The 61,304-nt window shown below is 44.0% G+C and overlaps 2 protein-coding genes across 2 annotated transcripts; one reads left to right on the forward strand and one right to left on the reverse strand.

The window, feature by feature from the left end:
* Positions 1-3,598: 3,598 nt before the first annotated feature.
* On the forward strand, positions 3,599-8,679 carry odc1 (ornithine decarboxylase 1). Its single transcript, XM_036542741.1, has 11 exons — positions 3,599-3,739; positions 4,869-5,014; positions 5,371-5,517; positions 5,698-5,871; positions 5,998-6,170; positions 6,288-6,504; positions 6,686-6,769; positions 6,949-7,111; positions 7,291-7,406; positions 7,556-7,770; positions 7,897-8,679. The coding sequence occupies exons 3-11, from the start codon at positions 5,416-5,418 to the stop codon at positions 8,033-8,035; spliced, it is 1,383 nt and encodes a 460-aa protein (XP_036398634.1). The 5' UTR covers positions 3,599-3,739; positions 4,869-5,014; positions 5,371-5,415; the 3' UTR covers positions 8,036-8,679.
* A 14,686-nt stretch (positions 8,680-23,365) lies between these two features.
* Positions 23,366-59,989, reverse strand: LOC118787011 (hippocalcin-like protein 1). Its single transcript, XM_036542393.1, has 4 exons — positions 59,509-59,989; positions 28,430-28,981; positions 24,821-24,926; positions 23,366-23,629 (listed from the first exon to the last, which is right to left on the reverse strand). Exons 2-4 carry the CDS (start codon positions 28,805-28,807, stop codon positions 23,532-23,534), a joined length of 582 nt encoding a protein of 193 aa, XP_036398286.1. The 5' UTR covers positions 28,808-28,981; positions 59,509-59,989; the 3' UTR covers positions 23,366-23,531.
* Between the last annotated feature and the right edge of the window lie 1,315 nt (positions 59,990-61,304).

A 61,304-nucleotide genomic window follows, 5' to 3' on the forward strand; every position in this document is an offset into this window, starting at 1 on the left:
ATTTATGCTTCATCTGGATTTATGCTTCATCTGGAAGCATAAAATTAAAATAGGCAAAATGTGAAAAGCTGATGTTTTCTGAGGGTGGGAATAGTCCACTGAAACTGATACATCAGAGCTAACAAATCCATACTCACATGCATGATATTATGCTCAGAGAATGCAAAGAGGACCATGATCCTTTCCCCGCTGTACAATCTAAGGGTTGGAGAATGAGGAACTGAGAATGCTTTGGCCAGTGGGTACATGCCAAATGCCAGACCCATTTCAGGGAGATTATATCACTGGTAGACTGATTTCTGGGTGAAGACTAGAACTTTGGTACATACAACAATGCAGGTTTACCTAGCATATCTGTTGCAGTGAGTTTGCAAAAAGAATTCTGGGAGGTATCAAATAGGGGGAGGGTCACTGAGATCCTCTGCCTGAGACTGAATAGTGTATGAAAAAGGGGTCAAAGGTTAAGGTCCTCAAAGATTCTACAGTCACAACTCCTATCATGGCTTTGATCTCTCTTCTGATGCATAAGGGAGCATGAAGACCAGCACAAAGCAAACAAGGATAGACCGGAGTCGATCCTAAGCCAATCACCTGATTCTCCTCTCCACCCTCTGGTGTGCTGCTATGTGAGAATCCTGTTAGAGTCATGGCACACTGAGGTTGTGATCCTGTGTGTGTATGTGTATGTGTGTGGAGTGTTTATAGGCTTGAGATCCCTGTGCTTAATCTCCAGGCTGTATCGCCTGCTGTTCCTAAGCACCTGCTGTCACACTGGGATTACAGGCTGACGCCAGATGACTTCTGACTGGAGAGAGCCACGCTCTTAGCTAATCATCACACACCCTGCACGTAACCCTCCCCTTGTCTGGGTCACTTCAAGCATATGCAAGAGTGCATACACGTATGCATATATATGTCAGGAGAAAAGGAGTTTGCATTTCTTAAAACCCCTCACACATGTACATCAGGATCTAACGGAATCCTTCAACAGCATCCAGTCTCCACACCTTTAACGTCTGCCCTTATGAGGAGCAAATCAGTCTAACGATTTATTGATTAATTGATTTGTGGATTGTGGCGGGAGAACAAACAATCATTAACAAAGTTAGTTGATACAAAAACTGTGGCTTTTATGTCATTTGCACAGAGTGAAGTCAGGACGGTCGGTCCACGTCGACCCTCTGATATTTGTGTGATCGCTTTTGACTCAGCAGTGTCAACAGATAGAACTCTAAAAGTGAGGGGCTTCCTCAAATCTTAGAGACAACACCAGGTCTGTCTGTACATTGATCATTCAGTTCTGGACCATTCAGGACTGAACAAGACCCCTCTTTTGATGGCTGCAGCATGCACAGTGAACACTCTCACAAGTTCCTTTTATTTGCAACAGTTACATTACTGTTAGTGAATTTGCAGCTCCATTCTCAGTTGGTTTTATTCTTGTATGCACATACAGCTGGCTAGTGTCTTCCATCGCATTAGGCTTGTGCATTTTTAAAATAAATTGAAAAAAAAAAATTCAAATTTTCATTCGTTTCAACATGACCCTCTAATCTAGCAGCACTGAGGACACAACCAGATCAGATCCACATTCCTGGCTAAGGGCACTTCTCTGATGTCCTGTGATTACCTCTGACATCTCTTCAGTTTCCCGAAACGTTCTTCCTCTTCTCCCAGAGATAATGTGCTGGTCTCACCACATACTTCTGTGCATACTTTTTTTCCATTCCACCCTGTCATTTTTCTGTCTCTCAATGGTCACCCATAGTGGGACAGTGTCTGAGAAGTGCAACAGATTGCTCCATGTCATCACCTTCCCCGAGACACCCTGCTCCCCTTGTCATCCTAAGGAAACGAACCTGCCCACAATCAGCTGGACAGGAAACATCAGGGACAGGGTTCTGGGGCGTGCCCTTGTTGGGGTGTGGGGTCCGCAATACTGAAGAAAAGGACCGTTAGTTGATATCCCGTCCGAAAACAGCAGAAATGAGCATTTTTCATTTCGCAAGTCTGGTTCCTGTAATGCTGGGTGCTAGAACAGGGCTGTCCACACAGCACCCTCAATTCCTGAACAGCTATTTGTTGGCCAACTGGCAGGACTGCCACTCAAAGGAGGCAGCTGCAAACTGAGTCCATGCATCTGTATTAACCAACGAAAGATGTGAAACAGCAGACACACTTAAAGTAAAATGGTGTGAGGATTAAAATATCACGTCTGTTCTGCCCAATGATCATCCATTACTACCTAATTTATTTGTTTAGATGCCCTTGTGCAGTGTAACTGATGACGTAACAACCAAACAGAGAATTTATAATCTAATAAAAGGTATAAATTGATCCATTTCAATTTATAACACTATTCTAATTGAATATTGGGTTGCTGTGGGCAATGCAGGTAACGTCATTTTTACCTTACTCTCTCACCTGAACCTGGCTATGTTGTTGCTGTTAACTGTAACGTTATCTAATGTTATTACAATGTCGCCGTTATGTTCGGTTGTGAATTGAATTGTCAGTAAAGCTGAATGAGATTCCTTATTAATTTCGAACGGTGATAAGGCCACTTTCACTGGAAGTACATCATAGCCGTGCATTATACCGTGCACTTTCTGGGAAATCATGCACACCCCTCCAGCCAATCAGAAACGAGTATTTAACCAAGCCGTGGTATAAGTCACAGTATAATAACAACCATTTTGACCTAACGTTCTCAGAATATTCAGCAATTTGATTTGCTAACGTTTCAACTTACTTGTGTTTTTAATCTGCGCCTTGAAATTCACTAACCTACTTCTTCTTCTCCTTCTACTTTCACTGGCGTGGCGGACTACCAACGTTAAAGGTGCATGCCGCCACCTACTATACCGGAGTGTGTAACATCATGACTTTATAAAAAATAATGGACATTAAACCTGTTTAAATAAAGCCATTTGTAAATAAAGCCATCTGTAATTGTTTGTTCCGTCTCTAACAGACAAGTTCGCAAAATCTAACGTTAGAGGGCTAAAAATGATTTCAGAAAATAATAATAATAATTTATATTATTATTTAGGGGTGCTGAAATGAAATTTAGGTGTGCTTGAGCACCCCTAAAAAGATGCTACTGACCACGTGTGTTTTTCCCCATTATCATCTTTCATTTAATCTTACGAGATATCGGCAGTCAAAATAAAAACTTTGGAGAAGTGCACTGGTAAATAAAATCAACTCAGTTCTCTTTAATTGGTACACTTCTCTTGCGCTATATTGGCAACATCTCTCAGTGAGTGTAGGATAAATACAATGTTGAATCATGCCTTAGCTAGCAAGTTTTTTGCAGTTCTGGTCTGGCCCTGGATCTATCCTCCAATTAACTGCCATTTCGGTTTTACCTGGCTCTAACCGGCATTCCTTAAAAACGTGTCCCTATGCGTCACTGCACTGTGCGTTTCCGCTAAGTTGATTCGTTCTCCTTTCCGCTCCTTCTATCTCTTCCTCCTCACTGAGCGCGTGGTGTCGACAGCAAGTCCAAACCGGTTTCAGCATGGATTTCAGGGCCGGTTTCAGCTGGTGCGTTGCCCTGGAGACGACAGAGATATAAATACAGTTGCTACCACGAAGCCGGCCTCTGATTCAGTCCCAGCTGGTGAAGCAGACAGTACAGTGCTGCGACAGGCTTAGCTAGTTAGGGAAAAACCAAGATCTTTTTATTTCCAGGATTCTGGTCTAATGGACAAACTCTTTGTAAATGCTTTTTAAGGTAAGTTATTATCGTCATTTTTTGTTTTCTTAGACGATCGATAAATAAAAAGAAATAAGAGTCCGATACCGTCTTAGCTGGCAGTTGAAATGCTAGCTAACGTTACGATTCAACGTGGCTTCTTTGTTCGTAAAGTTAAGTTCAACATAGGCAAGGCATATTTCGACCGATCTGAAGAACGCTAACGATCTGTGATATTTAGCTGACGGGATATTTCATAACCTCGAAATATTGATTTTAATCGTTAGTTAATTTGTACATAACTCGATGACAGTCGTTTACTTTGCCGGTAAAATGGCCAGAAACTGCTAGGGGGAAACCATTTTCCCCGGGTACATTCATATAGCTAGGTAATTTAGCCATGTTGGCTATTTATATATTCTACACTATCTGTATTCTCTAATTCACGTCTGAGAAAAGTACGTTTGAACGGTTCGCATGTGGGACCTCGATCATACGATCGCCTGGAAATTTTGGCATGGTTTGAATGGAACATTCGTCACCACGTTGCGGTTCGTATGATCTCGTTTCATTGGTTTAGCTGTCGAGCGGCGTCCTTGTCACTTTCTTGTCCGATTTGCTACTCTTCACGCCAATCTAAATTTTGTTACGCTGTCTCTGCTCTCATTGGATCCTTTTTGTCGCGCCCCCATCTTGGGGGTGGGACTATATGCCGGGTGGACAAGGAAGACATTTTATTTTATAATCTGAAATTGTGTAAGAGACGAATGTCTCAGCCCCCTCTAGCCTGCTGTGTCTCGTTGACAGGATGTAGCAGTTTTACGCAACAATGATGTAAATCCACTTTTTGGTGTTTTATTACCCAATTTACGGTATTGCTAACGGTTGTATTCGACAAGATCTGGGCGCCCTCTGTAGTGGTGACGACAGCGACAGTAGTTACACGTCAGTGTCCAATTATTTATTTAGTGATTGTAATGTCAAGAGTGGCTGCTGAGATGCTAGTATTTTATTTAATACACGCACATCGCCAACGTTTGCTTAACTTGCTTTTGCCCGTGAAGATTTTGATGAACTAATGTAACTCTTGTACCTACCTACATATTTGTCATAGAAATGTGTTTTAGGCGTGGCGGATTATTCTTATCTTGCCGCTTTTTCTTTGCAGAACACTCGCTTGAGGAAAGCGCACACTCGCTGCTCAGTTGGCCCTGGCCTTGAGTCTTATCTGAAAGGTTTCAACTTCACCGGCGAACCGCCTTGGCTGCTCTGTACGTGATAAAGCTAGCATAATCCCATCTCTTTCTCATCCAAGTAAGTAGCTGTCAAGTCTCACAGAACAATTACCAATAGAATTTGTGTATGGTATCCATTCTCACTGTTATTGACTGCTGCACACCCTTTATGGTATGAGCCCATATTTCTCTACAGTGCTGTCTTGATAGGATTTGAAGGTTAAGACAGTTCTGTGTACCAAGGTGTTTAGGTCATGTTGTAGTTGTAATGGAACTGTAATGAGGAGTACAGAAGCTGTTTATTGTATATTGACCATGAAAGGCTACAGCTGTTGGCTGTTGGGATAATAGGATGTCCCTGGTACTCTGTGGTGCATTTCAGAGATCACGCTGGACAATCTTTCTTAATGTCTTTTTCTTTGCTTCTCTCTGCAGTTTTCTTTTGTGACCTTTTGAAAACAAAAACAAACTTTGGAAACCATGAACTCTTTCACTCCTGCCGACTTTGACTTCACTTTCCTGGAGGAGGGCTTCTGCGCCCGTGACATTGTGGAGCAGAGGATCAATGAGTCGTCCATGTCGGTGAGTGTCCCCTCCTCGTGCTGTTTATAATTCCCGCCTCTGCACAGCGGTGGGATAAAGAGGCCTTTCTTGTGTCAGGACACTGTAAGCACAATTTGTGTGGCACAGTAGTTTTCCAGTGTTTCTGTATCTGGAATTGTGTGTCGTATTCCATGTCTAAACGGTATCTGTTGTTCCCAGGACGACAAGGATGCGTTTTATGTGGCAGACCTGGGGGACGTGCTGAAGAAGCACCTGCGATGGGTGCGTGCTATGCCCCGTGTTACACCCTTCTATGCCGTCAAGTGCAACGATAGCCGTGCTGTCGTCATGACGCTGGCCACTCTCGGGGCGGGCTTCGATTGTGCGAGCAAGGTGAGTTAACATCACTGCTCATTTGTATTTTTCATCTCCACAATGTAGCTCATGTGGCTAAGACATATGGAACTCTTAAATGTCCTGTATCCCCTTTATTAACCCAGTTTGTGTCCATCCCTTTAGACGGAGATTCAGCTGGTCCAGTCTCTGGGTGTGGCTCCGAGCCGGATCATCTACGCGAACCCCTGCAAACAGGTGTCCCAGATAAAGTATGCCTCAGCCCACGGGGTGCAGATGATGACCTTCGACAGCGAGGTGGAGCTCATGAAGGTTGCCCGTTCCCACGACAACGCCAAGTGAGTGACATTGACAGCGCTCCTCCTCCTCTTTAAACAATATTTCTCAGGATCGCTTAACTTGCACGCCTGTACATTATCTAACGTCACCCTGTTGCTGTCCCTCTCCCTCTCCAGGCTGGTGCTGCGCATTGCCACCGACGACTCGAAGGCGGTGTGCCGCCTGAGCGTGAAGTTCGGGGCGACCCTGAAGAGCAGCCGGCTGCTGCTCGAAAGGGCGCGGGAGCTGGGCCTAGACATCATCGGCGTCAGCTTCCACGTGGGCAGCGGCTGCACCGACCCAGAGACCTACAGCCAGGCCATCTCGGACGCACGCTGCGTGTTCGACATGGGGGTGAGTCCCCGCTTCCGCTCTTGGTGTAGCTAACAGTGTTTACACTGTTGGGAGTTAGTATTGTTGTAATTTAGAATAGCTCAAGGTCTCAAATGGAGACCTGACGTATCTCACCCTCGTGTGTTGAAGCAGATGTAGTAAAACAAGTCATTTGAACACCACTTGTCTGTTCGTTGTGCAGGCGGAGCTTGGCTTCAACATGACCCTTCTGGACATTGGAGGGGGCTTTCCTGGCTCTGATGATGTCAAGCTGAAGTTTGAGGAGGTAATGATCTTTGTTCCCACTGTCTCACACAGATCCTGTGGCAACAAACATAAGCTCATGTAAAGGGTAACGTTATGAAAGAGGATTGTGCAAGTATCCTGTGCTAGGCTGGACATTTTGTTCGCAGTGGATAATTCCACTGTGGCTCCTTGTTGACCAGACTTTTTCATTCTCCTCAGATCACAGCTGTGATAAACCCAGCACTGGACAAGTACTTTCCAGCTGACTCTGGGGTCCGAATCATTGCCGAGCCTGGCCGGTACTATGTAGCGTCTGCCTACACGCTGGCCGTCAGCATCATTGCTAAGAAGGTTGTCATGAAGGAGCAGTCAGCCTCTGACGGTAAGGGGAAGACACGATGGGGAAGTTGCACATGCTCTATCCGTAAGCCCTTTAGCTAATCGTGAGGCTCCACAGTGAACATATGGTGGCTGAAAGGCCTTATCAGATCTGGAATTAGAACTGGGTCAACTGTCTGATAGGAACCGGTCTCATGTGGTTTCCTCCCCTCCCTCACTCAGATGAAGACGATGGGACTAACGACAGGACCCTGATGTATTATGTGAACGACGGGGTCTACGGCTCCTTCAACTGCATCCTCTATGACCACGCCCATGTCCTGCCCAGTCTGCACAAGGTACACAAAGCCAAGCACCTGGCAAAGTACTGTAGTTGCCTTTTTTGTAACCTGTGTGTATTTGAGGGAGGGAAGGGGTGCTGCTGTTAGTTTCTTTAGGGGAGGTAGATATGTTCTTGTGAGTGACCTTATGCCCTGTCCTGCTGCAGAAGCCCAAGCCGGACGAACGCCTGTACCCCTGCAGCATCTGGGGCCCCACCTGTGACGGTCTGGACCGCATTGTGGAGCAGTGCGTGCTCCCTGACATGCAGGTGGGAGACTGGATGCTGTTTGACAACATGGGGGCCTACACCGTCGCTGCCTCTTCCACCTTCAACGGCTTCCAGAAACCTGACATCCACTACGTCATGTCCCGGGCTGCCTGGTGAGTGACTGAAAGCCGTTTCATTCCTAGGAGGTTTTGATCAGGCAGTAGGCATAGAGTGGACATGTTGGGGCATGGCCACCCATTCTTTCCTAATGCCTTGCCTCTTCCCCCCCCCCCCTCCAGGCAGCGGATGCAGCAGATCTCTGCCCAGGGCTTGCCCGCCCCTGTGGAGGACGTGTGCCCCAGCGGCGTGCCATCCTGCTGCGGCCGGGAGAGTGGCCTGGAGCTGCCCACCAAGCCCTGCCCCGCCCGCGTGCTGTAACCTGCAGCGCACCGGGTGCATGGGAACACGGCCTCCTGGTTTCTGCTTGCCAGTTACTTGACTAGGGAGGGTTGAGGCAAGTGTACGCACATTCTTCCTTTTCTGTATGAAAGAACTGAGATTTGCTCCTGGACGGGGGAACAGTGACCGTCTTCAGCTTTCTCATTGGGTGTAAGCTTCTGTTTAAGGGGGAGTGCTGGCACTGTAGGTGCAGTATTTCCTGGCCAGTTTCAGAAGATTGGTCTCCCAAAAGTCCCTGTGGTCTTCGCTGCCCTGACCCCATGGAACCCGGGGGGGGGGGGGGGGGGGGGTGGCGGCCTAGAATGCAGGGTAACCCCTTCAGGAATCGGCTGCTACACACTTATTTAAATTTTCCCTCATCTCATCTTTCATACAGAAAAGCTTTTTTTTTTTAAATTTTTTTATTTAGGGACAACATTTGCAAACTTGCCTCTTCCTTTTTTTCCTCCAGTAATTTTTTTTCTCATTGTTTTCAAGTCAATAAGCCAGTTAATATTAAATGGTTATAAAACAAACGACACATTTCGAAAATGGATACGAAAGAGATGGGATTGCACATTACATTGCGTTCCTATGGAAACTTTTTTTTAATATTTTGTATTTTTTTATAAATAAAATGTGTAGACACATTAATGGTCTGTGTTTGTGTATGAGTGGTGTATCCAGCACAAATGATTCAAGTACATGTGATTGGTCAGTTAAAGCTAGCAAAAAGTATTTAGCATATGTTTTAATGACCCTGCATTGCTTACCCCAATTTCCCACTTCTTACACTGTCCAATATGAGGGGGAAAAATACTTTTTCCTATTTCATAAATGTGCAGAAGAGTTCACATACCTCATTCTGAAGACCCCAGGTATACACAAGCTTTTGGGTTAAGTTCAGACATGAGTTTCATGGATGTGACGTTCTGCAGCTAAACTGGCACCCCTGATCGGTCAGTCCTCTGGTCATGCCTTAATTTAAACCTTGCAATAGCTGACACACAATAAATTCAGGCAGCACACTGCCAGACTACTCAAATGTTATTTGAAAAACTCATGAGTCCAGCAGGGCAGAAGGGAAGAACAAGCCAATTACACATCTATAATTTAGAGGTCGTTGCACTGGTGCGACTGCATGAGATCCCCACTACAGGTAGAGGAAAAGGGGTCCCTCCAGTGCTACTTAAATAAAGGACACAATGAGTTGAGTTTGGTCACAAATAAGCAGCCACATGCATAAATCAGGGGTGTGGTATAGTGAGGGAAGGGAGGGCAAGAGGGTGTTCAGAAGTCTGATCGTTAAGCGTGGGCAGCCGCACACCGGGAATGTGCTTGCTCGGGAAGTTGGCTTTATTCTCCTGTCCGTTCTGGGAAGGAGTAACTGGACACTGACATTAAGGTCATGGCGGAGCTGTAACCCTATGCCCTGCTGTCATTCTAAAAGCTACACTGTGCTGGTTGTGCAAGTGCACGGGTTCAGCACAGGGTTACTGAGATGTATTGGTGAAGAAAGCAGCTCTATACACATTTATTTTAATGAGTTGACTACAGGACTAAAGCTTATTGACAGAACATATACTGCATTTGGAATTCCTTACAGATATTTGAAATCATTACTGCATATATGCTCTATTTATAGATCTGCTGGAAAAAAGTTACACATTCAACAAATACATAATATTTGATTAAGTATTTTAATATACATGATTATATGGAGGTGGAAACTTGAAAAGGGATGAAAAAGTTAAAAATATTTAGATTACTTGACAGTTGTGGATTAGATCTCAAGTATAAGGACTTAGATGAGGAACGAATGATGTGATGGTATATGTGTGGTGTGTGTAGCTAGTGTGAGTGAATTTGCTGAGTGGTCGCTGCTTGTCGGAGGTTGTCTGAGTGTGTCATGTTCACCAATAGATGGTGCTGTGAGTCTGTCAGTCAAAACAACGTGGCAATACTGCGTTTTTAAATCCAAAACACTAAAATGTTACTTAATGAGAAGCACACAAAGTGGTGGTCTCCCCCCAAAAGTAAATAACTGTAGGGATATGTGCAGACACAACATATGTATATCAGAGGAAATGTATATCATATATATGTACATCATGCTGTATGTGTAACAGGAAAGACTGAAAGTGTAATTAGATATGAAACCAATCATCCATTAGATCTGGTCCATCATCTTCCTTCTTATTTGAGGAAACACTTCGTGCTGATGCCTCTGATTTGAATTTTTAATAGCCCGCGTCTTACTTCTTGGAATTAACATAAAGGCTAGGGGTTAAGGCAAGGATACAGATGTTTGATGAATGTCATTTCCCACTATTTAACATAGTCATGCACTTGTTGGCATTATATTGTTGGCTGACGAGGCTTCCACTAGACATTATTACATTAGTTTACATTGAACTCATCTCCTGTTCTAACTCATTTACTTGGGGGGCTATTTATAAATATTAATTTTGGTTCCAATGTCCAACAAATCCCCCATGTCCTAATTGTTACAATGGCTTAATTTGCCTTACACTGCACATTTCCACCCATTCATCCTGTTTATTATATCAGTCCTTGAGCATGAGGTACAATCTACTGCTGTAAGTAAGCAATTGTAAAAATAAAAAAGTGTATCAAACTTACTACATTGATTGGCTCATCAACTAAATAAGACTAGAGCAAAATTCAGCATACATACCCCACCCAGTTCCAGTTGTATGACGGCCAGTACAGCAGGACTGTGCACTTAGCGCCATCTAGTGGGAAAGTCCATTACAACAAAGCTCGAATCTTCCGTGAGATGCATTTGGGCTGTGGATGCGTGCACGACTCGGCCTTGTTAGATTAAAGTAAAAGTTCGGAAAGAAACTCATTCGCCTGGTGTTCCAAGACTACATCCGATGAGACGTAGGTCTGAGGCGTTCACAGTACAACGACCCAGCTACGATGTGGCTGTTTTATTACCCACTATCTCATTATGTGAGCCTGCATATTGCTACCTGTTTTCACTTTTTTATCGTGTAGATGGAAAGTGATGATTACGTGGACACCTCCACGTGTAAAATTGTTTATCGTGCTGTAAATTAGGACTTCTTCGCAGCGCTTGATTTAAATGACCAAGTAGTCTATGCGTCGGTCCAGTAGACTTCTGACAGATAAACAGGTTGAATAAGGGTAATTCCAGTCGGACGTCAATGACGCAAACACCATTACGGGAGACAGTTCCGCACGTCAACAGAGATGTGTCTGTCGTTAATAAAATGATTGTATTATTTACACTTGAACTAGTCTACCGCAGGCTGATGTTAAGGGGGGAAAACGACCAAAGAAAACTGTAATAGTACCAGCGGAATATAATCTTTTCTTCCTTTGTTTTGGATCTCCACCCCGTCCTCGCTGTCTAAAATATTCTGCTCAGTAGCGTTATTATATATTTAGTCTATTCTTGTTGATATGACGCGCATGATGGGACCAGCTGAATGAATGACGGTGAATCATCAAGCATGACATGTCCGCTTAACCGCCTGATGCCACTTCGTAGATTGATTTTTCTCGACACTCTTGTGTTTAAATTACATTTCCCTCTAGCTATTTAAAATCCCCCAAGCCCGTTTAAATCATATTTGAGAGTTTATAGAAAGTGATTAAATGCTGATGTCTCTTTCACAGTCGACCGCTATTGCTTTGACCCGTACACATTCCAGTGAATGAGATTACAGTGCGAGGGAAACGTTTGCCACTGAGAGCCGTGGGTACACTTCACTATAATATAATCAGCTTTTAAAGAGACGTTAAGTGACGCTTATCACCCGATGAGCGATAACACAGCTCTTGTAGTAAATTGCTCTTCAATTACTCACACTCAAGAGACTTGGCAGGAGAAAGTTCACCCTGCTACCTCGCTACGCACAAGCGAATACGGCACCCAAGGTGTTGCACCTTCCGGAACATTAATGGAATTGAATTGTACTGGATGTGGCAAATGGGCCGTTTGTATGGGCGATGTATAATAGCCATTATACAGATGGTGAGGGTGGCTTAATAGTGGATGAACAAATTGAGAGTGAATGACATCTGAACCTTCTGCAGGGAAGCTCGGGATGTGTCCTTGTTGACAGCGAAGTGCCACGCTGGCAGCTGTGACTCACTGACCGTTTCCGTGGAAATCAGGCACTTCCAGTCTACCCCACGCTTCTCCCGTTTCAGAAAAGACTGTGCTTTCAGGCAGAGTGAGGCCCAATTACCTCCAATGACGGGCAATGCCAGGAAGAGGTCCGGTCAGCCTGTCGCCTGCGAGGTCGGAACAAACGACAATTATCCCGTTCGCTCTGTTTCTCCAGCTCCACTCTCCTCTGTGGATTGTTGATGGGCCAATTGCCACACTCACACACACAGCCACAAACACACATTCTTCCTCCAAATTTCTTTTCAACAAATGAATTGGACCCCTCGACGGTGTTTGTTTAACTCTATTTCCACAACTGCTTGTCCCATTAAGGATCCTGCCCTCTGTTCTCCACTGCTACCATGTCTTACTTAATGTATAAATTGTCTGTGGGCCATACATTAGATGATGGGCCTTTGCTGGTGGTGTTAAATTCCTCAGTATGCTTGGCACAAATTAGATGTGGTCTGATATGTTAAGATAACCGCATTTGGTGTATATTTCTGTGCCCAGAGGAGGAATAGTCCCAGTGTGAAGACTGACAGAGCTAAGGTTAGATGAGCAGACGCCTTTGCTTGTTGCAGTGGTGTTCTAATAATTATATGTCAAATTGTGAGGCAGGGTTTACGTCAACATGACGTTGTGAACACAAAGGGGAGCAGAGCAGTTGATGTCTGCTCCGCTAATTTCCCGGACTGCTTTATGTCATGTAGAAACACTTAGAACAGCTGTCATTGTCAAGTGAACTGTTTCAGATCCTGCATAATACGGTGTCTTTCACTCCATCTGCAAAGCACTCTCACTATTTGTGTATCACCAGGTCAGGCTTCCTGTGGACTTTGCACTGCCAATAGACATTTAAAAGTGCTTTTTTCCCCTGAAAATGTTTCCATATTTGTGATGGCTTCATTATATTCCTATTTGCACTGACTTCCTGAGAGGCATGTTTGAGAGTGTTTTCTTTTGTTTGGAACAGAACTATTTCCTCATGGAAATTTGCAGGGAGGTGCACTATAAAGCTAATGGATGTCATGGGTTTTTCTGGAAAATTTCTGTTTTGAGAATTTGCCAAGTGCTGTGAAACCCTGCTCCAAGATAAGAAAACAATATGTTGTTTGAAATACTAATGGTATCCATTTCTGAAAATTTTAGCCACCAACCATTTCAGCAGGGTTCATTTTCTATACATGGTAGCTGGGGGTGGTGGGGTCAGCAAGTACATATTTTTGGTAAATATTTTGGCTGTGCTGGTTTAGAATGTTTGCTGTATCATTCTGTAAGACATATTATAAATGTGACTGATATGTAATTGGATTATATTCTTTTGCACAGCAAAAAATCCAAATCTCACCAAGCATATTTGTCTCTTTTCAAGTCAAAATATCTCTTTACACTTAATATAAGACACAGTCACCAAACAAGCAAAATTTCCTTGAGCTACAAGGACTTGTTTTTAGACGGTGCATCTTGAATATCTGTGTATTTCCACTAGTTCCATTGGCAGATTTTTTCACTTATTACTAGCAAAAACACCTTGTATTAATTATTTTATTTCTTATTTTTTAAGGGCTATTTTTTGCAGTGTGTTGTTGCTGACAACACAAGTGGATGAGTGTGTAGCATGCTTCTCTGGTAGGGACACACATGCACATATTTAGTCTTTGAAGAGAATCTGTTGGGCGGAATGACTGAACTTCTGCCAGCTCACAGCCAGTCAGGGGTACCACGAGCCTCCAGGCTTCACAAAGCCCACACATCTGCCACCTGCTCTCCTGCGTCTCCTCTTTTGAATAACTCAATGCCTCTTCTTTTGAAAGTAAAGACAGATGAAGCAACTTCTTTTGTCTGTGTGCAAATTTCCTCACCCCTCCGAGACCAGCAATTTGTGTGTTGAACCCCAGTTGCACCTACCTGCTCAAGCATCATCAAACAGAGCAGGTCCAGGTTCCGCCAGCTGAGTGATTGATGAGGTAGTTTCACAACGCATACAGTAAATCTATTGGCTAATTCATTTTTTGAATGAATTATTGTTTTAAAATTGTAAATCAAAGTAAATTTAATCAGCAGAATTTTAGTATATAAATATTTTGGTTAGGTATGCAAATACTATGTTAAATTATACATCTGTATTTTACTAGTTAAATTTATTATTTATACTCCATATCATGACATGATGATAGATGTGTATACAGCAATTAGACAGATTATATTATATATATATATATATATATCCTTTTTTATTTAATGTAAATAATTATTTGATTTACTTTCTATCATATGCAGTTATATTATCTATAAATATAGTTGCAATATCTATACTGTATATGAATACTTTTTATTTTATTGTCTGTACATTTCAAATGTAATGTTAACAAATGTTTGAAAATTACAGACCTGTTATTGATGTATTTGAGTGTGTCTATAAATGGTTATGGTTAGAAAAGCATTAGCAATCCCACTCCCTATTTTCATTTGGATGGGGCTTTGAATCATTTAATTTTCTATGTTTTTTTTTAACTAAAAGCAGTCATAACAAGTAAAGTAGGCACATATATTGTTGTTTATTAGAAGGAAATTAAATCATTCAGCGTTACTACAGTGTTCTAATTATGTGGTATCATTGAACAATGAAAATAATTTTCAAGTTTCCTAATTAGCAGCAAGATATTGCAGAACTGTAGGAAGTGTATCTTGAGGTGAAATCTTCTGCGATATTAAAAAAAAACACTCACTTGCTGCTGATTGTGGTTACCAAGCAACAGTTGGCTTCTGAGCTTATTGCAGTCAGAATCCTGACAGCTTCTATCCAGAGAGTGTTTCCCTGTTGAGAGATGTGTTCTACCCGTGTGTCCTACCTGTGTAAAACTGACAGGAGAAATGAAGTATATCTGAGAAAGCATGGCTTCTCCTCACCTTTGAAAGACATCTGGTGCTGCTGGGGGGGGGGGGGGGGGGGGGGCAGGAGCCAGGAGGCAGTTCACTAGGACACTTCACCATTGGTGGTCCTGGGGTCGTGCTTTTGAATGATGAGAGAATGTATACTCCTACTTCAACAAGCCCAGTGCCAATGAATGTTCCCCAAAGCATTCAAAAGCACTGTCCTAGTGAACTGTCTCCTGGCTCTGAGCATCATATATAAGTATAAGCAAGAACCAGTGCATTTTACAAAATAATTTCTATATTATCAGGACCATGCTAGTGATGCTACTTGCACATGTAGCTAGTAACTTTAGTGATGTTATATTCACTACAAACCACAGCAGTAAACCATTGAGTGGGCAAACTCACAGAACAGGACTAAAACATACCTGTGGCTAAATCACTTCAGATCTGGGTATTCTACCAACCAGCATGTAGACCATGGCCCAAAATGCCTATTCCTTTCACCCAGACAGAGAGAAAAGGAGAGAGTAGAGAGATTTGATTGTAGCTCATTCACGCATTGTGGGGTATCTCGCACTGCTGTAGTGACCCTGTCTGCATCAGCGTCAATCTGCCTCGCGAGGAGACAGCTCTAAGCCTGCCTGCAGAGGGATCAGACAAAGCCTCAGAAAATGCAGCAGAACAGAGATGTGGAAAAGCAAGGCAATGAGAGAGGGAGTGGGAGAGGGAGTGGGAGCGGGGGTGGGGGGCCCAAGCCGAGCAGATTGCTGCTGGAGCATACGCTCTGAGGCAACATGTTGCTCGGTTGTCTCAGCCCGGGTGCAGCTTTCTTCCTGTCATGTAGATGGCTCTATGTTCATGTGATATGATGTTTTACTCTGGGAAGTTACTTATAATTGGGGCCAAGCAGCAAAGCTCCTTAGGCACCCATTGTATTTCTACTTTTTCTTATTATTATGCTTCTGGCTAGGGTGTCTATGGCAGCCCCTAGAACCGTATGGTAAAAAGTTTTGAAATTTGGCACACTGATTGGGGACAGTCCCATGATCCTTTTCACCAAGTTTAATGTCAGCACCTAGAATGCTCTAGCACCACCAACGGGTCAAAGTTGGATGCACATTTACGCACGTAACTTTTGAATCGTATGCCAGATTTTCAAAAATGAGGTACTGTTGGATTCCTTGGATCAAGCTGAGTTCAACACACCCTGTATGACGTCAATTTCCACCATATTGGATTTTATGAAAGAGTTATATGAAAGAGAAATTTTTCACAGGCCACGTATTTTGTCCAATTTTCACCACATTTGCTACAGGTGATCTTCAGACCAAGCCTCAAAAAAGTTATCATGGATTTTTGATTTTCAAAACCATTTGTACTTTACAGCTAATCGAAATCGGCGGTGAACCCGCCAAGCAGGAAGTGAGATCATATCTCAGCAACTGTTTGCATCTTTTTGCGTTGTAGGTGTCGATGTGTTTCCCGTGACAAAAGTGATTCTTGTGTCAGGTGATACTTTGGGAAATCCCAAAGATGAGACATGACAAATTGTCAAGTCAACTTAATTGACATGGCCGCCATTTTGTTTTTTTAATGAAAAAATTAGAAAATTTTCACAGGCCACAAATTTTGTCCAATCTTCACCAAACTTGGCAGAGATCATCTTCAGACCAGCCCTCAAAAAAGTTCTCTGATGCATTTTTTATTTTCAAAAACATTCATCCATTACAGCCAAATCAAAGGCAAACGACCCAAACAGGACACAAGCTCATATCTCAGTTACACCCAATCTTTGGTCAATTGACATAAAACTTGCTATCAGTGCTTACAGCCATGCTTTTAACATGATCAGATCAAGCTGCCATTGTGATTCTGCCCTGCTGGACTGCTTGGCCCCCTCATTGCTGCTTGCAGCTATTTTTTTAATATTCCTTTGCTAAAAATAAAATACTTGTGACAGATTGCTGTCATGTACTTTGTAGCAAACAAAAAAACAACACAGTCAACACAGACAGTATTGTGAGGAGTGAATACCCTCTATACATACACACAGCCCACCCTCAAGGAGAGTACATAGTAGCAGAGTGTTCTTATCCTCTTCTGTGTCTAAGTGTTTGCAAAAGTTGAGGATCTTTAAAGGATTTATTAGCTGTCTTACACACATTCCCTATAGTTAATTAGTTAACAGCATCCCCAGGAGATAGCTTAAAGGTGGACTGATCCTGTAAAGAACCCAACCATGGCACTCAGCTGTGTGTGTTCGTGTGAAGGAATGCTCACAAAGAGTTAACGAGCCGATCTGAAAAAGCAGACAATCACGGAGCCGCCAGAGTGCGGGCGATCTGCGGATGTGCCTGCACTGCGTGGTGCGGTTCCCCTGCCTTGGGAAGGAAAGCTCCACTCTAATTCAGCTGACAGTTGAGAAGTCCTCCTTTAATCCCGAGGAAACCCCTGTGCATTAATGAGCAGTGTGAATGGCACTGCTGAAAGGAGGCCCAGTGAAGCAGAGGACAGAGACCTTCGTAAGAGCCTGCGGGACTGAGAAGAGACAGTGAGATGTACAGCATGCTGTGTACCGCCTGGGGTGATTAGAGATGAGTAGAGAAATGGCCTTCCGCAGTTCTCCGGAGGACGAAAGCATTGGACCTTCTCTAGTAGTAGGTGGCAGTCTGGTGGCTAATGAGTTGGGCCTGCAACTTAAAGGCTCCTGGTCGAATTCTCAAGCTGGACACAGCACCTCAAGCAAGATATTCATATCTAAAAACAAAAGTAAGAATCTGGTAAGGAATTAAATCTGTTGTGGTTTTGCATTTATATTTTTTATATATATATATACATATATGCATATATATATATATATATATATATATATATATATACATATATATATATATATATATATATGCAGCTGCTTTTTTATGGAGATACCAATGGAGTTACAGATTGATCTTGTCCATACCCCTCCCACATTACCCCCAGCCCCCCCCCCCCCCTGTCTCCTCATTCTCTCACACACTGATGCTCAGAGCCAAAAGACAGTTCACCAAGGCCGATGTGATTGGTGGTCCTGGGGTCGTGCTCTTGAATGATGAGGCTGACTTCATCGCTTCATCACTGACTCCCTGATGCAGGACCCACAGGCTTACAGCCATGTTGACACACCTGCTGGGGAACCACTTCACTCTGGATAAGACCATTCACTAAATGACAGTATGTAAAGGTTCATGCATGTGTGGAACTACACCAGGGCAGCCAGCAGCCAGGACATATTTACCTAATGCTTTTTTAAGTAAAAATGCTTGTACAATGAACTACTGGTGCTTTTAAAAAGCTTATTTTTTATTTATTATAAAAGGTGCTTATTTAAAAAATGAACAAAACAAAACCCAAAAAAATCAACTTAATGACAATATAAACCTATAATGTTTGTATTTCCGGGGTTGTGTGTGTGTGAGCATGTGCATGTGTATGTGTGTGCATGTGTTTGTATGCTTGTGTGTATGAGTTCTCTCCTGTGAATATAACTGTAGGTGAGTGAGTGTACATGTGACTAGCTAGCTATTAAACAATGTACACTGTATGCTGAGGGTATTTCCAGCTGATAAAAGGCAACAGCAACAAATGCAAATAGCTCCAAGACTGCAGTGTAGCTCTTTGAGCTGAGTTCAGCCTGACCAAACCAAGAGGAAAGCCTCTCACATTCATGTTGACAGGTAAAGGCAGTGTAGCTCAGTGCTTAAGGAGCAGGACTCGTACTTAACCCACAATTGCCTCAGCAAATATCCAGCTGTATAAATGGATAACATTGTAAAGAACTGTAACCTATGTAAGTCGCTTTGGATAAAAGCGTCTGCTAAATGAATAAATGTAAAATGTAAATGTAAAGGTAGCTAAGTGTGATTCTTTGTCTGCTCCTAATCGACAACTGTTCTTTTCCCCGGCCCTAAGTGACAGCAGTCTGTCTATGGGATTGCCAGAATATCTCTTTCCATCTTTAAAGCTCCAATCTGTCCTCTACCCCTCCAACTGTAAGGACCTGTACTCTGCCAGAGCAGTTGGCATGGTTACCATATGGTCAAATCCGATGTCTTTAAAACTGACTGCCATCATTACCCGGTGATGATTATACTATTATATAATTTTCCATAACGCTTTTCCTTTTCTGCCTTCTTTGAGTTTGACTTTCATTTGTTGCGGCGTGATATTTGATGTCCCCTTCCGAGAGCTCGAGGCGCAGAAGAAGAAGACATGGATTCGATTTCTTTCTTTCTTCATATTTCACCCCAGGGACAGAGTCTTCAAATTTCCATCTTTCATTAGGTCATTAGGCATTTTGTGTGCGGTGTCGTATTGCTGGTCTGTGATTTCATCCTCAGACAGGAAGAAGGAGTGCATTTTTACAAACACGGGAGGAAATGTTTCTGTGAGTGCGAGTCCTGAGCTGTTGCTGTAGGAGCGTGGACATGTGAGCCTCAGATGTACCTCAAAGCCATTGCGGAAGAGAGGCTTATCAAATAAATCCAAAGAGCGCACATCCTCATGACTGTTGTCTTTTGATGAAAGGTATTTTTGAGGTGCAGTATATGCTGCTAATTTAGGCAAGTCTATTGAAGTTTCAAGGGGAGAGACTATTTGGTAGGCAAGATTCATTTTTTTTTTTTAACCCTTAGCAGTAGGTTGCTAGTAAAGAAACATGCCGTCCTTCTTGTCTTTTGGCAGATAGCTTTGTTTGCTTGGCATAGGGCACTGCCTGATTGCTGTCTCAGATGATTTTACAAGCAGCAACGTTATCACCTCACGTACCCCCTCGCACACATGGCAATAATTGCAGAGGCAACGCTGATTTGCTCCGCGACCCAGGTGGCCATCCGAATCAAGCCTGGGAGTATACAAGGTCCCACCGGGGTTTCATCCAGCCCGAATCAATGTTTCCTCTCTAATGACCGCCCCCCTCTTTCCCTCTTTTGCTGTTATTGATGAGGACTGCACACCGCCTCTCCCCTGCTGCTCCTGCTTCCCGTCTCCCTCTTTACCAGTGTCTGAATGACAGACAGACAGTTCTCCTTGTTTCCCTGCTCCCTGTGTCTATTGTCGCTCTGTGTTTGGTTTTGGACTGACACCATTTACTCCCTCCGCTGTCTCTCCTCCCCTGGAGATTTTAAGGGGGGGGGGGGGTAGGTTGCAGGTGGGTTGGTTGTCTCAGCTCCCCTTGTCATTCATTACAATGATGCCCCCTCCCCAAACCATATTCACAGCTCAGAGGATCTGTTGTGTAAAAAATCAGCCTTTCTTTCAGTCTCTCTCACACTTTTTCCCTCCTGTCTACTGTCATTGTGTTCCCCTCAGAACAGGGCGCTACTTCTTGTCCATTTAAATGTAATTGCACCGTGCCTGTCCCTCCCAGTCTGAATCTGTGGAAATGTAATTGTCCTTCTCTAAATGGCCTGCTTTCAATGCGCACCCGGGAGCGAGGACTTCCCTGAGCCGCTATCACAGCCACCTGAGGAGTTAAACGGGATATTATCCCTTCACATTTCGCCCCGTTGAGCTGCTCATTACTATTCATTAAGGCCTGAAGGCTGAGAGCAGGTTCCCGTGTTCTTGCCCGCGTCTGTGCCTGTGCTGCGCTGGGGTTCCCGGGTCCCCAAGGTGTGACCTCGAGCGGCGGGTGATTGCGATCCACACATTAGCAGGTGGGGGGGGGGGGGGGGAATGACGTGGTGACAACTCGGGTGAATGCGGCATGCAGAGAGGTCACACAAGGGTCAGGCAGTGTGCACGGTGCAGAGGGGGAGGGGGGGGGGGAGAAAGAGCGAGAGAGAGAGGGAGGCGCGGAGAGGACAATTATCCTTCACACCAGGGGCAGAGAGGTTAATGAAATGAAAGAGACCGCTCCGGAGAGCGAGGCCAGAAAATTACCCTCATGCGTCATCCTCCTCCTGTCTCGGAGGGTTCTGCGGGTGAAGAAAACACGATGGTAAAGAGCCACCTGAAGAGACAGCTCTCGCTCACACCGTCCCCTGCTTTCACATCCCCTGGTGTTATTGTATTTCTTTTTAACATAGACACACGTTGTGCCTCCCTGTGCTTCACTTACTTGACCCAGGTTGCCAATGACGTCACAAGATGGTGCGCCAACTCTTACCTTACCGAAATAACTTGGAACCGTCACCGGCAACAAACTGAACTGGAATGGAAACACAGACGACGTCATGTTTATGAAAGCATCAACACAGGCGAGCTTCTCAGAAAGCCAAATCAATTTGTGGTCAGCTGCAGTTCTGTGTCACAATTTTATGCATCCTCAGCTGAGTCCATATTAGCATTCTCCATGGTCGCCTGGCACATTTGACATAAAACAACCAGAGATGTTGGGGAGAAAAACAAACAACCCTACTTTACAACAGACAGTATACCCTCCGTGAAGAATACAACCTTCTTTCCATGGGGAGGCGCTATAGAGCTATTACGACATTGTCTCATTTGGAGGTGAGCACTGGAGCTATATTCTCCTTTTTCCTCCACCCCTGCCCTCCCTTGCCATCGTTCCCTTTATCCACCTTTCCTACTCCTCTCTCATCCTCCCCATTGTCTGATCCCTTTCTCAGGCTCAACAGTGTCTTTTCATCAGATCAAAGTCTCCTTTCTGCCTCTTGTTAAGACTTCAAAAAATAAATAAATAAAACATGTGAAGACATACAGCTTTACGGGAGCTCTGTGTTCCCTCCAGGCACTTGTATTTGCGTGTGAGTGTATATGTGATTCCATGTGTGTGTCTGTGTGTGCGTGTACTCAAGTGCAAACAAGCTACTTTGGAATGACAGAACAATTAATTGAAGAATGGTTGAAAGTTATCTTGACCACAGACGCATTCTACAACAAAAGCACGAATAAATATTCCCCCCGAAAATCTCCTCCACCCAAACACACACACACACACCCCTGCGCACACAATCTTCAAACCTTGGTATGGAGAGGACCTCATCCTAACAATGACAGGAGTAACAGGAGGGGAAATGGAGACTGCAGTAAGCCTTCCAGGAAGCTGCAATGGACCAATGGCTACTAATCAACCACAGTAACAGAAACATGGTTGAGATGTCACACTGGAGGCTCATGACAACAAGAAAACAGTACGCTTTATTTTTTTTTCTTTTCCAATTACATTTCTTGGCAGTAGGTAGATGAAAATAATATCAAGTAACACTGGAATGTAGAAGGGTTCTCATCTTGAGCACATATGGGTGAGAGAGAGGGTGAGATTAAAGGAGAAAGAAAGAAGAGTTCACAAACAAGGTCTCATCTTCCAATTATCGCTGGCTTCATTTTCCATCTGCCTTGCCTTCAGTTAAAACCCGCAGACATCACTCATTAAAAGCAATGAAATTATAGGAAGTGTAACAGTTATAATAATATCAATAACACGAGGCCCATCTAAGACCTCCCCGATGCTCTGCCATGCTTCTTAACACCAAATACTGCCGAGGGACTTATAGGACATTCAGGAAACAAGTGCTGGTGATCATGCACATTCGCCAGCATAGGACACTTCACAAACAGGAGTGTAGAGATCAGGCTTCACTTGGTCTCTAGAGATATATTCAATATTTCACCATAATTAACAGATCGTTTTTTGTTAGTTTTTTTTTTTCTTCAATTGCACCTTTAACAACTACAACTGCATTCAATACAAATAAGGACCATAACAATCAACTGTTTTTTTTGACTTCACTATAATGATGCAAAACAACTTCCAAGAAAAAAAAAAACTAAGTAAAAATTATGCCAATAACAGCGCAGTTGTAAGCCAAGCTCCTCAAAAAAATAATATTAATAATAATAAAAACAGCTCTGTGTTTTTTTTTCTCCAAACTACATTCAGCTGCTATGTGACAGCCATGGATACCCTCCTTAGGAAAGGTTAGTGAAGCTGGATAGCGAAGGTGATTAGCAGTTGCAATGCTATGGGGGCACCTTGGAAATGGTACCAGTATAAGCTGCAGGCAGACTCATTATATAAAACACAAACAGCCAACCAGGATGCAGCTCTGTGCGCACGGAACACATTCAATATGCACTTGTAGATTTCAATACGAATAAAATGAACAATAACCATAGTAAGAAAAAAAAACAATACTTTTTAAAACTAAAGTTAAGACTAAAAATTCTCCCTCCAAGGACCAAATAGGAATTACTGACTGTAAAATAAAACAAAACCTTTAAAATAATAATAATAATAATAATAATAATAATGTTTTTTAAAAGTTCAGAATAATCTGGCTATGAAATATCTGTCCATGGAGGGTGCTGGAATGATGAGGAAGGCATCAGTTATCATACGAGCTTAACGGCGAGGACCGGCCCAGCTGACAATGTGGAGCGGGAGTGGGAGTGGGAGAGGGGTGGGGCAGGGCGGGTCAGTGTGTCCATCTGTCCTTCTGTCTGTTTTCAGAACTGACTGGCACTGCTTGGGTCACACTGCAGTAGCCGGACGATGGAGGGGTCGCTCTTGGCACCTTTGATGAACTCCTCCAGAGAGAGTTTACCTGTGGTGAGGGAAACAGAAGACTTGGGTAAGTCACACCTCTTCATGGATCAGAGTGAATCATCTGGACCAGGATATTAGGCACTGCTGCCACGGGGATTTTGCACATATACAGACATACTTAGAGGAAGGCCACTAAGCACATCCAGGTTGGTTATCGACAGCAGAGTGAAGGACGGCTCAGAGGACTGAACCCCTACACACAAGGGTTATAGGTTCAAACCTCTGATAGGGCACTGCAGGTGAACTTGTGTTTCAGCTTTAGCTGTTCCAGTGAAGATCCAGTAATACCAATGAGCTAAACAATATAACAATTACATATCTAGTACGTGGTTTTACTGCCTTTTTAATCAACTGATCTAATGAGACAGCATGTAAATGCAAACAACATTACTAAAAAAGCAGATGGATTTGTTATCATGTAATGGATATATACCTACATCTACTAAATGACACCTATTAAACGAGGAGCAGCCCATGGTGGCTGGAGGGACTAGTCATAGGTGTGACGTCAATGAGTCCTGCGTAATCAGCGTAAATTTGCCATGAACGGGTCAGACTTTTGTACTGAACTGAGCACCCACCCCGTGAGCAAAACCCACCCTTTTGAGACGCGTCTTGTTAACGAACATCCGCGGCCTCGTTAAACACATCACCGGCGCCTCAATTAACACAAATTACTGGGGGAAATGAAACACCTCACGACCTCGTCTAATCACAATCCCCCCCCCCCGACCGGTGACGTCATGGGACTGGGCGCACTCAGTACATGCAAAAGAGCTAACAGTCGGGGTAAATCAGAGGAAACAACCTCACGGCCAGCACAGCATCGGCCACCATGATTAACCTAGAGAAAAGGGGAGGGGGGGTACAGGGGCAAGCTGGGGACAGGGGAAGTGACATCATATTACTAAGCATGCATCAGTCAGACACAAGTGGGGCCCTGGATCCTGTCTAATGCAGCAGGACCTCCAGCGTTACACAGGCCAGACCCTCCTATATCTGTCAGCTGGGCGCCGATGTGATCCTGCTCTCGCATACCCCTGGTGGTGAACAGAGTAGCACAGCTTCCAGACTGGCTGGGACTCAAAGACACAGTCCACTGATCTGCAAGCCACAGCCTTAAGGGCAAGCACTGTGCCATCTGGCTCAAGAGGAATCCTGGAGAACCTGGGGCCGGGGCCTTTCTCACCGTCATTGTTAGTGTCCATCTGTCTGAAGATCTTGTCCGTTCGCTTCTCCGGCGTGGACTCGTCCTCCGGCATCTTCATCACGGAAGACACCATCTTATAGATTGCCTGAGAGAGGGAAAGTGGCGGGGGGGGGACAGAGGGACAGAGGGAGAGGATGGGAGAGAGGTGGAGGAAGGGGAAATATGAGACGTAGTATGGGAATGAAATGATAAGTAGAGAGAAAAGGGGGAGAATAATAAGCATTGGATATCTACTCTGTGGATGTATTGTTGCCCAGTGTGCTCACTTTGGTAAACCTGGCGGAGAATATGAAAGGCAAATAAGCTGCTCTTAAAACATCATCAGAGCCACACTCCATCTCGGTCTATAAACACTACACAACCACTCTATGTTCACACCACCCTTTAATGAACAACAAACACATTTGTTGCACCTAATCCAACTGCCCGTGCTTCTCTGCGCATTTTGCCTGTGCCCTTTCCTCGTTCCTCTCCCCAGGAAACAAATTATCGTTTTTTTCCCCCCACCATCTCGAAAGGTGTACCGCCAGGCGTTCTGTAATCGCTTGATTGAAACGGCGAAGTCCCTTCCTCGCTCCCTGCAAGAGTGATTCATTCTGATCATTATTTTAATGTGTTTATTTAGCTTCTCCAGACGCCAAATGTTTTCATCCTCATAAATTATTCACACCCTTGCCTCTGAAAAATGCACATCTGAGTCTCGCTAGCGCTCAGGGTGACAGAAATCGCCAATAACTACTGCACATAGCGAGGGAGAGTGGCATGGCAATAACAGTTGGAAAGGAAGACAGATTTCTCCGTGACACTGATACCACCTCACTACTGTTATTAAAAGTCATTTGGAACAATGCTTTCTTTTTGCCGCAGACTGAATTATTTCTGTCATGTTCTGTGATGACTGTGCTGTCTGGCAAGTGCAGGAACATTGGGACGCAGTCTGTCAGTGACAGTGGAGCTACAGCACAGTACAGGGTGAGGCACAGACCGCTACACGACAGCAAGAGCCACAAAAAAAACAAGACATTTACACAGGAACAAAGCCATAAACCTTTAAAACCACACAGCTCTTACAGTGCTAAACACAAGCTGAATGCTCACACAGTCTAGGAACAGTTACACGCATACCAGTTGCAAATAAAAAGCGAATACAGCAGTGCTAACAATGGCAGAAGCCGCCAGTCTGTTTGTTTGCAAAAGCATGACTGAATAATAGGCTGACACACTCTTAAGTGCTAAATATACAGACAGCCCAACAGTAATACAGTAACACTCAGAGCGCCGTGTGACAAGACAAACAGTGACACACTATCCCAGTCATATGCAGTGACACAAAAACAGTAATACACTGCAGCCATCCATGTATAAACAGAAAGAGTAACACATTATTGTTAACACATTAGGGCGCATGAGAGTCCTGTATGTAAAGGCTGACCAAAAATAATATGCTGACAAACTTATGCACAGACACACAAACAGCAACACACTGATGTCTGTTATGTGTCTTGCAGATGCAGGGTGACTTTTGACACACAGAACAAGGGGCACGCAAACTCAGAGCACTATCTCGATTCTGTAACTGAACGCAAACACCAGATGCAGTGCCACATCTACCACTAGGTGGCAGTAGTTAAAAATGTGGTGACTTGTTCGAGAAGAAACTTCCACCTTCAAAACGAGACAACTTTGGCAATGCCAACCCTGTTGCTAAAAGAGAAAGATGGGATCATCCTGTTCAAACTTGTTGATGTCAAGTAGCCAAACAACAAGTGAAATACATGCAACCTGTAGCTGTTGTTAAGTTTTATTTTGTGTATGTAGGGGACTAAATAATTGGCACCATATCTGTCATTAGTACATCAATCCCTCAATCCCATTATCTGCATGTTTCACCAGATGACATCACTAAGCTGTACAGACTTCATCTAGGCAGGTTCAAAGTATAAATCAAGCTTAACATATTCAGTAGATTGCAAGTACATCAATACAAATAGTAACAGACAAACACTGTCAGTGGAAAAGGTGCATACATACATAAACAGAAACACACCAAGACACTCAGTGGAAATACACACAGACAGTAACGCCCTAACACACTCAATGGAATGGCTGCACATACACACAAACAGTAACACACAGACACACTCAGTGGCACGGCTGTGCAAATGGAGAAAATTATACATTCTCACAGCTCCATACATATGGACATAAAAACACAGCTCAGTGTTCGATCAGCTAATGACAGCGACACAGGCCACTCCACGCAATGCTCCATGCGTCTCCATGGAGCAGTTTTTAAAAGGGCCACTATCCAAACAGCCACTTCAACAGGAGCAGGCCATGTGATAGGCTCATTTCAGCAGAGAGAGAGAGAGAGGGAGAGAGAGAGAGAGAGAGAGAGAGAGAGCGAGAGAGAGAGAGAGAGAGAGAGAGAGAGAGCTGTTTATTCTGTGCCCTGTGATCCCAGACAATCTGTGTAAATGTTGATCTGGAGCTACGCTGTGCTGATGGGTGCAACCGTCATTTAGAGAGAAAACACATTTCCAAGCGCTGATTAAATCTGAAACATCACAGATTGAATTACACCTCCAGCTCTCCATCATATGGAAAATAATCTTCATGGATAATTGCATGTCAGCATTTAGGTGTGTGTGTGAGTGAGAGAGTGCATGCAAGTGTTTGGCCTTATGTGTGTGTATGCTTCCAGGAAGTGTATGGTGTGTGTGTTATGAATGCATTCATGTATGTGTGTTTGTTTTTGTGTGTGTGGGTGTTAGCAGGAGAATGTATGGTATATATGTGTACGAGTCTGTGTGTATGTGTTTTCAGGGGGGTGTTTGGAGTGTGTGTGTGTGTGTGTGTGTGTGTGTGTGTGTGTGTGTGTGTAGAGAGGGGTGTATGGTATGTGTAGCAAGTGTGATCATGGGTGCGTGAGCTTGTTATGACGGGTATGTGCGCATTGAAGGTGCGATGTTTAAAAAATCCTAACGGCAAATATTTACAACATACACAGTTTTGTACGAAAGCTATGAAAATGAACAGAGCTGCAGTGAGATAAGAAATAATAATGATACTGCTACAGGAGCTTCAGGGCATAGAGTGGCTTACATCACCTCACAAGCACGCCAGGGAGACAATCCTTCAATGCACATGGCTGCAAACTACTGCCAACACCACAAAAATAATGTGGAGGAAAATGTTCAGCTTACTTAAAAGTGCCTTGCTTGTTAAGCCTACTTTCTAGTAAGTAAGACAAACTACCTGAAAGGGAGAAAAAGAGGACCTGGAAAGTAGAAAACAGGAATTAAAACGAGAGAGAGGAAGAAAAAGCAAAAGAGAGACAGACAATGGAGGACTGTGGACTTAAAAGGGAAATTAATATAATATTACACGTCATCTTCATGTTTGTGTGTTTTATCTTTTTTCAGAGTTTATGTATTCTGAGTATGAATGTTTGTTTTTTGGCATGATGAATGTATGTTTGTCATGCCAACAAAGAGTATTGAATTGGACTGAATTGGTTGGAAAGAGAGAGACAGAGAGAAGAGGAGGGAGGGGGATATCTGAGAGAGGTAGAGGTCCGGGACTCACCTGCACAATCTCCAGCATCTCTGCGCGGCTGATGTAGCCATTGCCGTCCAGGTCATACATGCTAAAGGCCCACTTCAGCTTCTGCTCCAGCTTCCCGCGCGACGTCACACTCAGTGCGATGATGAACTCCCGGAAGTCGATGGTGCCGTCGCCGTTGGTGTCGAAGGTGCGGAACACGTGCTCGGCGAACTTGGAGGCGTCGCCATAGGGGAAGAAGTTGGCGTAGATCTTCTTGAACTCCTCCACCGTGAGGTGGCCCGTGGGGCAGTCCTTCAGGAAGCCCTTGTACCACTCTTGGAGCTCGTGGTCCGTGAACTCCGTGTTCTCCCGCAGATCATTCAGAACCTCAGGACGCAGTTTGCTGTTCTGTTTACCCATGGTGCACTGCTCCCGGTTCAAGCCCTCTCCTCTTCTTCCTCGCCCGTCAGCGTGTTCTCTTGCTCCTCACCTCCTTCTTCTCTCAGTCCTCTGCTCCTGTCTCTGTTCCTCCTCCACGTCGTGTTTTGTTTTCCTGCTTGCGCCTCCTCGTGATCAGCACTCAAGACTCCAGACCTGTAGACACACCGAGAAAGAGAGAGGGAGAGTAAGAGAGAGAGAGAGAGAGAGAGAGAGGACAACTGCTTCAGAACTGTGCTTGATACATAAATACATTAAAAAGAGACAGAGAGAGAGGGGGAGGAGAGAGTGGGGAGGGAAAGAGAGATACAGAAAGAGAGAGGGAGAGTGGGAGTGAGATGGAGATAAAGAGAGAGCGCGAGAGTGTGTACACTGGGATAAATGGCTGAGGAAACAGAGAGCAGTGACAGGGCTGTTCATCAGCCTCTTCTGTTTTAATCTATTGATGTGTTTCCCCTCATGGCCCTGGGTTCATATAAAAAACTATTATAATTCAGAGAGACTAATTGCTTCGTTCCAGCAGCAGCCATTCAGAAAGGATTTGAATGAAAAACAAAACAAAACATAAATTATATGTGATTAATTAGTGTCAGAGTGACAGGATGGGCTGCTTCTTCATGTTTCCACACTTATTTACGGCCTTCATAGGGTTTGTTTACTCACTCTCCAATTTAAAAAGATGATGTATAATTATTCCTTCTCTACTTGACAAGCACGGGAAAAGCCTACTGTAACCTTGGCAAAACGTCAGCAAAACATCAGAAAAACACCAGGAGAAACATCTGCTCAGTGATGAGGCCGGAGGCGATTTATCTTTTTCATGGGAGCTGCAGTTGCAGCTTCGGTTTTTCTCCCTTGTTTTCCTTCTCTAGGGGCATTCTGCTGCCCTCTGAGCAGAGGCAATTGTTCTTTGACAGTTTTAATAAACAGAATTTTAAATTTGTGTTTTAATTCGTAAGAATGAGACAGGGAAATCAGCATGAAAAAGTGGCTTTCTTTGATTTGTATGGGAAAAATGGCTTGATGATTATGAAACTGTTTGTGTTAAATCCTGCAACCCAGTTCAGATTGGACTGAGCCTTTCAAAAGAATACCTAAGACTATGGTGGATCATTGTTTGGAAGAGAATATAATAGTTTCAGTTCAGCAAATAGCATAAAAAATGCATTGCATTTGTTCAAATCGACACTGAAAATGAATAATGAGAAGTACAGTAAATTAATGGATTTTTTAATGACAATTATACTTTGCATTTCAGACTCATAATTAGACAAAAATATAAAAAAACAACATATTTGTCAAATCCTTGCATTTAGAGAGAAATCTTATGAGTAAAATTCATTAAGCTCAAAATACTCAAAATGAACGGCAATTCCACACATGCAACTATATGAACTTAAGCTAAAAAAGTATTCATTTTAATCAATTTATTTCATACTTCAGCACTGCTTATCTGTAGGGAGGCTATTTTCTACCCAGCATGCACTGCGTGGCCACATGGGCCATGCCTATAATCAACGCTTTCTCCAGCGAAATGAAGTGGAAGCCCAACAGACACTCTGAGGCTTAAGTTAAATGAAAAAAGTAGGTGCGGACAGTGCAGTGCTGACACTGAAATTGCGGGCCTCGCAAGTGGCCGGGGCTCGTAAACCCCCTCTTTTGTGTGCTTGTTAAAAGCGTAAGCCTTCCGCTTCCTGTTTTAATTGAATGAATAGTGTTTTCTATTATTCAGTTGCTCTCAGCAGTCCCCCATTACCCATGAGTCACTGTCACTCCTTTTTTTTTTTCCAGAATACATTTAGTGCTGGAAACCCATTTTTCCACTTAGAGCAGGTTTTATACAAGCCAATTTGCAGCCTAATCTAAACCTGATTACAGTGGGAAGGAAGTGAGAGAGACAGGGGTCTTTTCCATTAGAGAGGTAGGGGGGTCACTGCAACATCATAACCGAGGTGGCATAAGGGCAACACTTAGCATAGCATTACATGGTACTGACTAAGCCGCAACGCAATTAACACAATGCAGCAAACCCATTCCAAAATGGCAATCCGCAAAAATAAAGACACTGGTTCTTTAACCCTACCTCCAGTCCCGTGCACGTATGCACTTTCGTGATTGACTAGGGTGTATGGATGATGTTTGCATGTACAGTCTGTGTGTCAATGATGTGCGTGTAGCCTATATGTGTGTTCTTAGAAGGTGTCTATGTGTAAACGGATGAGTGTGTTGGTGACTGTGTGTGAATGGTGCATGTCCGTCTGTGCCTCTCTGTGTGTTTGTGTGTGTATTGTGTGCTCATTTGACCCTACTGTGACCTTCTACACTTCACCTTCCACAGATATGTACAGTAGTTCTTCAATCGCCCTGACTACAGAACGTAGGAAGCATTCTATTTCTCCTCTAGCACACAAAGCATTGGGGCGATTGAAAGTGTGAAAATGTGGGGGAGATGATTTAATAACAACAAATGCAGGAGACATGCGCTTCACCACAAAATCAAGGTCAAAACTGTGGATGATAAGCAAAACAAGATGCCCGGGAAGAGCAATATCTTCATATGAGACGAATGACAGCTAAACCAAGCTGGTGTAACAACTGAAAAATGCTGAGGCATTCCTCTTTTGGAAACCACAGATGAGAGAGGGAATGAATTAGTGCTCCATTACTCAAAAATCATCCTATCCTTTACTTTTAAAAGGTACCTTCATTGCTAACTAAAAAAAAAAAAACACTACTGGGATTTTTTATTACACAACTTTTCAGCCTTGCAATGGAGCTCTCAGTCTTCCATTTTTTCCTGAGGGCAGTCCTGCACGTCACATCTCGCATGGCACCACTGTGCCCAACAAGTGGCAGAAGTCGTCAAATCAATACTATATATTTCAAAAGCTCTTGACACACATGACACACAAGGCTCCGATTTTAAAAAATGCTTTGCTTACGCTGAGCCAAGCCGGACGGAAAGTAAACAGAAATCCCATGATTCATGATGGAGTCATTTTAATGTTGAGCATTCTGTGTCAAATAAAGAGAACATCTGGGGATCTGGACCCACGTCATCAGCATGCTTGGTATTCCGGACTCAGGATGCTGGTTTTAAATGATTACCGGGGGTTGGGGGCTCTGGAATGATGGATAACAGGCTCCTCAGGGGTACAGGGGACAGAACCCATAGAGAGATATGAAACAGATACTCTTGAACGTTTAAGATGGTGCCTCAAGAGTTGAAATCCACCTACTGGATCAGAAATGAAAGCCCACGCTTCTTTTATTTGTCATGCCGCAGTCTTTCAAGAACTTCATTAAATATTGAGAAGTCATAGAGACTGAATATTTTCTGAGGCAATATCTAATATTCACTTGAGTTGTCACTCAAAAAAAAAAGATGAAAATGATGAAAGAAAAAAAAGTTTAAGACACACACTGTAGACGTGGAAGCAAATATATATGTTGCTTTTGCTCAGCTAATTAAAGAAGAGGACTGTCAGAATATACCTGTCTGTCAACATGAAGGTTGAATCACTGCAATTGAGCCAAGATTGAGAGAGGACAGATAACCTGGATCAGAATCAGGCAGTCAGGGAATATGGATAACCTTGGTAAGAATCAAACAGTCAAAGAAAAGAAATGGCCCGTGTTAGGATCAGGCAGTCAGAGTCCAGAGATAGCCTGAGTCAGAATCAGGCAGTCAGAGGGGAGAGATAGACTGCTTCAGAATCAGGCAGTCAGAGAGGAGAGATAAACTGCTTCAGAATCAGGCGGTAAGAGAGGACTTGGCCTGGACTGGGTGTAGAATGAGTCATTCTATTGAATGGGGAGAGGAAAATATTTTCATTATAACATTTCACAACTTTTGTGGTGATTCACTGCTGTGACGTTATGTTTTTGGACATTTTTATCATTGTATGTCAGTTATTGTCATTGCTGTGTCACCGTAAGTCATCATTATTTGTAGTCCTTATAAATAGATTTAATTGCTTTGATCTTTAGTTTCTTACATCCTTGGTTGTACATGCATGTGTGCATATGCAGGCAGATATGTATATTTGTTTGCATGTGGATGTGGCTAGTTTAATATATACATGCACATGGAGGGGAGAGACAAAACAGACAAAATAATTGAAACATCAAATGCAAAAGGACTCATACTCTGAAGCAACTAAATCACAACTGAAAATGGGAATGAAAAATCAACAACATATGTGTAGTAATTATTTTTATTCTTAATTAGCAATGTAATTATTATAGCAATATGTTTTTGGAAACAGAAACCACAATTATAATAACCAGATCTAAACATCCTTGAACCTTTATGGGAAGTTCTGGAGTGTAGAGTACGGTGCAGATTTCCACATCCTTCATCTCTCAAAGAAAAGGAGGCTTTCCTTCTTGAAGAATGGTCCAATGATTTTATATTGATAAAGTAAATTATGACCTACTGTTATTACAGGCCTAGATCAGCAAATTGTGATCCCAGCTGATTATGTACATTTTTAATATCTGTCTTTCTGTTGCAATGATTGTTTCTACTGATTATATACTGTATCAGTCTTCTTCACTGAGATCCTATGAGTCCCAACTGATTTAGTACTTGCTGTTGTTACCTAAGGCACTTATTACATAAAACAATTGGTAAACAATCCAATAACTGTATTATATTAGTCTTTCTGTTTTATATTATTGAATACACATGTTCTTTATTTCCTGTCTTCCCTGAATTACAGTAGAATTTTGAGTAATTGTAGATGCTCTGATGCTCTGTGTGGATGACCGAAATGTCAGCTATTGTTCGGTGATTCAAGTGATTCTGGCTCCAGAGTAGCTTAGTGGTTAGGGAGCTTGTCTTGAATGCAAACAGAGCATTACAGGTCAGATTTGATCCCAGCCATGTCATCGGCCAACAATGACCAGGATTCTACAGCAGGTGAACAAACTGGCTTCATTCTGCTGGGGATGCAGGTGGGTGGGTATGTTGGCAGGGGCTGCTTTCTCCCAGGCACCCAGTGACTTAGGTTGCTATGATGACATCAGTGAAGGTATGTTCATTCTGCAACAGGTGATTAGCTCACCGTAGTGCTCTGGGGTACTTGCAGTGTGAGAAATAGCTGTAACTAGCGTTCAAATGTATCCAGGGGATGGCATTCTCTGCATCCCAGCACTCCAGCATGAATGCAGTGGCTATTGTGGTGACAACAAGCCTAAAAAATCCAATTAGCAATTCTAAAAAGAGGAGTACATAAAACAGAAAAAAAAAACACATAATGATTTATGTATGAAGCAATGTGCAACAGATTTCATCATCTTAACTGGAAATGCTGAAGTCCGTACTACATTTTTGGCTGCATGGGGGAGGAATTCTCCTAAAACTATGACAGTTGTGCCTATGCTTGAACAATCCTGCACAATAATATGCAATATTACAGTACCCAATTTGTTAACTACTATAGGTAATATTACTGGGTCTGTCCTATAGACTAGCATTGCATGAGGTGCACCTTACACAAACGCAACCTCTTCGTTTTATGATATGTGACAAAAATCACTGTACCTTTTTGTTATGTATTTCTTCCAACACAGAATATCAGTAACACTATCAATCAAAAAGTACACAGTTTATCCACAAACCAACACTAACTCCACTAAATAAATACAGTACTACATATTTGTGAAGTTTTGTGCATGTCGCTTGAAAACCGCCAGAGGAAACAGTGCAGTTGAAAACTTATGAACGAAAGACAAAGGCCGTGTCAGATTTCTCTAGTCCTGGCACGTTTTACATGCAGATTAACAACAGAAAGGAAGGGGATTAGAACGAATGTGAGAGGAGACCGAGGGAAGGGAGGGGAGGAAAGGAAAATGAGAAGCGAGGAATGAGGGAAGAGTAAGAAAGAGGGATGAGCCTGAGTGAGCTGCATGCCCTAACACCTTCTCGGAACAGCACACTGATTGACGCTAAGCAACGAACCCCGTGCACGAAACACCTCCAAAAGTGTTAATAATTAGAGTAACACGCCATATACAGAAAACAGCACTACAGGTGTGGTTTGCCCTCTATCATGCTCTACCTAGCAGAGGTTTTACAAGTGGAAGGATGGTGGTCATTCCAGCTTTCTTCCCTCTCAGGACAGAGCTGTCAAACTGGAAGATCCCCCCAATCCCTCTGCCTCAGACACAGGTATGGTCTCCATGGATACACGGGTGCTTAAGTGAGAATCTTGCTAGTGTTCTTTGTGTGTGTGGTGGAGAGGGACCAGTGTGCGTGTGTGTGTGCAGAGCATGGGGGTGGTGGGGCACTTCTTTGAATCTGGTGAAATTGCAAGCAGGCGGAAAGAGCTAGTTTAGTTTCCATGGGTATTAAAGGCTGCCATGAGATGACCCCAGCGGTCCAGCACGATGGGTAACCAGGGAGAGCGAGGGCTCGTAGCCCAGGGAGGCTGCAGCCACGGCGACAGACAGGGAAACCATGCACGACCTGTGGAAAAAAAGCAGCTATTGTGTCTGCCCATATGAGATGGGTGTCTGGAAAGTAATGGGATGATGTGAACAGTCTTTGTTGCTTTTCTGCCAGACTGGGCCCCATCTCCCTCCTTCCTACAGAAAGTAAAAATGGAAAAAATTGTGAAAAGGAAAAGTGATTTTATTTCAGTTTTCAGGTCCTCTACTGTTCTACTGTAGAGTTAATTTTTTAACCACTGTTCTGTACTCAGTTTCACCTGAGGGTAGTACAGGGGAAATACTTGTTTTTATAATTGGGAGTAAAAACCTTTCAGTAAACATTTCCGTAAAGGAAAAAAAGAACAAAAGGAATGGAATCTCCTCATCCAGTCACAAATTTAATGACTCCCTACGTCAAAAAAATTCTATTCTGTTTTATTGGCATGACGGAAGCATTGCGTTGCCATGACAACGAAATGAACAAAAACAAAAGATAGTAAGACTGTCTGTTTTGCTACTTTCCCTTTCTATTATTCTCTTCATAGGCTCTCTCTATCTCTCTGTCTCCCCGTGCCCTGTTTTCTACAAGGCTTTTCCTAGCTGGTACCCAACCCAGTGAAAGGGCAGGTCTGTGGAGAGGGTGATGGACCGGTACGTGCAGCGGAACAGCACATGCTAAGTGCAGACAGACCCCATCACTCCTCTGGACCCACAGAGCTCCTCAGCTCAACACCAGCGGACCTGCCAAGTTTGCAGACGTTGGCACGGCGGCCTCTTAGCAAGGAAAGCAAACACTCTGCGGACCGAGCGGCCGCAAGCTCCGCTGTCCGCCCAACCGCAGATATCTGCTCCTCCAGGACCGGCGGGCGGTGTGCCAAGCGTTGACACTGGAACCTCTGCGCTCAACTACTAGTGCGCAGAAAACGGTCAAAACATCGAACAGCTGCCAGCTCTGCCAGCTCGGTCTCCGGAGACCCGCCACGGTGGTGATGCAGAGTCACCTGATCACCCCAGACCAGTAACCAAAAGAGAGAACATGGACACAAAATAGTGACTGCATTCTCTGTCGCTGAAGCTTATATGAGCGTACAGCAGGAAAACATGCTGGAGTCTCGGGAGGCCCCTGGCATTGGAATATCAGGGTAGATCACCAAAGTAGACCACAGACATCCCGGCCATGGAACTCAAGGAAAAGCTGAAGAACTCCCCGAGTGCGTTGTGTAACGCCTTGAGTCACTTCGAATAAAGCTAAATGCATTTGACGCGCGAGCCTATTGATTCCCTTCCTGGCGGATAGAGCGCGTTATCGACTGGAGGAGAGATGCATCCGGTGGAGTTAATTGCTCCGAGCACAGCCATCAAGCTCGCCCTCTTACTAGATCTAATGATAATTGTGGTCCGGAATGGGTGGCGGTGGCCGAGAGCTCGTCTGCAACCCGTGGGCGGTCCCTTTCCTTTAGCAGCTGAACCAAGTGCCACCACACTGAGCACCAAGCCCACCGAAGCCTCAGAACCAGCCACAGGGTTCCCACTTAAATGGCACTCAAAGCTCCTTGCCCACAGTGTTTTCAAAAGATAAAATTTTCAGCCATTGTTTCGATTGTTGCGACAGTCAAACCCCTGTGAAACTGAGCAGTATTAAACATTGCGGAGGGAGGAAAATTTTACCCAACATTTTGGGAGAATTGCCAGTCTAGCTAGAAATACCAGTCACTACTGACTTTTGGCAGGATTTTTGCATGGGCCTGTCACCTAACCAACATGTTAATAACATCGGCAAATGGAAAATGTGCAGATGTTGCTAACTAATGTTATGATAATATGAAATAAAGACCAATAAACAAAGTAATAACGGAGATCACCTTGCATGTCCTCTGTCTCAGAGAACCCCCAGTTGTGGACCTCTTTCTTTTATCTAAACCTCAACACACTATCAACATGCATACTCATTCATCAGGCGCATGGCATATTTACAGAAGCAACACATGTACACAGGCTTTGTACTTGTATCTTTATTACCTGACATTATTTACTCTTGCTTGTGACACTTGATTGTACACGGCTACTCCTATCACAACTAAAATTTTTATCTTAATTTTCCAAGTCTGACATATAAACACACCTCTCGCAAAAAACACTGTCGAGACCTTTCGGTCTGAAAGTTCGTCCGCATGAAGCTCAGATGGAATGCCACACACAGCACATAGAGAAAAAAACAAAACCTGAAACGCAGCACACAAGCGGAACCCCGCACAGAGCACACAAAGACAGAGACGGAACCCCACACGCAGCGCAAAGACAGAAACGGAACCCCACATCCAGCATACAGAGACACACACGGAACCCTGCACACAGCATATAGAGACAAAGACAATATGACACATACAGCACAAAGAGATGCACAGTGTATTGTATGCTCCAGTTACTATTTCCCTCCTCTATCAAAAACAAAATTCTTCAAAATTCAAGCTTCTCTCTCTATCTCATGCTGACTGCTTAACAACTCTTTTGCCACACCCAGCAGTTATTCACCTTCCTTATCTCACTGGAGGGGAAGGAAGTCAAACTGCAGCAGCAATCTATAACTGTGAGGTCTGGAGCACAAGGTGTCAGAGGGGAGAGTGGTGTGGACCCAAAACACACACCACTTTAATTTGTGCATTCTCTCTGGGCGAGTTAACTTACGCACCTAGAGTAGAGTTAGACCGGAATGGAGATTATTCTGGTCTGTTGAGCCCTGTGGATTATTTGAAGATTGATCTACCACTGGTAGAGCAGGGACAAAGAGACGGCCGCTTTGCTTCAAAAGGTGTTTTTGTTTTCCATTCAGATTCTGGGCTCTGCTTCCTGGGCTGGACATACTACTACTGTAGTAGTGACACTCAGTAGTGATGATGAGAACAATGGGAGGGATGTAATCCTTCATTTCCTTTCAACGCTACAGTGCATATTCATAGCGTGGCACTTACAGTTCAGTTGTGCTCACAGCAAAAAAGCACTTAAAAACCCATAAAGACAACATAACAATGCCATGTATTTAATGCACTCTGTCTGCACATTTACAGTGGATTTTGATCCTTCAAGCAAATGCTGGAGTATACAGAAACTGCATTATGCATCACACTGACCGCATATCAGCATACACAGCTGTGGTATTTGTGCTGGTGAACAAGAAAATGTGAATAAAAATTTTAATGTTGGCTTTAACTTCCGAATCTGAACAACACAAATCTCACATGTAAGTATACCCTATGGGTTCTCATAACTCTCCCTCCCTCCTTCCTCCCTCCCTCTCAGACTTTTTCAGAACAGTTTTGCTTGATCTTATTGTAGTGATGTGCCTTTGTAACTGAAAGTGATGAAGCCTGTGTGTGCACGGGGAACCAGACCTCCAGCTCAACACAACAACACTGCTGCTATTGGTATATCTGCAAAATGCTGAGTGTGAGGCAAGGGGATAATGAACAATGATTTATCAATGTTGTTATACATATTATCATCTGTTCAAGATTACAGTGCCTACACTTGGAAAAACATTACTGTGTCTCAAAAGGCAAGTGAGGTTCCAAGCCAGCAACTCTAGGTAGAGGAAAAAAGTAGATGATAGAGTCCATCGCTGAACATTTTTTAAGATGTGGAGAGCCATACTAAAATTATAGCTGGGCTGCGGCCCTATTATGCTCATAGAGAGCTTGTCAAGACTGGTTGTAAGAAAAATATTGATATGCTCCCTAATAGGAATGGCTCTTTCTGCCATTAATCTAAAATAAACTTCAAATGAACTGAATCTTATCTGAAAATACCTAGAAAAATGCTTCACAAGAGCACTGAATCACTGGTCATACATTCCCAGTAACTGGAAAAGAGAAAAAAAAAATAAAAACAACAGGATGCTGGAAAAGCCGTGAACCCAAAAATATCCTGAGCTCTGCTGGGTAACAATGGATGTTCCTCTTCCTCGAGCTGGATTGGCCAGTCCTGCTGGCCGTGCTGGGAGAGCATTGTTTGAAGCAGGATTTCAGTGGATCAGACAGGATGTCCCCACTGACACTCAGACACACCAGAAAAGCACTGGCCAAAATATGGCCCCAAGGGGGAAACCCTGCCAGCACTGAGTCTAAAATCACATAGACGACAGACATCCCAACACAAAGGGAGCAATGCCAACACTGCATTTACACTCATATACATTAGTGAGCAATCCCAACACCGACTGTGCAGTCTTGCAGAGACAGCAATCCTATCACGGAGTCTATACTCATACACATAGAGAGCAATCCCATCACAGAGTCTATACTCATACACATAGCAAGCAATCCCATCACAGAGTCTATACTTATACACATAGCAAGCAATCCCATCACAGAGTCTATACTCATACACATAGAGAGCAATGCCAACACTGAGTCTATAGCCATACACATAGAGAGCAATCCCAACACAGAATATAATCTCACACAGCAAGCACTCCCCAATGCTGTGCACCAAGTTCATATCATAGATCATATATACTGTTCTTTAACAGCAAGACTGACTGTATTCTCTTTCCCAAAGCAAAGATAATGATAAATATGGAGATTCTTGTACACAGCATTGCATGGTGCGCGTTGTTTAAGAGATTTACATATCACAGAGACTCCCCTACCCAACACTGAGTCTAAACTCATAGAGAGCCCCTCCCAGTGCTGAATTTAATTTCACATGGCGAGCCCTCCCCAACATTAAGTCTGATCTCATATACAGAGACTGCCCTACACTGATTCTGGTGTGTCTCTGAGGCTGCCTTCACAGGTAAAAGAACATTTCTGAAGCCGTACAGAGGTGAAGCAAGCCTCTAAACACATAAAACACTAACAGGGGAACAGGTGGAATATACTTACACCGGACCACCATGTAAATTTAGAGCACTGTGGTTAGAGTCCTGAACTGATGACCAGGAGAACATTGCTGTTTGCCAGTATTAACCAGAATGCTGAAACTATTCAAGGGAAAGCCCAGCTGTGTTTGTGGTAATACTGTTCATAGAACTGGACTGGTGAGGACAGAAGAAATGGCAGTTCAAATGTGGGAAAGTAAAAATACAGAGGTGTGAGTCATTGGGTTTTGCTGGCTTTCTCACCCATTTAAGGAGCTGTTTCCTTCACCTTTCTAACATTGCAAAGATGTGGCTGTCTCTCAGTCTAGCAATGGCCAGCCCTCAGTGTTCCAGGACAGCTGCAGATCTGCCACGTTGTTCACTTTTTTGTAATTTACCATATAAATGTTTCAGCTGCTGTTTTGTACAAAGGTTGCACCCTTTCTCGTGATGTGAGAGCCCTTCTTTGATACATTGACCAACGTTTTTCGTTCAAGTGACCAACACTCCTCTTCCTCTCTACAGACCGTGAAACAGGCCACAGATCTACATCCATCGCTCGGCAGGTTGAGGGGCCCAGCTCTACAGCAACACAAACCCACCCTGCTACCTTCCTCCAGACAGGACTCCCTCCCCCTTCTCCCAGCTGTCTGTTTTTCCTCATTTTTTCCTGTCAGGAATAATGTCTATTTCTACCACATTGAGGATGACGGGGCTGTCGGTACAGCTGGTACAATGAGGTTGACCTGGGGGGGGGGTGTGTGCTGCTGGGGGGGTTGCTGCCAGGCTCAGAAACTCCCATCTATTATTGCAGAATATAAGGTGGAGCTACTGCGTCATTCTGTTGCCTGCAGGACAGGAGTTGCATCTGAGGTGACCCCACCCTAACGCAGCCACACAAAACTCCCCAGCTGAATATCTAGCCTCAGCCTACAGCACACACCTTGGGCCTCGCTTTCTCTCAGCCAACAGCACAATCCCATCATTACAATACAGCACATGAACGCAACATTTCATTGGTGACTAAAGCATGAATTTTTTTTCCTTTATCTCTAAGGGACTCTGAGGGAAGTAGAGTGCAGTCAAAGAAAAGGTATTGATCCAAAGGTGATAGACAATCTACAACAAGCACAACTTGATATGAGGGCACTATATATAGTTCATTCCCTTATTTAAAAAAAAAAAAAAACACCTATTGGATTGAGCTAGTCAATTACAGGACGAGATCTCTTGTGACTTTGTGCAGTCATGTGGATACAGACCGATAGACATCCTGAGCACAGTCCCCAACACCAGCCATTCACATCTAAATATACTGCCACAATACTATCACAAGAGAAAAGGAGAAGTAGACACAGAGGCAGAAATCGATACCAGAAACTAGATCCAGGGCTATCTACTTCCTGCACTAACAGGAAGTTGCCACAGCAGTAATTGTGGTGATGCCGCAGCTGCTGCTGGATGCTTGGGGGAGGGACACCCTGCACAGTTGCACACACGCATGCGCACATGCTGACATAGCTGTAGGCCACACACAGCAGCTGTTGAACTGTTTACCCTATAGACACCCCAGAGTTTGCATACACTGTTCTCTATTAACTTTCCCAACTCTTTCCAAGAGTTTAACAGCCTTATGTGATCAGTTATCTTCACTTCAGTGCCATTCTTTACCTTCAGCTCCTTGTTGTGGAGGTACTGGTTCTCCAGGCAGAGGGCATATTGTTTCTCCCATTATGCACCTGGACTGAGAGGGAGTGCCAGGTCACTTTGATGCACTCCCGCGGTAATCCGCCGATTAACTCTGCTGCGGTTCTAGTGTTGAATAGGCTATTGGTGTCCAGGACACCATGAACCCAGCAGCTGTATGAAACTGTGAGATGTAGAACGTAGGCTATTTGAAAGGTAAACAGACAGTTAATGACCCATACGCAAATATTCATGTGGGCTAAGGGTGTGTACACACTGTCCGCTTAAAATTAAAATTTTTTTAGAAAAAGCAGTGGCTAGACGGGACGACAACGGTCAGACATCGGTTCAGCGCAGCGACTGATATTATCGTCATTGTTATTATTTTGTCAACCTTTTTGTAGCCATGGCGAAAATTAAAAAATTATTAAATCATAAATCCTCTTTAAAAATATGATTTTAACATTAGAGGACAAAACCCAGCATGTAATCCATCTCTTCATTGTGACTGGTCATTTGGTACATGTGCGTGTATGTGTTTATTTGCACATAGAGTAGGGAAGTGAGATCCGATCACAAGTGGTCACTCGAATACGTGGAGACGCATTCTAATGCTAGGTGTGAACTCACGTACTTGGAGTTGTCCACTTGTGATCAGATCACCCAAGATGCATGTTAATGCCAGGTGTGAACAGGGCCTTACACTGATGTCAAATACCTGGCAGAGCAGCAGATTACCAACAGTTACATTTGAGCTAAACCCTGCATGAGTGGGATCCACCATGACCACGAGGCTGTCTTCACACCAGCCTTCCACCTTCAAACCTGGTCTAACGTTATCATGATTACAGCATAGTACATGCAAACAAGGTAAAAAGAAACAGATACACCAAGAAAAATGTGACTCTCTCTGAAATCTCTGAAAGAGTTTTACATTTATTATTCTTATTAATTACTATCAAATTTTTTTTGAAATTTTATGGCTGTGTTAACAATCTTTTAAAATCTGTTTGTTTTTAATGTATTCATGTTTGCAATATTTGTTTCTGTTACTTATTTTTGTTGCCTTATAAGCACTGTTAATGTTAATGAAATATATTTTTACTGCTTTAGATACAGGCATGTGCTTGGACAGTACTGCCTTCCTATGTTCTGAAAGGCATCCTTGCCAAACACTAATGCTTCCTCGCTGGATCAAAATCAACACGGTCTCCGCCCTCTCCAACAGGCTGTCCATCCAGAGCCCCAGTCACAGGACACTGGGGCCGCTTCTGGCTTCGGCTGGCAGCGTAAGCACAGCGAGTCAGAGAGTCCAGACTCTCGCTCTGGCCCGGCTTCAAGAGCCATGTCACCGGCCTGAGGGGACCCGCCAGGTACCTGAATGAATCATGATTAGAAATCTGTTCCCTCCCCCCGGCGACACGGAGAGAAGGATGCGGGAGCGCTCTGCCAGAGACACCCTCACAGCTGGCAGGGGCGGGAAACTGCAGCGTTGCTGTTTATCCGTGACACACAAGCACAAAAACAGAGCACACTTTCCACTCTGGAGGAACACCAGCCCCGACTGCTATTCTTTTCAGCTGACAGAAGGGCGGTGCCGCAGGCCGGCCTGCTCTGGTTTGAGAATAGTTAACCATTTGTTTGATAAATATTTAAAGTTCACAGACAAAGACAGCACAGATGTCGGCTGGCCCAGTGTTTATTCAAGATAACGCTGAATTACAAATGCAGAGACATGATGATGACTGTTTGGATAAAAAAAAGACTTTCTTGTCTTTCTGATTTTAAGGAATCTACTTTAAAAAGAACCACTCATCCTGTCCAGCCACACTAACCAAAACATCTATTTCATAAGTGAATTATTAAACCTCTCTGTGACACAGTCATGAGAGGGATTGAGAAATTATGACCAAAAGCTCTGCCAAATGCCTGCTTTCCATTGTGCAGGTTTTTCCACATTACTTCTTGGCAGTTTGGATTTTCCTACAAAGAATGTGGACGATGGGTATTATGCCTATACTTTTACAGTCTTCTTTACAGTCTGTAGCACCATTCCTTTTTAATAGATAGTATGTACATTGCGCATTTATGTATGTGTACAAACACACTTACAGGTTTTTAGACACAGGTAGAGTGGCTGGGAAGCCACCTTGGTTCCAGAGTTGTACCAAAAAGATTCTAAACAATGTGTTAACTTGCTAATGAACTGGTTTACTGACAAAGACTGACTAGGTTCGTTCACATAATGTGAAAGGTTGGGGGACTTTGAGAAAAGGAAAAAATACAGGCTAGTTACATTAGATACATGGGTGAAAAAAGCAAAGAGCAAATAGGAGAAAAACAAAGATAAACTGGATGAAGGTAAATACCATTGCAAGAGTTTTATGACTTCCACCTAGTCAGAAGAAGATAATGTAGCTTCACAACTACTGAGAGGAAACTGACTCCCACACAATGTAAAGTGTGAAAAGAGAATAAACTATAATTGTCTTCTTAGACAACTAGAGTGAGCAAGAGAGAAAAGAAGACAATAACATTGGGAGACTGTGTGGGACTAGCTGGATGGAACAAGTTATCCAACACTGCAGTGGGGAACTTTAATGAAGCACAGCAACACCATATGGAAATGTAAAGAGGAGGGAAAACATTTTATAACTGCTTTACCAACCTCCCTGTTTCTGCCACATTTCAAAAGCAAAGCCTCGATGACCAATCTGCTAAAATTAGAGTAAACCTTTTCCAAGTCTCCAAGGCGAGCTGAAAATTCCCATCATGCATTTTTCATTGTGGCTGTGTCATGGGCTCACTGCTGTGGCCCAGAATGGCCTGTCAACACGATTTCCTCTGTTTGTGATGTCACAGAGCAGTTGGAATCCCACACCTGACTAGAAGCTCTGGGGCTTTGATCTTTTAAAAAAGTACGGCTGGTATTAGTGAAACAGAGTCATCTGAGAATGAGATTAGTATCCATAGGAAAGGAAATAAAAGCAAGTCATTAGTAATTGCCAACAATCCATCAACTGCCAATTTTGAAAACTGATGTAATGTCCCTTATGGTTCACAAAACCCAATAAAGCAACGTACTCAGAAAAGAAGTCCTGGAGACGAGAAAGGCAAGCACACAGGGCTAAATTTGCTAAATTCGTGCTCCGTCTCCGCCTGAACCCAGCGCCAAAGCGGCACGCCCTGCTGTCCCCCACGCGCTGGCCGGCGGTCACGTGGCGGGAGTGCTCCGCTCAGCCGCGCTTCGGCTCCGCCGCCGAGTCCTGCAGCCGCCTCGCTCAGCCAAACGCGGCCCCCACACAGGCTGTCACAGCGGCTGAGGAGGAAGCCAAGCTGTCGTTTCCACTGCTTCGCCCTTATTTACTGCCCCACACATTCCTCCCCCCCACCGCCCTAACGTTTGGGAACTCGGAGATCCTCACGCCTCCCTGCGCCACCAGTACCCCACGCCGGCTAAAGGGGTGGGCCCGTGTGACACGTGCCACAGGTTTGGGCCACGACTGGTTTCTCCTCAATGGTCCCGACATTCCGGAAAAACAAATAAACAAACAGACAAAAAAAGAGAAATAATGGGTGTTTGAAGCAGCGAGCCTGATGCCCATCTGGCCAGGTTGCCTGCCACACTCTGCTGCCCACGAGAAAAATGTTAGCGCAAACTGTCTCTGCATACAAGACAGCAAAGCAAACAAACAGGGGGAGACGGCGTTCGGGCCCGCCCACCCCCATCACTTATTTATCGGCCTGGCAGATGTCCGCATCCTCGGCGGCTCACAATAGCACGGCAGAAACCCAATCACCTCGCTCACAATACAGTCATACTCAACTCGGAGCGGCCGCCACTCGATCCCTCTGGACTCATAGAGGGACAAAAGGACAACTAATGGAGAGAGACATAAATATATAATTCTATAGCTACATAAGAATAGACCCTGTGGGAATACTAGGCTGGGGGTCTGATCACCACAGAGCTCGGTCCACAGTCACCACCTACACTCCGGCCTCTCTACTTTCACTGACGCTGCGAAAGTGTCATCTTTCAGACCGGACATGCTGTCATCTGGATCAGCTCACTGTAGAAAAGAACATGACAAGCAGAGACACACACACACACACACGCACATGCAGACACAGACACAAACGCAAACACACAACCATGACACGGCAGGCCAACGCCACTCCAGATACGGGAGGGATTCCAGTTACATTCCTCCCCTCTCCTCACAAAACAAACGTTATATGGGTGCACTGTGAAGTGTCTAAAGTCACACTTTCCACAGGCTCAAGTCCACACCACTGCCACAACTGAGGCCTAACCAAGGCCCTGACTCATTAAAGATCCCATTGCACATATCACAAAGTGTAGGAGCGTTAACTCTGGGGTCCTGGCCAAATACCTAACATGCCTCTTTTCCATTTGGCCATGTAATCATCCCCCACTCTAATTAGCCACTGTAACTAAATCTTCACCACTCCAGCGCAACTGATGGAGGGTGAGTGCTCTGGCACAAAATGGCTGCTGCACATCACTCAAAGTGAGTGATCGATGAGGTAAGCTAGCCCTACAGAATGTAACGCTTCGCAACACTTAGATGAAAGTTTCTGCATAAATGCTGGTGATTTTCATGACCATTATTTCTAAAGCAATTGAAATTAGGATCCTGCGTTCCTGTTGACAACCATCTGCAGTGCAATCCGTAATCAGCTTCTAAATCCCGATTCTGTTTTTCAGAACTGAATCAGTAATGACTCCTGGGATTTGGCTGTAACTGATTCTTCCTCAGGAACGGCTATCATCATCATGCCAAACTTAAGAGGAGATCCTTGTTCTCGCTGATGCTGCACCCACCAGTTGCTACTGTGAAATGCACTTGAACTCTAAGCTAGGAAGTGGGCAGGCTCAGAAGCAATGCATGCTGGGAAGAGGGAAGAAAAGGAGACACTGCAGCATTTGGCACACCCCTGCTAGGCCCCCATGCAGGGGTGAGAGCCAGGTCTTTCTCACAGGGGTATGACACTATGGCAATACCTGGGATTCAAACCTGTAACCCAAGGCAAAGAACTCACACTGCTCTTCCATGCTGATGGCACAATCATGCACGAAATGTAACATCCCAGCTGATACACAATGGCCATTGGCATTATGCTATGGAAATCCGGAACTAGAGGATTATTTACCATGCTGCTCTAATGAACATGGCACACACAGAGGCAAGGATGTGAATCAGATGTGAAAGAGGAGAGAATACTGCATAGTATTAAATTACAGCTGTGTTTCAACCAAAACGGTGAATCCAATTCTAAATTAGACGGGAAGAGACTGCTGCTGGGTGGTGGGCTTTGAGAGGAGTAACTACTTAAAAAGGCTCCTTCTCAGCACTCAGCTTGGCAGCTACATTGCACGGGCTGACACACCGCCACTGCGCCATAATTTAAAAGCGGGGGCCACACCCAGGTTCACTGAGAGAGAGTAAAAGCACTGCCAGAGTGAACCGGCTGGGAACCTGCACTCCACCCCTCCATGGCCTCCCAGCAGCCAAGTGAGAGGAAGCTGGCCAGGAAGGGGTTAAAGCCCTCTTACTCAGGTCTCATTCACCTACATCATATCCTTTCCTTTCCTGAACCCTGTACAGTGGGGGAACCAGCATGCTGTCTATGTTTCTAAGAATTTCCCTGCTGTTTCCAGGCCTTTGCCTGTATGACTAAGTCAACATCGAGGCAATGCTGGGTCCTGCCTCATGAAAAGAAATTATAACACAGACTGGCTCTTCTATCACTTCGCATCTGCTACAAATGCATTTGGTTTTGCAAAGTAAAGTTACACAAAAAATAAAGAAAGTCATAGAGTGGGATGATGCAACAATCACTACATCTTATCAGTGGTAACTGTTTAATGGGGGATTTGGAATCCCAATGACAGCTGCAGTTTGCACAAGGTTTTAGTGAAGCCTTCTGAATGATGCCATAAATAACTGTGGACAAGATCTGGAAATACTCACACACTGCAATGACAAACACACACAAATATACACGCACACACGCATATGCACAGATAAACAAATATGCATGTAGGCACACACAGAGAGACAAAAAAAACATAGTATGTATATGCACACGCACACGCACACGCACACACACACACACACACACACGCACACACACTTGCCAGTCCTATAGAGTCGTGTGGTGTCCGTCAGCCCCGAGGGTCCTTTTGTGCCCTGACGGAGCTGGTGAAGGTGGGTGGGGGGCAGTGAATCTAGCTCATTGATCCCTCCACTGAAAGCAGCCATTCTCTAAATCAGCTGCAGACTCAATCCTCACCGCCATTACCGGAAGGTGATTGTTTCACGGCCGTCAAAAGGGGAAGACATGCTCTTCACAGGATGGCTTCCCGCCCTTTATTCGGCCTCCCTGCCAATGTTAACATTCAGACCATGTCCAAGGCACAAAAACACAGCTCCTGTTTGTATGCTCCACACTACAACATCTAAAGCAACCACAGGGATTAGTTTAGCAGACTATTTAACAGGGGTACTGAAATGAAGAAATTTTACAGTTAGAATTTTTTTACATCAGATCTTTATTGGCTTGTCCACTCGAGATGGAATGGCTCAAATGTCTGACAGTAACTGAAATTTCTGTGACATTATACAGATGTAAAAAAAAAAAAAAAACTGCACTCCATGTTTTCTGTGACAGAGAGCAAAGACCAGGGAAAGAGAACAAGACCTTTACTGTAAACCTCTTGGTTTCTGCACTTCCATATCTTTCCCCGAGGATCGAAGGTGTATGGGGGGGAAGGTGTATAGGGGGGGTTCCAGTTCAGGTCACCATGCTGCCCTTCAGATTATAGTGTCAACCTGCCAGAGTGACTCAGTATAAATCTAAGCTAGGGGTGGGGACTGTTTTTCTATTTCGCCCTGCTTTGTAGTAAGTGGCTATCCTGACCATGAGCAATTTTCCAGCTGAACTTTCTCAGCTTTTATCAGGCCATAGAGGTGAAGTGTCACTAGTCTGGCTCTGCAAGCGAAACAGTAATTAGGCCTAACTGACTGGGGAAATACGTGCCATATGACTCAATGGGAACACCCCCACAACACACATACTGCAGTGCATACCAAATAGCACCTCTGAAACGCGTTTCTATTTCTGCCAATTAACACCCTATGAATGTGAGCTTTCCCCACTTCCTGCAGGAAAAATCCAGCAGGGCCCTTCTAAATTAGCAACTAAATGCAAAAGAGAGTGTAAGTACTGCCTTGAGCACACACACACACACACACACACACACACAGTTGCATGTACACACAAAGGAACCTCTGCAGAGACACACAAGTGAGAAGACCGATGGTGTTTTCATCAGCACCTTGTGTGGACTCATTCCACACATGCACTCATTCAATAAGCTCTCTTGCCATCTCTCTCTCTCTCTCTCTCTCTCTCTCTCTCTCTCTCTCTCTCTCTCTCTCTAGTGCTATCAAACAATGACAAAACACTGGCAAAGAACATTTCAGTAAGAGTGACAGGGGGACAGAGACACAAATGAGGGAGAGAGAGAATGAAGGAGATGCACGGACAGAAAGTGAGGGAGGAAGGGAGAGGGCACGTGGATGTGCCAGTTACGGAATGGAAATCCAAAAAATGCTGCCAGACAGCAATTAACTCAACCTTCACAGCTGATCAACATTATGCAAACTGAACGTGCATCATAGCGCATCATTTGCTATCAACTGTCATATTCACCATTACCCAAAGTGCGTACAACCTGTTTGCTGCCTCACAAACACAGCGCGTGCTGAGGGGATCTTGCCATTACAAAATGCCCTGCGTTTATTGTAGCGAGGGAACGGGAGGTGGATCTGAGGTGACGGAGGGGGGTGGAGAGGGATCGGATCCTGTTTGTCTTTCACGGCCAGTTCAGAGTGAATGTGCAAACAGAGCGGACACTGGACACAACAGTGGGCAGGAACACCGGTCCACAAGCACTCATTGTTCAGCACAGACCGCTCCGCTGGCGTTTAAGGGAGTGGTTAAACATTAATGAGCCGACCGACAGAATTTTTTTTTTTCCGTTTCCTGGAGTGTTTTATTCACCGATAAGAAACGCAGTAAAAGGCCACCCTGTGAACCCTCTGCTGTATGTTCTCACTCAGCACAGCTGAGGCACGTATCGACAACATGATGACGTTCATACAATGCTGCCGAAAACGTTTGGCTTTCCGCCTGAAGCACGTTCCCATATATCAAAATCCATGCCAATTACCAGGGGGGAGGGACCCCCCACTAGCAGCATGTCCTCCTAAAGAAAATAAACATGGCTGATGAAAGAGAAAGAAAGAGAGTGATCAGGAAAAAAACACTTATTTTGATCTGCTCTTTTGAGTCACTGTGTCAGTTCATCTCAGAACCTCAGGGGGACAAGGTCATTCTAAAACTCAGGAGGAGTGTGGGCCAAAGGCATCCCAGAGTGCAATTCCACCAGCTTGTTGACCCAACACCTTTTCTGGCTTTTTTTTGCCCTGCCTTCAATGTCAGAGTGCAGTATTCCACCTGTTACATGGATACTAAAAGGTGACAGTCTCTGTAACTAATTTATTCCAGAACTGAATGAAATTTATAGCAGTTTGCTATGGCAAAAAGTCAAGCTCAAAGAATACTACAGCAAAGTACTGAGAAACTGAGGCTGAGCTGGGAATTCCCATGATATAAATTCAACCTACAGTGATACAGATACAGCCATACTCAAACAGACGCAGCCATATTTCTAATGCAGTTCAAATACTTGTCAAACTCAGCAATGGATGCAAAAATAATGAGTAGAGCTTGTATGATTTCAGATCCACAGGGAACCCGAGGAGAAGATGAAAAACAGTCCGACTCTACTTGTCACTTTACAACTGCAGCAGCTGCTGTCATGCATTAAATGGGCTCCTGCTCAATATGGAACCCTGGCTCTTTTACACTCAGCCTGACTGTCCATAACCTATCCTCACTGTGACCTCATCGCCATGTGACTGACACACTCCCACTTCCTCCAACATCACCCAGAGCTCTCCCTTCTTCCTATGTATTCCAGCTGTATCAAAGAGGCTTTGCTCCCCCCTCACAGGTTGGGGGTTTGATTCACAGCTGAATCATACCTTTCAAAAATGGCACCCATTACATGCCTGCTGCGCGCTGTCCGGTTTGTGCCTAGACACATTCTTTTATACTTCAAGCTGCTTCTACCGCAGAAATTGAGATAAACTCCAAGCCGATGAGCCTCCCTGGCTCATCCGTAACTGACCTCCTGTACCAGGCAGGGGAGATGAGGGACACATCACAGCAGCTTCACAAAGCTAATGCAGTCCATCGCTGACTCTGATGCGACCGCGGTGGGGTAAGAGGCACAGGCTGCACACACTGACAGCGCTCTCCCTTGCTGCTAATGAGCTCCAGATGACCCTCGTTAGGCTCTGCGAAAGCACGTTATCGGGGAAGTTCCCCATCAGTTTCCACGGAGATGAGATAACACAAACTCAGGAGGGCCCTGTGAGGAATCAGTCTGTCCCAAACTCATGACGATTCTCATCCTGACATAAGAGAAAGCCCAGGACACAGCGCAACCCTGGACACTTTTCTCCACAACCAGCAACTACTAAGTGGCTGACCATTCTGTCACAACAACATAAGCAGGTCCTCCCGAGACTTGCGGAAAACTTTAACACGCCTTCAGCACAAATAGGTGAGTTTCACAAGGTTTAAAGCAAACACAATCACATCCCATTACCTCCTATACACAGACCCCACTTTTGAAATGCAAATTACACTTTTATGCAAGATTGCCCAGCTCAGTATAATTTGTTTTATCACCTGGCAGTTCCTACCATAATCCATTCAGTAGCCATGCAGATTAACCCATGGATCAGCCCCAAAATTACTCCGCTCCAGGGTGGAAGCACAATTGAAAGACTGCAGCTGTCATAAATTAATTGTCACAGGCAAATACTGGCATAGGAGACTCCAGCATGTGTGAACAATGATAATGAAAACATGCAGACGATAGCATTCTCACTGCCACGGTTCAACATGTCAAACTCTGGGATCTTCATCCTGTTTACTCTAACTTCTGCCATGTGCTGCACCTTGATTATGGTAGCCTAAACTGTGGCCAGTCGCAAGAGCACCTTGAAAACTCACCCTTTTTTAAAACCTCACCACCCCCTTCTTAACTGCAGGTCATGTTTTTACATTATAATAAATTATATGACTGTCCTGTTTGACTGTGGTGTTCAGTGTTTTCCCAGTCTGGTGTACCCTGTTTTACTGCTTCAATATTAGTTTTATCCCTCAATCCAGTTTAATCCTTCAGTGCCCATCTCTTTTATGCATTTGATTGCTTTTACTTGTGCATTACACTTCTGATTGCATCTCTGCGAAGTGCTGTGTGTTTGCAAAAGCTCTACATGAATAAAACGTGTTGCTGTTTTTATCATTATTAGAATACATGTTCGATTTTAAATCTACACCTCCAGCAGCCTCATACCTGTTGTTTCTCTCACAGGTGTTAGTTCACCCAATGGTGAATAAGAGGATTCACGTCTGTGCACCACCAGCTCAGTGGAGTGCTGAGCGGGAAGAGGTTAGTCACTGTATTTCAAAGCCCCATGCTTGACCTTCATGTCCCACACATGCCACTCAAAGGCCCTTATTTTCACCATTCTTTCTGCTGCCCTGCTCACAAGGTTCCTAAATATGGGGTCATGTGTTTATTTTTTTAAGCATCACACACCTAGGGCTGATCTTTTACTTGAGCAGCTCACATGAAGTGCTTTTCATAGGGGCACAATAGCTGTGACCCACCTGCCAGTCTTCAATTCCATGACACTCTGATCTTGCGCTGCCTGACTAGGGCGAGACCTAAACACAGGGCAGCGTCACCATGGACACAGTGAAATACGTGCAGCCCTCCTGTACGTTTTGCTGATGCAGATGGAAAAGGCACTGGGCAGAACTCTCACAGATTACAACACCCACACACTCACTCACACACACACACACACTCACTCACACCACACACACACACACTCACTCACTCACACCACACACACACTCACACACACTCTCACACACTCTCACACACTCTCACACACTCTCACACTCACACACTCACACACACACACACACACACACACACACACACACACACACACATTCACTCACTCACACACACTCATGTGCACACAAGCATTTATATGCATACTCACATGCACAACACATGCTCACAAGTACACACTAACCTTCAAAAGCGCACACACAAACTTGCATTTACATATTTCAAACAGCTTTCTTGCTGTGAAGCTCTAAGGCAGTCTGGGTGATGCAACACCACTTCCTCACACATGGATATTGATCATCCAGTATCAGCCAGCTTTAATAATATGCATAATTAACATTCTCCAAAAATCTGTGTCATGGCTTCCACAATAGTTCTTGAGAGTTCTTCCGTAGCTCACTTTCGCTCATACAGTGATATTTCTCACACTACCGGTCATCTGAGGATTTCTTAAAGGTTCAAAAGAATATGTTTTGTATTATCATAAACAGTGATTTTTTTTCTCAAAGATGCCCCTCTCCCAGAAACCTGGCTGACCTACCACAGAGAGGATCATTGCTCCCCGCGCTCTGACAGCGAATGACCTTCTGGCTAAAAATAATCACAGATTTTCACCCCTGCTGTGAGAAAATGAGCAAATAGATTGCAACAAGGTTTCTTCCAATGAGGGAGAGAATACTATGGCAAAAGGTCACATCTGGAGGAAAAAAAAGCAACTATTCTCTCCTCTCCTCTCAACTCGTTACTCCTAGAGCATTATGGGTTCTAAGAGAAGCTCAGATGTTACTTGGATGAATAAGAATACCACATGAAGGGGACATGTATGTGAAGGAAGGAGACACATCCTGCCCTCTAGACCTAGTCTTTCTTCTTTCAGTTCCTATATTTAATTTTCTCCATTCAGTCCCTTCCTGCATCCCTTTCTTGTCATCCATGTTCTCCTTTCTCCATCTGTGCTTCCCTCCCCTCCCACCCACTCTCACACGTACAGGAATGTTCCACTCACCACAGAATCTGTGGTCAACCCCTCCTCTTTTTTTTTTCTTAAACGGCAACCATTTTTTTCCTACTCCAGAGCTAGCAAGAGGGTATTAAACGGGAGAATGTATCGGTATTATGTGGGAACTTCATTTCCCAGAGGGCTTCTGCACTGTGCATAGACAGCTCTCTGTGTGATGTCACTTTCCCATTCACAGATGAGTTTGTTTTTACCCCTTTTCTCTGTGCCATTTGTAGCCAAGTGCGTCTCACTCGAAAACACAACGTGGCTACCTTCAGCTAGTATAGAGCTGACTAGGAAATGCCTGGTACAGGAACACAGAAGCTCCTTTTTGGGCAAAGGGTAGACACTTGAGGGACTGTGATGAACATGAGGCCACTCACACATATTTATATTAAGACAATAGAAAGATTAGACAATTCTTGAGACATACAGGAAATGGGAGGAACAGGGAAAGGTGAGGTGAAGATTTTACAGTAAATTGTATGCCAGTCTGTATGTGTGATAACCTCATATGATCCCAGGTCCAGATCAGGCAGTTATGCCTCCCTGAGGGAAATTACGGGCTCTCTTAACTCCCACAGAGAGTATTCTCCTATGCTCCCTGAGTTAATTTTTTCCATAAACCAATTACCTGTAATTTAAAAAGTTTAAAGGATCAACCACGAATTCCCCTGGCTTTTCTGAATGGCAAAAGTCCCACAATGTGATATACTATTTACATCACCTCACGCTCTGCTATTGGGTTCCTCTCTTGCCCAATCACAGTGTCAGGGCCCTGTTAGCATATGTTACCTCATAACCCCACCCCTGAACCCCATTGACAGAGTCTCACAGACAGAGCGAGGACAGAGGAAGAGGGTGAGAGTGAAAAAAGTAACAGAGAGAAAACAAGTTCTACTTTCAGTTGTTTTTTTTGTTTTTTTTTGCCGTTCCACTGAAACTTGGCGGTGGCGGTGACATTTCCGTCTGATGTGCCAAGTAACTATGGTACTAACCAAAATGAAACATTCCTGCTTAGAACGATAGCACCTCTTCTGCACCGTAACAAAAAGCCTGGAACTACACTACGTGCAGCAAAGGTACTACCAGGAAAGCATACATTTGCTTAACACAGCTGAATCCACACAAAATAAAACAGACACTGTGATACAAATTAGCAAATACGTCCTTACACACACAACACCCCCCCCCCCCCCCCCCCCAATCTTTGTACACGTCAGCCTCCAATGAGGCTGGCCTCTCTCTCGCTGTAGTCCACTAAGCAGTCAGTCTCACTTCTGTGGAGGTTATTAGCCTCTCAGCACATTAAAAATGCCATTTCAAATACTCCATGCATAAAACATAGATGCTATTAACTTTTGTTTCTGTCTGCGACAACCTCATTAAAGTACGAGCCCACAGGAACCAGGTGCCTGAAACGCTGCCCGCAAGCTCTTAAAAGACAGATCACATAAATAAAATGCCAAGTATAATTTTTTAGCTCACAGGGAAATAAAGAGGGTCTAATTAACTATTTTGAACATTCTGGGTATTTTCTCATAATAGCTCAGTTCTCTGTATGACAGTGTCAAGAGGTTACCTCATGAATTCCCCCCTGCAGGTTCTTGGAATAACTCAGATGAAAAAATAATATTTGAGTAGTCAGTACTTATCATAATGTCTTGTTAGGAATGCAAATGGAATCTGTACATTCTCCTTAACAGGGTGGGAAAAAAACGCATGCGACCAAAAATAAAATGGTATTTGTGCTCCGTGGAGAGCGGTGGATCCTGAAGGAGGAGAATGTGATTGGAATTGGATGTAATTACCACACTGTAGAGCAGATGTGACCTCTGACTCAATGAGCTGGGACAGCAACGTCATTCCTCGGGGTCCTTGGGTTGCATGAAAGGGCTTCCAATGGAGGGAACAGGAGGGGTGCAGACCCCCTTTGGGGTCTGGGGAATGATGTCACAGTGTGCCTATCTGCACACACAAACAAAAACACACACACACACACACAGGAAGTGGCACAGCTTCCTCACAGTTAGCCTTCTGCCCACAAAAATAGACTGTGGGACTGATAGAGTTGTACTGCGGAAATTTCACTACCATCTCATCGTCATTTCTGTATTACACAATGTGGATAAGCGGCTTGCAGTCTGAGCCTACTATCTTTCAGGTACCACTCCCTCCAACAGAGACTGGTTCCCCAGAGCAGAAACGACCAGCTGACATAACCATGGCACCAAAAAGCCAATCACCCACAGGACTGTATAGTATAAAAATCAATTATCCTGTCCTGGAGGACTTTTTTGGAAGGCCAGACACTCACCAGTGCATTCCCAGTTCAAGCAGTGCTTTTCTTCATGGACCACACCCTTTCATGTTTGCCACAACCACTTTGTGGCTTCTCCAACTGTGTCTCCCTTAAAACATCATGAGTCACTTCCTCGTCTGTTGCCATGGCGGAATGAAATGTCACTCGAATGCCACTTCATTAAAAACAGCTAAACAGTTCAGTCCCACGGAATTAACAAGGTGTTTGAGCATTAGGTATGATACCGTACTTTTTACTTCACCCTACCCAAACACACACACAGCCCCAGATGAAATATGAAATATTCCAAAATACAAAGCACTAAACAGACAATGAGCCTCACTCATATTCATTGAACATTTATAACGCTGACAAAACCAAACCCATTCACAGTGCGCTCAGTATATAAACAGCATGGAGCTGTGAACAATGTCTCTTCAAAACTACCACTTTGTCCAGCTGCACGCAGAACACAAATGCATGATTAAAGTGTTCTGTTTCAGTATTGCATATCAGAGGAGACCCAGCCTTAAAAAAAAAAGTGATAAATCTGGCCAAGTCCCATATCTTCAACCAGTGCGTCAGGGGTCTGAGAGCTAGTGGCAGAGGCTGCTGTTTGTTTGACGCAATGTGTGTCCGTGAAACAGTGAGCGAGTGCTGGATTTATCATCTGCTATTTGCAAGCGGGTCAAAGTTGATTTGATTTGGCCCAATCTGCAGTGCACTAGAAAAATAATTTACGGCACTGCTTGAATGACTCAATCCCCCACTGTCAGCAAATGTCACAGCTGAAGCTACAAGACAGAAAGCTCACACCACTAAGACAAACAAACTAGACACAAAAAACATCATCTCCTGGAGTCCCAGGCTTGTGTCTGATGCAATTCGAGGGCGAAGACTATACAGACTATTACTGTGTAAACTGCTGGATAAACAGTGCAATTTGCGTTCACCAAAGAGCTAGCCTAGACACGGAGTGTGATGATATTAGTATTGACTTGAGGTAATCAATTGCAAGCATTGGACAGAAGGGTCATCCATACTATTTTCTTTAAAATCCACTGTTACTGAGATGAATGCTCACTGTTCAGATCTGGAGAATATGAAGGCCAGGGCAACACCTTGAACACATCATCATGTTCCTCAAACCATTCCCAAACAATGTGTGCAGTGTGGCAGGGCGCATTATCCTGCTGAAAGAGGCCACTGCCATCAGGGAATACCACTGCCATGAAGGGGTGTACCTGGTCTGCAACGATGTTTAGGTAGGTGGCACATGTCAAATTGACGTCCACATGAATGGCCGGACCCAGGGTTTCCCAGCAGAACATTGCGCAGAGCATCACACTCCCTCCACCGGCTTGTCATCTTCCCATTGTTCCTCCTGGTGCCATCAGTACCCCAGGCGAACGGTGCACATGCACACGGCCATCCGCATACACGGCCATCCACGTAATCTAAAAGAAAACGGGACTCATCGGACCACACGGCCTTCTTCGCATGCCCATTGTAGGAGCTTTTGACGGTGAACAGGGGTCATCATGGGCACTCTGACCGGTCCGCAGCTACGCAGCCCCATACGCAGCAGGGCGCGATGCACTGTGTGTCGTGACACATTCCTCCCATAACCATCATGAAAATTTTCTGTGACTTGTGCCACAGTAGACCATCTGTCGGATCAGATCGGGATAGCCTTCGTTGCCCTTGCGCATCGATGAGCATTGGGTGCCCAACACCCTGTCGCCGATTTGTGGTTTGTCCCTCCTCGGACCACTGTTTGTAGGTACTCACCAATGCTGACCAGGAGCACCCCACAAGCCTTGCCGTTTCAGAGATGCTCTGACCCAGTTGTCTGGCCATAACAATTTGGCCCCTGTCAAAGTCGCTCTGGTCTTTGCTCCTGCCCATTTCTCCTCCATCCAACACGCTGAGTACGAGAACTGATTGTTCGTTTAGCATCTAATCTACCCAGACCTTGACATGTGCCCTTGTTTGGAGATGATCAACATTATTCGGTTCATCATGGTGTTTCAGGAGGGCATCATATCTATACAACTTTAAGTACCAGAAACCATTCTGATTTCCAAGAGCTGTGAGCAGAGGGCCAGCTGCTACACCTGCGTGATACTTAAATTTGTGGGAGAAGCTAGAAGTCTTCTAGCTAGAAGTCCAGACCTTATGGTCACCTATCAAGACGTAGTTCAGTAAAATTTGCAGCATGCAGCATCTTGCAGCCATGCAGTTACTTTTCTGTCTTCAGGCAGGTATTTTAACCAACAAGCAAATAAAAACAGAAGGAAAAAAACTAAATTCATATTGCTTACCGCTAATAATTACAGTTTACCCATCAATAACCGATGTAACATATGCTTCACAATGCATTAAAATGGCCACATCCAGGACGATATTAATATGAGTCATTAACATTCATATTATAGGCCCTAAATGTCTTTAAAAAATGTTAATTCGGACACTGCAAAAACTTAAGGCTTTACAGCACTGATCTCCTAAAAAGACTGAAAACAACTCAAATATCAGGATCAGAAACCGTTACTAACTGTGTATAAAATCTACCGATCAAAAAATTTGAGTTTATGCAGTTTATGCAGAGACTTGCTGGTCTCCCTCTCCTATTGTGTCACGTACCAGATGCTTGGTCTGGATTGTCCGATTATTCGTCGCAAAACCTGATTTACACAGGCTAACACTTCAGTAAGAAATACACTTGTCTCCCAACATTGTCTATCTTAAATGTCAACTTGTCTATCGTAAAACCTACAAAACTTAAAAACAATAATCCCGTGAGCCGCGAGGCTTGCTTAAACAGCAGAAAATACAAGACCGAAAGTGCTTACACAGAACTAGGCAACGTTAACTGACCACTTACTATCTAACTCTAGCGAATTTACTGCTTGCGAAACTCGGACCAGTCGCTACAAACCCACATCCCTTACGAAAGCAGGAAAACGGTGGGACATAAACCAACAGCTTTTTCCTCAATGTCTTGCGACCTGCCCGTTCTCGTACCTCCGTCATTCAGTAGACATTCGCAGATCGACAAACACCGCGACACCGCTGTAGGTGGCAATACTGTAGATCAAGATGCATACATCTTATTGCGTATAGAACCAAGACAATACACAAGACGTATTCGTGCAACACGAGCGTACCGATTTTCCCCACGAATATCCATGATGGGACAGAAGTACACTAGTCTAACTGCACACAGCATGGGATGCAAACACACGCATCAATAGAATGAGCATTTAGATTATCGCAGAAACGAGAAAAGACATACAACTAAACTCACACAACGCTCTTCGCGACACTTCTACAGTCTGCCGACGTTTCTCTTCATGTAAGTGTAGCACGTCCAACGCAGCGGAGCGTCCGAATTCCAGTTCCTAGTGCGGATTACTTTTCGTCTTCTTTTCTTATTGCTGAACAAGTACCTTAATGTCTCGCATCTTGACCAAAAACGGAACAAAGAGTAGCAGAATTCGACAAGTAAACTGATGAGTTTGTGGTCAATACGGCTGGCTGAACGTGGAAGTGCAACAGTTATCTAGCTGTCGTTGGTAGCAGTAGGAAATGTCCTTTCGCAGTTCTTGTAGCAAGCTACATTAGCTAAAACAAGCAGTTTGTTTTTAAACATAGAGGAGTGCAGTAAAATGACTACACAAACGTAAAAAATAGATGCGAGACAAAAAATAAACAAAGTTTGAAAACAAATCTGTTTTTTATTATTATTTTTACACGATCTATTTACTCGTACGCTTTCATTTATTTAAGAGGCAATCCCTTCTCCAACTGCTCCACACTTCCATCTCCATACAGACTTCAGCCACCCGCAGCAGAACAATTCCATATAACTTGTTAATGGACGCTTCCATTCCTTTTATAGGGGGATACATCTATAGAAAATAATTATTTCACACATGCAGCGTGATAATGTGTACATTTTAGCATCCGGTGTATGATTTTATACATATTGTCAACTTAGTTATCTTGAGGCTAAAGCATATGTGCGGTTTGTAGGTATAGTATAACCTGGCATTTCCTTGAGGTCCCTCGGCAGTGAAAATAGATCCCTTCAACAAACAAACGCACACAGGCAGATAGGCACATACACGCGCGCGTACACACGGAGTTGTCTTCAGCAACACGAAATCGAGCGGAGACCTATCATAAATACAGAAGATCCAAATTACAACAAACAAATACTTAATAGTATGGCTTTGCCTTGAACAACATCACTGATGGGTTCAACATGGGTTATATAAGGGTTTCTCATAATGTGATGGGCCAGTTGCAGCACGTATTTGCTGGCAATCATTAATTTTAACTGGTTGGGAAATGAATTTTTTATTAATTCGTATATTTCTTCTAGTTTTACTTACTGACTGCAGTTAGACTGAGGGGGGTATCTGCATTCCCTTGCACTTCTTCGGTTAATGTGTTACACACGATATGAAGATACTGTAGTACTACAATTGCTTGCATATGCATATATAAATTGCATACAGTACAATCAAGTGATTTGGGTGCAACAACAACGTGCTATGCTTGGATTTTGTATTTTGCTGACATTTTTGCAGTGCTTTAAGTTTTGCATCCATTTTACTAACCTTTACACTTAATGCAACAAGTGGGTAATGGTTTTATATCCAGCAAGCACAGCACTGTTCAGGATAATTAAAAAGGTGGTCATTTTCATGCACCAGTGCTGGTAGGCCTACACAGATTAAAAAAAGAGGAAAGACAGGGCTGCATTTTGCTTAACACTAATGGAGCTTGAAAGAAAGAAAAAATTAAACTGATTCAATCTGGTGCAATCAACACAAGTCAAAACAACTTTATTGCATGCATCCATTTCCAAAAACACAGAAAGACAAAAAATATGATTTTCCCTTTACTTTACAATTGTGTCTCCCAGCAACGCTTGCAGCAGTTCCACCTTCCGTATTCATATTTTTTGGATGGAACCTATTCAACCTATCCATCTGGGATTTTTACACAAGGAAGATAAAAATGTTAGAATAGTTTTTTGGATCAGCTCTTTGCCACATTCTGCCCTCATGCCTTAAAGTTGAGGGTGTCTGGATA

The sequence above is a fragment of the Megalops cyprinoides genome, chromosome 12, assembly GCF_013368585.1.
Source record: "Megalops cyprinoides isolate fMegCyp1 chromosome 12, fMegCyp1.pri, whole genome shotgun sequence".
Classification (NCBI taxonomy): domain Eukaryota; kingdom Metazoa; phylum Chordata; class Actinopteri; order Elopiformes; family Megalopidae; genus Megalops; species Megalops cyprinoides.

Excerpts from the sequence above, each read along its gene's own strand:
- odc1 (XM_036542741.1), top strand. The coding sequence starts at position 5,416 with ATGAACTCTTTCACTCCTGCCGACTTTGACTTCACTTTCCTGGAGGAG. Across the intron at positions 5,518-5,697 it reads TCAATGAGTCGTCCATGTCG|GACGACAAGGATGCGTTTTA; the intron begins GTGAGTGTCCCC and ends TGTTGTTCCCAG. Across the intron at positions 6,171-6,287 it reads CGTTCCCACGACAACGCCAA|GCTGGTGCTGCGCATTGCCA; the intron begins GTGAGTGACATT and ends CTCCCTCTCCAG.
- LOC118787011 (XM_036542393.1), bottom strand. The coding sequence starts at position 28,807 with ATGGGTAAACAGAACAGCAAACTGCGTCCTGAGGTTCTGAATGATCTG. Across the intron at positions 24,927-28,429 it reads AGATGCTGGAGATTGTGCAG|GCAATCTATAAGATGGTGTC; the intron begins GTGAGTCCCGGA and ends TCCCTCTCTCAG. Across the intron at positions 23,630-24,820 it reads GATGGACACTAACAATGACG|GTAAACTCTCTCTGGAGGAG; the intron begins GTGAGAAAGGCC and ends CCCTCACCACAG.